The sequence below is a fragment of the Sinohyriopsis cumingii genome, chromosome 2, assembly GCF_028554795.1.
Source record: "Sinohyriopsis cumingii isolate HCF-2022 chromosome 2, ASM2855479v2, whole genome shotgun sequence".
Lineage (NCBI taxonomy): Eukaryota > Metazoa > Mollusca > Bivalvia > Unionida > Unionidae > Sinohyriopsis > Sinohyriopsis cumingii.
This window is the reverse complement of record NC_142962.1, coordinates 154,664,964-154,733,387: the sequence shown is the minus strand read 5'-3', so window position 1 is coordinate 154,733,387 and position 68,424 is coordinate 154,664,964. Positions and strand designations below refer to the sequence as shown.

At 34.9% G+C, this 68,424-nt stretch overlaps 1 protein-coding gene across 1 annotated transcript; it reads right to left on the bottom strand.

The window, feature by feature from the left end:
- Positions 1-22,251: 22,251 nt before the first annotated feature.
- Positions 22,252-61,114, bottom strand: LOC149806145 (putative chitinase 10). Its single transcript, XM_089935198.1, has 15 exons — positions 61,045-61,114; positions 59,943-60,126; positions 56,000-56,287; positions 53,488-53,611; positions 51,763-51,945; positions 50,231-50,350; positions 49,731-49,929; positions 43,010-43,193; positions 41,099-41,367; positions 38,814-38,913; positions 38,153-38,276; positions 36,430-36,615; positions 34,910-35,029; positions 34,495-34,652; positions 22,252-22,658 (listed from the first exon to the last, which is right to left on the bottom strand). The coding sequence occupies exons 1-14, from the start codon at positions 61,112-61,114 to the stop codon at positions 34,524-34,526; spliced, it is 2,280 nt and encodes a 759-aa protein (XP_089791324.1). The 3' UTR covers positions 22,252-22,658; positions 34,495-34,523.
- Positions 61,115-68,424: the final 7,310 nt, after the last annotated feature.

Genomic DNA, 68,424 nt, shown 5'->3' with positions numbered 1-68,424 from the left:
AAGAAGAAGACCAAAGACCAAAGCTTGTACATTTCACAGTACGAAATTTGGTAAATGTATGAAACAGGTGCTTTGATTACATTAAGCTAGCTTTCCATTTTGGTTTAGTTGTAATGTACCCATCCATTCATCCATGTATCAACATTCACATAACACCTGTATACTGTATTTGTATTGCTTTATTCACCGTTGTAAACCAGTTGTACTCTTGTTTATTCTTGTATACATTTATGCATTTGGAGCTGACACATAAAATATATATTTTTTTCTAATTTTCCCTCGAGATTTGCTAACCATTGTAAATTATAAATTTCTTTGAATAGAAAACAATCTTAAAGTCGGATAAATAAATAATGCATTTTTATTTTGAATTCAGCAGTTTCAGATGCACTTTTAATCCAATTGCGTCTGATTATTGGACAGCTGTCTTGACTGATTCTACAATATTAACCATCTAGCAACAGTGGCGTATATTGTCATTTTTCATGACATATTTCCACATAGTCTTCGATAGAATGATCTCGTTGCTTCTTTTCCATCCTCACGTTAATGTGTGAATTATGTGAGTGGCGCTTTCAGTGTGGCACTGTAAAGCTTGTTCTTGCCTTTAAGGAAATTATTTTGAAAATAGAGTAAAATACGATGCGAGACCATTAAATTAGGACATCAATTAGCAGCCATTTAAATTAGTAAATTAGTTTTATGTCCATCCAAGATCTGCCGTACGAACTTTTGATGAATCCTTTTCCTCACGCCTTTATGACAAAGGAAAGAAAAATAACAATAAAACATTATTAAAACACTGTTAGCGCACTCTTGACCATATCATACCGATGGTATTTGATAAATGTGTCTTTTCTGAGGGCACAGAGGGGCATCTGACCCAGGCTAGTCTGGAAGGGTATTGAACCAGTTGCCTTAGGTTTATGAGTCGGACGCTCAACCCGCTAAGCTAGCGCTGCCTCCAACAACATAATACATACACAAACAAAACAATAGGGCTTTTGCATTATATCTAGAGTGTGCAAGTACCTAATGGTGCACATCTGGGTGCACACTTTGCATTGATTTTAAGCTTTATGATTCACTGTACTAATTAAGTTCTCATAGTAAACCTATCATCAAACTTAGGTCTCTGTATCGATCCATCCTTGTTACAAACGTATCTTTGGAGAAATTCATTTGTCCCATGAAACGTTTTTATCTAGATGTGTTTTGAAACGTGTTTTCAACTCCGCACCTAACACTAACCTCTTAATGCTGAGCTCCAAGTGAGGCAGATACTGCTAGTTTCATTTTTTAAGTCTTTGGTATGACTCGGCCGTGGCTCGAACACGCGTCCTCGCCTCCCTCATCTTGTTTAATATTTATAAAAGATTAGCTGATAACATCTCGGTTCGTGTTGTTGGTATTTTGGCATAGCTGCAACTGATATGCTTGTTAAATTTCGCTGTTAAATATCATCGGTCAAATTGTAATCATGTGACCACGATTATCGGCTCAGTTACTCAATAAACTGCTCGAAGACTTACATTATTTTTATAAGTAGAGTTGCGCTACCAACCAGTTGAAATTATTACAAACAACTGAAATTAACAAAAAGGAAAATGGATGTCGTAATTTGCAATATGAGCAGGTAATTTTTGTCCTTTTTAAAGTGAACGATCAGAACATTATCGTTAAGACAGCCTGGGGAAATATTGAACAATTCTTCATGACCCCTCTGATTTACCTGCATCGTGACCTTTGCTGAGTCAGTGAAAGCGATTGGAGTATGTGTCGCAGAATCTCTCTCTCACCCCACCCTTCGGCCGAGTCATACGAAAGACTTTAATAAATGGTACTAACTGCTACCTTGCTAGGTGCTCAGCATTAAGAGGTTAGTGTTAGGAATGGTCGGCCTGGTGTCAGGATAATATGACTGGGTGGGACATCATGCTACATGTCTGAGGCATGATGCCCCAGTGCTAGACGTCACTATAAACTGTCATACTGCAGACATCGTAACGATATCACTGAATAATTGTTAAAGCCCTAAATCTGCATGTCTCTCTCTGTCTCTCTCTCTCTCATAGCAGTTGAACAAAGCTGCAAAACCACTTCAGCCGTTTTAGTTAGATTGGTGTTTACAATTTGGAAGGTAAACATCGCTTTTCTAAAGGTATATCCTCAATATATTTTAGCATGTTAACCAAATTTGGCCTTTCAAACGATTCAGATTAATTTTAGAAGACTTGAAAGGTGAACAATCACATATAGAGTGTTTATATAACAGCGTGTTTCCTTTCGAGAGCAATAAATTAGAACCCTCAGTGGGGAAAGAATAACAACGCCAACAGTCACAGACCCTGAATCTACGTTTGATGCTAAATTATTATTATGGAGACAAATTTGAATAAAACCGCAGTCTACTTCCTGAACTAAAGTACTTTCAGAAGAAGAAGACTTCTCAGACAAAGGCAAAGTGCCTGGCAATAAACGTCTCCGAGAAGCTCCTTTGTCCTTTAATAATTTAACAGGGATAGGAATGGTCGAGTCACCAATAAATGATATAGAACCCTTCGACACATATAGGTCTTAATTCTCCATAATAGAACCAGGCTGGGGTTAGCTTGACCCCACAAATGTATTATTTCCAATAAGTGACCTTGACCTTGAGCTATGAAAAACAAGAGCAATTGGAACTGCTCTGTACTTAGTTGCATATTTGTTAACTTAAAGCAATCAGAAATAACGTGTCCCATTTTCTTGTAATAAGTGCACGTCGGAAGAGATACGGATTTCTATTCAGTCTTATCAGACGTTGGATTATTCTTAGTTGTACAAGATTGAAATTTGTAAGTACTAACTTGAAACTGGTTTGGTCGCTTGCTAATCACCTGCTGAGAGGTACACTTATTGACAAATGAAAGTTTGTGAGCCAAGGAATACTCGTCATCTACACGTCATCTACACGAACAACGTTTTCAAAAGTGTATATCCTATGTTCATAAAGGTAAACTCTGACGTCACTATGGACGCATTTCTGAAACTCTTCGACTAATATTAGTTGTCAGGTTTGTCATTATCTTTATCAATCTTTTTAGAAGCACACCACCTATAAAATTGGCGCTCTTTTACCCTTACAAATTCGACATAGGTTTGGTCCTTAGCTTTACCGCTATTCCAAAACATCTGTTTATATGCCTCAGGTACAAATTCATAAGACTTTAGGATACATTCCTTGACCAAATCATAATCAGTAATTGCTTCTGCTAATAGTTAAATATATGCATCGCGTGATTTGCAAAAAAGTACCCTCTGTAATAACAAAGTCCAGTGCTCGCATGGTCATTTCAGACGTGTAGCTATCTTTTCATATTGAAAAAAAGTGTTGATCTATTCATATTTCCTGAAAAGGGGGAACTATCTTGATATTTTTGAAAACATCAAAAGTGTGGAAATACTTTCCACTTGGCTCTATTGCTTTAAATTTTGATTGAATTCCCTTTTCTTTCGTATTGTTGTAATTGAAATTTCATTTGCATATCTTTTTCTTCATTTTGTATCTGCATTTCCCGCTCTTCCTTTTATCTTTCTTCCTTTTAGATTTGCATTTTCATTTGCATATCTTTTTCTTCATTTTGTATCTGCATTTCCCGCTCTTCCTTTTATCTTTCTTCCTTTTAAATTTGAATTTTCATTTGCATCTTTCTTTCATTTCCCTGCATTTGTATTTGTAATTCCAGTTTTATCTCTTTTTCTTCTTTCTGCATGTATCTCTCTCTCTCTTCACAGTTTTTCAAGCTCCTGCTTTCTTAGATTTCGTTCCTTAATATGTGAGTCTGACTTACTAATCATATTGTCTGGGAAGTTGGAGCAATTCGTCCTTTTCCAACGATTCTAACCATTATAGGATAGGATTTAGTTGATATTGTGAACGCTTGTTGGTTTCACTATGCAAAATCAAAAAGATTAGAGACCACAAAAATCTCAAATCAAACGAATTTTAATTTCAAAACAATTTCAATCTCTCCGAATTCGAGCCCCCAATTTTCTGTTACGACTCTACCGTCACAAACGTAAGTAATAAAAAAGAAAGCAAAACCAACACGTTTTATAGAAGTTAACCAATAATTTCATTATCAAAGTTATAAATGAAAATATACAAGTGGTACTTACAGTATTAAAACGTAAATCGAAACAAGTCCAATAAAGGTCTGTGACAGTCTTAAAGCAATGAAAAGGTCCTTATAAATTTCAATACCGGAAATGGACTGGTCTTCCATGAAAGGTGACGTTGTCAAGATGGCATTGTTCAGAATATCTTCGAAAATTTTATAATATTATAGTTCAAATAAAATAATGAGCACTTACCTTTTCCACTGAATCGGTCAAACAAATGTTTTTCTTCTTGAAAATTATCTCAGTACAACATGAAAAACGTCTACAAACTTACATTAGGATCACAACAAGTGTGAATAACTCCAAAAATCGGAATAAATATGATTGCTGAAAGTTCTCCTTATATACACCGTATATTGTCACTTTACTCCGCAATAGACCTCACGTGACAGCATACGTAACTGTTTTTGCCACGAATTAGGCATCATATACACGTAATCTAGCGCAACCAATGGAAAGCCACATAAATTTTCCCTAAGAATCGATATCTCATCAGTCATTGAGAATATACGCCATAGGCGCCATTTTAAGTCTTGTACTAACTGTCCACATATGCGTAAACATCCCTTTACAAAACCTATATAAAACTATACTCAAGTAACGTGGGCCAGGTTGAATTAAAGCCTTCTGTACACATTACAGCATAAGACTTGTAAAAATTAAATAAAATCATGCTACAGGATTTGCAAAAATATAGCAACACAGTTACGCGGATTATAATAAAGAGAATGATTAGTAAAGCGATGATCTGTATTTTTAGCTTTGGAGATGAATATAGCTTTTGTAAAGATATATCCTGGAGACATTTTAGCTTTGAATGTTACCCAAATTTGGTCTTTTCAAAGATTAGGATTAATTCGAGTAGGCTTCAAAGTCAAACAATCACAGGTGGAGTGCTTAGAAAAAGCGTGTTTCCTTTTCAGATTGACATATGTATTCAGTTATTAAACAGTTACTTCCTATATCTTTCTTTTTCAACGATCCGCTAATTGAAGATAATCATGATCTAACCGACATTTCATTCAGAAAAATAGGATTAATTCGAGAATGATTGAAAGGGGAACAATCACAGCTAGATTGTTTACTAATCTTACGCCATGGGATTTTAAAAGTTCGAAAAGGAAACCACAAAGATCAAACAAAAGCGAACCTCAAATTTAGCCCCACCCGCGAAACAAACAAAAAAATATAACGACCGAAGAATCAAAGGTGAAAGTACATTAATTCAGGGTCACAGGTTTAATAGGTTTTTTATTTCTTGCTGTTGTTTTCTATTTTTGAATTCTTTCGTAGTGGCATAACTATCAGTTGCAGAGTCACACGTCATACGTTGCGCCCTCTCTGTTAACTTTTACATGGTGTTACTAAATTATTCCCCAGCAAATACTGAATTGTTTTTTTTTTAAATTTCTTGATTCAGCGGGTTATTCATATAGGGATGTTGTTTCACAGGTGTAGAATCACCAATTCCATCTCATGGTATATTTCATTTGTTGATGTTGGAGCCACTGGAAGCAACTGCTCCTATTTCCATAATAATTAGTTAAGTTCCCTCTCTCTTTGTGCAAGTTCCTTGTCCAGATTATCCAAAATTACGAAGACACCAATGCTACAAAATTCTGATTTCACGCCATCATTTAAATCTCCTCTGTGCGGCACAGGCACATCTAATTTGATTGAATGATTTACAGGAGCTATCTCTACCAACAGACTCCTTTACCATATTTATCTTACAAAAGGTGTTTCTTTGTTCACCTCCCAGGAATGTTAATGGTGTAATGTAAGATACTTACTTTCTTTTCAATTGTATATTATTTAGTCTGAGAGAATTTTAAGCTATGGGCAAGATAGTCAGAACTTTATCACCAGGCTAGAAAGTCCTCTTCTTTGTATTTAAGTCATATCTGAATTTCATTCTTGATTGAGGAGATTTAAGATAATTTCTTGATACTCTACAAGCCATTGACAATTTGTATTTGAAATCAGACAAGAGATCAAGATTTTATTAATTTCTGAATCTTCGATTGAAAGAAGTTTCTCTTTTAATACCTTTAATGGTTCAGGGACTGTAGTAACAAAATGTACCTCAACAGGACTAAAGCCTATAGACCACTGAACAGGTTTAATAACAACAGAAAAGAACAAATAAGAAAGCTTCATCCCAATCTGTTCACAAGTTATGACAATGGAGAGGAAGATTAACAATGCCGCACCCTACCCCCCCCCCCCCCGAAACAGAACACTTTGCCCAGAGGAAGGGTTTTAATAAAAGACAAAATACTTGATAACTGAAGACTCTGAGAAGCTCCCGTTTTCATTAATATTGTAATTGGGATTGGGTTGGCAAACTGACCAAAAAGCGATTATATCCTTTCGACATTGTGAATAATAATATTCTGAATAATAAGATCCGACTGGCGTTTGGTTGAACCAAGAAATGTATTGCTTTCACTGCATGACTTACATGGTGATTTTAGTTTTGATTCTCTATAGGCTGATCGACCATACTTCCCCAGGTTGAGTAAATAATAAACAAAAATATGAAATATTGGATGGAATGGCATATAGTGGCAGAGATATATAATAAAACAATACGAGGCCCCGTATATAAGATACAGTAATTTGTCAATTATGCTAGCAAAGTGAAATTGAACATGATATTTGAATAATACACTTTCTCTTAGAAGGAAAATTGCCAATTTATTAAAACAAAATCTAATTAGCCGTTATTTTTATACCGGTAAGATAAATTTCATTTTGAAATCAAGTTAATGATCGTGAAAATTTCCCAGCGTGCCTACATAATATGTTTACTAACAGGTCCGACCACATTAAACGTCGGTGCTAGAGTAGCGTCCGTGTATTCCTTTTTTAGGCTATCTCTCTCCCTTTCTGTCTCTCTCTCTCTCTCTCTCTCTCTCTCTCTCTCTCTCTCTCTGATACCAATCGATTACAATCGCTTTTGTACAGGAATATCCTGGAGACATTTTAGCCTTGAATGTTAACTAAATTGGGCTTTACAAAGATTTGGATTAATTCGAGAAGGCTTGAAAGGAGAACAATCACAGCAATACTGTTTACTGAACAGCGTGTTTCCTTTTGAGACTTACATTTTTCTTTACCTATGTAAAACACTAACTTATTAAATATTTCTTTTTCTACAATCTGCTAATTGAAGATAATTAAGATCTATCGGAACTTTCATTCAGAGAAATCTTCTAGCATTAAAGCGTTTTGCAATTCTTTCTATGATCAAGTAATCCGATAATGGGAAGACCGATTATTCTTAATCCATGGGATTGTGAACGTCCGAAAAGAAAACCACATAAATGAAACAGAAAACCGAACCTCAAATGTAGCCCCACCCGTGTAACAACACGAAAAGCATAACGACCAAATAATCAAAGGTAAAAAAGTACATTAATTCATGGACACAAGTTTAATAGTTGTTTTCGAGCTATTGTTTTCATCTTTTGAATTCCTTCACAGTGGCATAACCAATGAGTTGTGGAGTCACACAGCTTACATTGCGACCTCTCTGGTTAATTTTACTTGGCGTTATTAAATCATTCTCCAGCAAATATTGAAGTGGGTTTGTTTGTAATTTTCTTGATTCAGTGGATCATTCATATAACGATGTTTTTTTCACAGGTGTAGAATCATGAATTTCACCCGCATGGTATATTTCATTTGTTGATATTGGAGCCACTGGAAACAAATGTTCCTATTCACATAATAATTTGTTAAGTTCACTTCTCTCTTTGGGCAGAATGTGCAAATGTTTCTTGTCCATATTATCCGAAATGTTTTAATTACGAAGACACGAAAGTCACAACAGTCTAATTTCCCGACATCATTTTAATCCCCACTGTGCGGCACAGGCACATCTAATTTAATCGAATGATTTACAGGAGCCATCTCTACCAACTGACTCCTTTACCATAATTATCTTGCAAAAGGTGCTTCTTTTTTCACCTCCCAGGAGTAATAATGGGTAATGCAAATCACTTACTTTCTTTTCAATTGTATCAGGAGTATATTATTTAGTCTGAGAGAATTTTAAGCTATGGGTAAGATAGTCACTAGGAGAGAAAATCATATTCTTTCTATTTCTGTCATATCTGAATTTCATTCTTTATTGAGGAAATTTATGATAAGTTCTTGATACTGTACAAGCCTTTGACAATTTTTATTTGAAATTAGAGACGATATCAAGAATATTAATTTCCGAATCTTCGATTAAAAGAAGTTTCTCTTTTAATACCTGTAATGGTTCACGGACTGTAGTAACAAAATCTACCTCAACAGGACTAAAGCCTATAGACCATTGAATAGATTCCATAACATCAGACAAGAACAAATAAAGAGCCTCATCCCGATCTGTTCCTGTATCCAGGTAATACAACCGCATTACATCCTTCAAAGTTTGATGAAATCTTTCCAAAGACCTTTGACATTCAGGGTGATACATAAAGACTTTATCTGTTGGATGCCTAATTCATGTACAACTTTCTGGAAACTTCCAGGCATAACATTTGACCCTAGATTGGACAGATTTAGAAATGCTCAAGAGTGTAAAGCAAAAATTTGCCAAATCTTTTACGATCTTTTAGTTTTAATATTCCTCAAGGGAATGGCCTCTGTAAATCTTGTGCACATATGCTTTTCCTTGAACATGTATTAGTGGCCACTTTTGGTATTAGGTAAGACACCGACAGTGTCGACCATTATATTCCTAAATGATTCGTCACATGCACTAATAGGTTGCAGATGAGCTTTATGTATTTTCTGATTGAGTTTTCCGGCCATTTTATCAGTGTGAATAGATCTACATAATTTGCAACCGTCACTTTTAATTTTCGGACTATAAAATTGGTTTGAGAGCTAGCGATACAATATACTGACTCGTAAATGAGCAGACAAAGCAGTGGCATGGTCTAGACTAAAACGTTTGTGTTAATATGACTTAGGAACACTAATCTGATAGATCAACAACCATTCATCACCAACGGCTACCCCGGGTGGTCTCCAATTTCTAATGCTGACCACATCTGTCGCAAAATAACAAGCTGGTATTTTTGCGCTTTGATCCTCACTAGTAGACCTCTGACACAAATAGGAGATCACAGGATACATGTATGGTTCTTGTTCAGTTAGCGTCTTTTGTCACCTTGATTATAATAAAGAATTAGTATAAAAATGATCACCGTGATCAATAGATTTTGATAGACCAATAACAGCAGCCACAGTGATGGTATAAAAAAGACCAAGATATGTGTCAGATAAATCAGTTCCTCATCAACATCGTTCTCAAGAGCTCTCTTTCCCATACCCCTAGCAACTAAACTAGAAGGTTAAGCGACAGGGATTTCAGTTTAAACAGGATCAACTTGTTTTATCCAAACAAAGCTTGTTAATTAAAAGTGGATTAGGTATAATCTTACCTCCAGCTAGGTCTTTACCTAGTAAGGAATTACTACTATCAATGGCTACAGAAGTCGCCGCTCCTGAGACTAAATCTGTTCACAAGTTACGACAACGGAGAGGAACATTAACAATGTCGCACCCAACTCCCAGAAAAAGAACACTTTGTCCAGAGGAAGGGTCCTCAGAACAGACAAAGTACTTGATAATTGAAGACTCTGAGAAGCTCCCGTTTCTCTTAATATTGTAATAGGGATTTGGTTGGCGAAATGGCCATAAAAGTAATTATATCCTTTCGACATTGAATTATTCTTAATTCTCAAAAAGAAGATCAGACTGGCGTTTGGTTGAACCAACAAATGTATTGCTTTCACTGCATGACTTACATGGTGATTTTGGTTTTCGATTCTCTATAGGATGATAGACCATTGTCATTTTCCCCGGGTTGAGTAATTAACAACAAATAACATGAAATAATGGATGGAGTGATATATCTTAACAGAGATATATAATAAAACATCACGAGGTCCCGTATATAAGGTACAACAATCTGTCAATTATGCGAGCTAAATGAAATTAAACATGATAATTGAATGATAAACTTTATCTTAGAAGTAAAATTGCCAATTTATTAAAACTAAATCCAAATAGCCGTTCTGTTTATACCGCGAAAATAAATTTCAGTTTGAAATCGAGTAAATGATCCTGCTAAATTTCCCAGCGTGCCTGCATAATTTGGTTCCTAACAGGTCCTACAAAATTAAACGTTGTTGCTAGATTAGCGTCCATGTATTCCTTTTTTAGCACTTCCCCCCCCCTCTCTCTCTCTCTCTCTCTCTCTCTCTCTCTCTCTCTCTCTCAGATATCAATCGACCACGCAGCAGACTTAGTTCTACCATTTTATTTAGCTTTGTGATTTATGTTTTTAATTTGGAAGATGAAAATCGATTTTCTAAAGGTATATCCTGGAGACATTTTAGCCTTGAATGTAAACTAAATATGGCCTTTACAAAGATTTGGATTAATTCGAGAAGGATTGAAAGGCGAATAATCACAGCTATACTGTTGACTGAACAGCATGTATCCTTTTGCGATTAACATTTTGCTTCAACTAAGTAAACACTTACTTCTTAAATCTTTCTTTTTCCACAATCTGCTAATTCATTCAGAGAAATTGACTGATTTTAAATTGTTTGTACTTTTTCCATGGGTTACGTTATCCGATAATTGGAAGACAAAATATTCTTATTTCGTGGGATTATGAACGTCCGAAAAGAAAACCGCATAGACGAAACAAACACTAACCTCAAATTTAGCCCCACCAGTGTAACAACACGAAATATATAACGACCAAGAAACAAAGGTAAAAGTACATTAATTCAGGGTCACAAGTTTAGTAGTTTTTTTCTAGCTATTGTTTTCATCCTTTGAATTCCTTCATAGTGGCATAACCAATCAGTTGCAGAGTCAAACAGCCTACATTGCGACCTATCTGGTTAATTGTACTTGGTGTTATTAAGTCATTCTCCAGTACATATTGAATTCGGTGTGGTTTAAATTTTCTTGATTCAATGGATCATTAATATACGGTTGTTTTATCACAATTTCACCTGTATAGTATAGTTCATTTGTTTTTGTTGGAGCCTCTGAAAACAAATGCTCATATTCACATAATAATTTATTAAGTTCACTTCTCTCTTTGGGTAGAATGTGTAAATGTTTCTTGTCCATATTATCCAAAATGTCTTATTTACAAAGACACCAAAGTCACAACAGTCTAATTTCACGACATCATTTTAATCCCCACTGTGCGGCACAGGCACAATTAATTTAACTGAATGATTTACAGGAGCGATCTCTACCAACAGAGTCATTTTTATCTTCCAAAAGGTGTTTCTTTTTTCACCTCCCAGGAGAGTTAATTGTTTAATGTAAGTTACTTACTTTCTTTTCAATTGTATAAGGAATATATTTTTTAGTCTGAGAGAATTTTAAGCTATGGGCAAGATAGTCAGAACTTTATCACCAAGCCAGAAAGTCCTCTCATTTGTATTTATGTCATATCTGAATTTCATTCTTGATTGAGGAGATTTAAGATACGTTCTTGATACAGTACAAGCCTTTGACAATTTTTATTTGAAAACACATGCAAGATCAAGATTTTATGAATATCTTAATCTTCGATTGAAAGAAGTTTCTCTTTTAATACTTTTATTGGTTCACGGACTGTAGTAACAAAATCTACCTCAACATGACTAAAGCCTATAGACCAATGAGTAGATTCCGTAACAGCAGACAAGAACAAATAAAGAGCCTCATCCCAATCTGTTCCTGTATCCAGGTAATACGACCAAATCACATCCTTCAAAGTTCGATGGAATCTTTTCAAAGCCCTTTGAGTTTTCCTACCATTTGATAAATGGGAAAAGATTTACAGAATTTGAAAACTTCACCTTTAATTTTCCGACAATAAAATTGGTCTGAGATCTAGTGATACAATATATTGACTCCTAAATGAGCAGTCAAAGCAGTTTCATGGGCTAGACTAAGACGTTTTTGTTAATATGACTTAGAAATAATAACCTGAGAGATCAGTGAACGCTCATCACCACTGGGTACCCGGATGGTCTGCAATTTCATATATGGAACCCATCTGTCGCAAAATAACAAACAGGAGATCACATGATCCATTTCTGGTTCCTGTTCAATGAGCGTTTTTTGACACCTTGATGAGAATAAAGAGAATAATTAGTATAAAAATGATCACCGCGATCAGTTGATTTTGATAGACCAATAACAGCAGCCACAGTGATCTCATAAAAAACAGACCAAGATATGTGTCAGATAGATCAGTAAGTTTTTCATCAACATCATTCTCAAGATCTCACATTCCCATATCACTAGTAACTAACTAAAAGGGTAAACACCAGGCATTTCTCTTTTAAATGATAAACTTGTTTTATCCAATCAAAGATTGTTAGTTACAAGTGGATTAGCCATAATCTTACCTCCAGCTAGGTCTTTACCTAGTAAGGAATTACTACTATCAATGGCCATTGAAGTCGCTGCTCCTGAGACTAAGTCTGTTCACAAGTTATGACAATGGAAAGGAACATTTACAATGTCGCACCCAACTCACAGAAAAAGAACACATTTCCAGAGGAAGGGTCCTCAGAAAAGACAAAGTACTTGATAATTGAAAACTCTGAGAAGCTCCCGTTTCTCTTAATATTGTAATAGGGATTTGGTTGGCAAAATGACCAAAAAGTGATTCTATCCTTTCGACATTGAATTATTCATTATTCTCAATGTTAAGGTCCGACTGGCCTTTTTTGAACTACCAAATTTATTGCTTCCGCCGCATGACTTACATGGTGATTTTGGTTTTCATTCTCTACAAGATGATCGACAATATTTTATTTCACCTGGTTTTGTAAATAATAAAATAAAATATGAAATATTGGATGGAATAACAAATCGTGGAAGAGATATATAATAAAAACAACACGAGGCCCCGTATATAAGATACAACAATTTGTCATTTATGCATGCAAAATGACATTGAACATCATATTTGAATTATACACTTTCTATTAGAAGTAAAATTACCAACTTATTAAAACAAAATCCAATTAGCCATGCTATTCATACATGTAAGATGGGGCCCTGAGTGGCCGACTGGTCTAAAGCGCTTTCCGTTACGGATCACTGTCATATCACCTCTGTCTCGGAATCGACTAATGTGGGTATGTGAGAAAGCTTGCCAGTAGCTTCTCGTAAGTCGGTGGTTCTTTCCGGTGTTTTCCCGGGTTTTTCCTCCACCATTAATACTGGCCGCCATGTATAGCCTATCGTGTGCTGAAAAATGGCGTTAAACCCTACAGCAACAACAACAACATACCTTTAAGATAAATTTCATTTTGAAATCGAGTTAGTTAATGATCGTGATAAATTTGCCCAGCGAGCCTGCATAAATGTTTTACTAACCGGTCCTATCAAATTAAAAGTGGTACTATGTTAGCGTCCATGTATTCCTTTTCTAGCCTATCTTTCTCTCTCTCTCTCTCTCTCTCTCTCTCTCTCTCTCTCTCTCTCTCTCTCATATAGCAATCGACCAAGCTGGCAAACTTTTACGGTTTGATTTAGAATTGTTATTTGTGTTTTTGATTTGGTAGATTAAAATCGCTTTTCTACAGGAACATCCTGGAAACATTTTAGTTTTGGATGTTAAGTAAATTTGGCCTTTACAAAGATTTCGAGAAGGCTTGAAAGGAGAACACTCACAGCTAGAGTGTTTACTGAACAGCGTGTTTTCTTTTCAGATTAACATTTTGCTTCAACTCTGTAAACACTTATTTCTTAACTCTTTCTTTTCCCACAGTCTGTTAACTGAAGATAATTAATACGGATCAGAATTTTCATTCACAGAAATCGACGGGTTTTAAAGTGTCTTTCTATGCTTAAGTTATACGATAATTGGAAGACAGAATATTTTTACAGCATGGAATTTTGAACGTACGAAAAGAAACCCACATAGATGAAACAAAAACGACTTTCAAATTTAGCCTAACCTGTGATATAACACGAACAACATAACGACCAATGAATCAAAGGTAAAAGTACATTAATTCAGGGTCACTAGTTTAATAGTTATTTTTTTTTCTTCTAGCTGTTGTTTTCATCTTATGAATTCAATCGTAGTTGCGTAAGCTATCTGTTGCAGAGTCATAGAGATTACATTGCGCCCTCTCTGGTTACTTTTACTTAGTGTTAATAAATCATTATCCAGCAAATATTGAATTGTTTTTAAAAAAAATAAATATTTCTTGATTCAGTGGATCATTCATATAAGGATGGTTTTTCACAGGTGTAGAATCAACAATTTCATCTACATTGTATATTTCATTTGTTGATGTTGGAACCTTTGGAAACAAATGCTCCTATTCACATAATAATTTGTCAAGTTCACTTCTCTCTTTGGGTAGAATGTGCAAATGTTTCTTGTCCAGATTATCTAGTATGTCTTAATTACGACGACACCAATGCTACAACAGTCTGATTTCACGCCATCATTTAAATCCCCACTGTGCGGCATAGGCACAATTCATTTTCTTGAATGATTTACAGGAGCTATCTCTTCCAAAAGACTCATTTACCATATTTATGTTGCAAAAGTGTTTCTTTGTTCACCTCCCTGGAGTGTTAATGGTGTAATGTATATCACCTACATTTCTTCAATTGTATAAGGAGTATATTTTTTAGTCTGAGAGAATTTTAAGCTATGGGCAACATAGTCAGAACTTTATCAGCAGGCTATAATGTCTTCTTCTTTGTATTTGTGTCAAATCTGAATTTCATTCTTGATTGAGGAGATCTAAGATAAGTTCTTGATATTGTACAAGCATTTGACAATTTTTATTTGAAATCAGTTACGAGATCAAGATTTGATTAATTTCTGAATCTTCGAATGAAAGAAATTTCTCTTATAATACCTCTAATGGTTCACGGACGGTAGTAACAATATCTACCTCAACAGGACTAAAGCATATATATCATTGAATATATTCCGTAACATCAGACATGAACAAATAAAGAGCCTCATTTCAATCAATTGATGAGAATAAAGAGAATAATTAGTATAAAATGATCACCGTGATCAATAGAATGTGATAGACCAATAACAGCAGCCACAGTGATCTTATAAAAAAAGACCAAGATATATGTCAGATAGATGAGTATTATCCTGATGAACATCATTCTCAAGATCTCACATTCCCATATCACTAGTAACTAACTAGAAAGGTAAACACCAGGCATTTCTCTTTTAACAGGATCAACTTGTTTTAGCCAATCAAAGATTGTTAGTTACAAGTGGATTAGCCATAATCTTACCTCCAGCTAGGTCTTTACCTAGTAGGGAATTACTACTATCAATGGCCATAGAAGTCGCCGCTCCTGAGACTAAATCTGTTCACAAGTTATGACAATGGAGAGGAACATTACCAATGTCGCATCCAACTCCCCAAATAAGAACACATTTCCAGAGGAAGGGTACCTCAGAAAAACACAAAGTACTTGATAATTGAAGACTCTGAGAAGCTCCCGTTTCCCTTAATATTGTAATAGGGATTTGGTTGTCAAATGACCCAAAACCGATTATATCCTTTCGATATTGAATTATTCATTATTCTCAATAATAAGATCAGACTGGAATTTTCTTGAACTAACACAATTATTGCTTCCACCGCATGACTTACATTGTGATTTTGGTTTTCGTTCTCTACAAGATGATCGACAATATTTTATTTCACCGGGTTTTGTAAATAATAAAATAAAATATGAAATATTGGATGGAATAACAAATCGTGGAAGAGATACATAATAAAAACAACACGAGGCCCCTTATGTAAGATACAACATTTTGTCAATTATTCTAGCAAAATGAAATTGAACATGATATTTGAATGATACACTCTCTATTAGAAGTACAATTACCAACTTATTAAAACAAAATCCAATTAGCCATGATGTTCATACCTGTAAGATAAATTTTATTTTCAAATAAAGTTAATGATCTTGCTAAATTTCCCAGCGTGAATGCATAATCTTTTCACTAGCCGGTCCTATCAAATCAAACGTGGTACTAGATTAGCGTCCATGTATTCCTTTTTCAGCCTATCTCTCTCCCTTTCTAAGTCTGTCTGTCTGTTTGTATGTTTGTCTGTCTGTCTGTCTCTGTCTCAGTCTGTCTGTCTGTCTGTCTCTCTTTCTCTCTCTCTCTCTCTCTCTCTCTCTCTCTCTCTCTCTCTCTCTCTCAGATACCCATCGACGAAGCCGGCAAACTTATTTCTACCATTTTATTTCGATTTGTGATTTGTGTTTTTGATTTGGAGGATGAAAATCGGTTTACTAAAGGTATATTCCTGAGACATGTTTGCTTTCAATGCTCACTAAATGTGGCGTTTACAAAGATTTGGATTAATTCGAGAAGGCTTGAATTGGGAACAATCACACCCAGAGCGTTTGATGAAAAAGCGTGTTTATTTTTCAGATTTAAATTTTTCATCACCTATGTGAACATTTATTCCAAAGTCTTTTTTTATCTACAATTTGCTAACTGAAGATAATTAAGATGGAGCTGAATTTTCTTTCAGAGAAATCGACTGTTATTAAAGTGTTGTTCATTTTTCCTTGTTAAAATAAGACGATTATGAGGAGACAGAATAGTTAAACGCCATGGGATTTTGAACGTCCGAAAAGGAAACCGCATAGAGGAAACAAAACGAACTTCAACTTTATCCGCCCACGCGAAACAATACGGAAAACATAACGACCATATATTGAAAGGTAAAAGTACATTAATTCATTTTTACAAGTTTCATAGGTGTTTTTTTTCTTGCTGTTGTTTTCTACTTTTGAATTCCTACATAGTGGCATAAGTTATCAGTTACAGAGTCAAACAGCGTAATTATGCCCTCTAAGGTTACATTTTTCTTGGTGTTATTAAATCATTCTCCAGCAAATATTGAATCGGTTTTTATAAATTTCCTTGATTCAATTGATCATTCATATAAGGATGTTTTTTGACAGGTTTAGAATTACCCATTTTAAAGGCATGGCATATATTAACAGCAGAGAGTGTTGCAGAATAGAAACCGAGTGGGTTTTGGATTAAATGAATAATACAAACACAATGTTTAGAGATGGAAATTTATTAAATGAATTAATAAAGAAAAATATGTGGTGTATAAATACAATGATCCTCGCATGCTCTCAACATACGATTGATCCAATCACTCTATACAAACATTCACACATTGAAAATAAACCAAACATATGAATTCAATATCACATACAGATTCAAGAAACCTTATGGACTGCAGATAGGGTTCAAATAATAGTATGCACTATAAGAGAGATTCAGATGATCTCACGTATGGACTACGATTAAGATTCAAATAATTTCAAGGTATTCAAATGTGTTTCAAATAATGTTATGCACTGTAAGTGAGATTCACATAATGTCCTGGAATACAACTAAGATTCAAAATAATCTAATGTAAATGAAAATGTACCAAATTGAGACAACAATTGGAACAAACATATGCTTCTTGACCCTTGTACAGTCGTGCGATTCAAAAACTGATGAACCGCAGTTTCACCGAGTCCTTGGGTTGGCCCACACTTTTATCGGCTTCTCGCACCCTTCACGGATCCACCACATATACAGTCATACGTATACTCACGTACAGACAGCATACAGCACCCTTGAATTAGCTACGTCTACATTCGTGGCTCCAACACATGTACAGAAATACGTACATACATACATACATACATACATACATACATACATACATACATACATACATACATACATACATACATACATACATACATATCGACAGCACGCAGCCCTAAATACTCTGGAAACTCCAGACAGCTCTAAACGGCTTCCGCCCACCCTAAACAGCTATAGTCAGCCCTAAACAGCTCTAGACAGCTTCAGACAGTTCTAGACAGCTCTAGTCAGCTCTAGTCAGCTCTAGTCATAGTCATAGTCACATTCAGCCCTATGGCTGGAGAACAATGGATAGCGTACACTCCTTGACGAGATCCAAAACGACCAGTATGTCAGTTAGAAATTGAGCTTCCTTAAATCCATTGGAGAGTGAGTAATAGTCATGGTAAAATACCCGTGCATATCATGCTTTTAATGTCCTTCGTCGCAGTAATTTATTTTCGGCGAGGTACATGTTAGTACAATCGCTTACCTGGAAAAACACTTATTCACCCTTGATTACGTTTTACGCCTGTACAACTAAAAGTAGTCAAATAGTTCTAAGGCAAAATCAAGTTATTTTTTGGGCCAAATTCTGTGACAGCGAGGATGAACGGAGAACTTGCTGGAAGGTCCATTTTTTAAAAACAAAGCTTCCTACGAAAATAAAATATCAAATACATCAAGCTCTAGTCTCTAAGTAAAACCGAGATATTCTATAATTGGGTTAATTTATTGTGTTACTTTCTCTTTGTCGTTTGTATTTTTCGAAAAAGAAATTTACTGGCTCTTGTTTTCCTGTCGCTGAATAATCTATGAAATCAGTGTTATACAAATATAATAAATAATATGGATTTATATTGTGTTCGAAGTATAGCATCCTCTCCCACAAGTGAACTAACAACAATAATAACAACAACAACAAAAAAGAACTGCAAATACAAGCAAGTGTGTGAAATGTGGTACAAATAAATATAAATTTATTTCGTCTCGTATAAAAACAAGTGGAGATATCGCTACTTCATTAGGAAAATTACAAGGAACTCCATGGGCTAAATACCCAGGAGAAAACTATCTTGCAGGATATAATCAGTGTGGTCCTGGAACCCGACATGATATCCAACTTGACGAGAGAAATCAAGCAAGACCTCGTGAGTATCCAGTAAATGCAATTGTTCAAGCATGTCACGTTCATTATGTAGCTCATAAAAGTAAAGATTTACAACTACAACATATTGCAGATGTTACGTTCATTCATTGGTTGAATTCCATAAAAATAAGGCAATCTGGCAAATCGAATTACCACCACCTAAAATAATTTAGCATGCACAGATTGATGTCCGCACTTCCAAATGTAGTTCATCAAGTAGATATATTATTGTTACCGCACGAAATTATTAACATTGGTGACTGTTAATCATGTAGAAACAAACACGCGTTGACTGCCGTTGAGGTTGCATAAATATATAAAGAAGCAGAACCCCTATCATCTAATACAGCAGCTGAATGCGTATCTGCGTTTGAACGAATTTATCAAAGATGGAAACAGCTGCTATAGGGCGATCCTGGCAAGTAATGTCTTGGTACAGCATCATCTCTGATGAAAAAATATAACGTTTAAATTAGACGAGGACATACTGCAATTCATCACGATCAGGAAATAGATGAACTATTTAATTGAACACTTGCTGAGCGGCTATTTGGATATCAATACGCAAAGGAAATACATCAGAAAGATATGAGATCTCGTCAATGGCTTGCAAGATTACCAAGTGTGACAGCTGCGTTAAATAATGAAATTACTCGTGCGATTTCTATAACAACCCATCAATGCGATTACTATAAAACATATACCAATACAACTGCATGACTTTTCAAAACAATCTATAGTAGGTAATGTTACTGTAAGATATTTATATGAACCTGGTGAACTTGAAGGTTGCAAAATAAGAGCGACTGATCCTATTTGGAGTTTGATGACACATACAAATTCCAGCTTGGTAAGATCTTCGGGTAGACCTGCAGTCTAAAGATTAGATTCAACTACTCCTCAACTTGGATTTGTACGTGAGCAATTACAATTAATTTCTTAAGATACACAATTAACACCGCATTCACTTTTGTAAACTAGCACCTCGACGTCGATTACATTCAAGAGAGGTCAGCATGACATGTTCGCGTGTGTGACCAAGACTACTATCAATTATATCTACATGTAAATTGTCTTGGATCATTATTTGAATACTGCCACAATATTACCGTGTTACTGCTCGTACAATGAATTTTTTGCGGTTGTTTCAATGTCATGATAAATTCTGCATCGAGATCAATGTCGGGTTTATTTTATTGTCACACTGTTTATAACTAATGTTTTTCTTACTCTCTCGTCGTTAGTTTCCTCAATTTGATTATTATTTTCTGTTACGTCTATGATAAACCTCCGCAAATGAGTTATTCTTCTTACTCGGGACGCTGCTAGATAAACTTAGTTTGACCATTTGATACCGTCATCGACGTTCAAGAGATTTGTATCTGAGATGGTTAATCCTTGTGATGAAAGAATTGTCATTGCGTATATTAGCTTCCGTCAAGTTTTGTCCATAGTCAACGCGCTCTCAACAACACTGACAGGAAATAAAACAATATCATATAATACAAGAGTTTGTTTCTCTGACGATCTTGCTATATAAATGTCCATATCCTTTCCTCGCGTATCTGCCTGTCCATGACACAATGGTACGGGTCGATTTGAAATTTTTTCTTTATGTCACATAAATAATTGTTTTTGAAATGTGTCACGAACAATCATACTACTTGCCACTCTCAACTCATTTGGTCTCCGTAAATTTCAAACATTATTTATAACAGTTTCTAAAACTATTTCACGCATTATTTCACATTCGGTTGTAGTCTGATTAATTTCTTAAACTCTTAATTCTGGATCAAGCGCTCTATGATCATCAGTTATTTCTTCATAATAATCCACAGGTGTTTTTCAGCCATTTTTGTTTAGACAATCCAATAAAAGGTGGTGGTTGACCACGATCGCCACACATTATTACTGCAGTATTTTTTGTCAATAACCAATCAAGCAATATTTTTAACGTTTCCTTAGAAACGGTGCATGCTTCATCCCAAACAATAATCCTTGGAATAATTTCCTCGCCCATTCGTTCATTTTTCTCCCTTCCATCGAAAGACTTTATCATAAGTACATGATTTAATATTTCTTTCTTTGATTTTTCTTGCGAGTCTGTGTGTACGTGTTAATAAAACTACATCAAAATTCCGAAATAATTCAATCACACAACTTGTTTTACCAGAACATCTTTGTCCATTGAGATAAACAGTCTTATTTCTGGCCACAGGATCATATACCGATGATGCAGATGACAATTGTAATATTTGATTTTTGTTTTTGGTAATAAGTATTTTTAATTTCAGAATAATTAATTGTATTTTCTTGTTTTATTCTCCATTCACCCCTTGATGCATAAGTGCCGAAATGTGGTTGTACTAGCAATCCTGTATTTTGTTACTTCTATTCTTATCCATGTATTGGTCGGAAAATGTAAATATTTTCAAGGAGTAACAACTAAGTTCTTGCAGCAATGCCAAGAAAACACATTACCATTATTTTTGTCAAATAGTGTATAAAATAATATATCTTCTAAAGTATTGTTATATCAAAAAGTCAAAAAAATAATTTATCTGCTGCCATGGCGTGTTCTCTTCGTGCCTTCTGTCATCATTTCCTCTGTAATAAATAAATGTCTGTGTTGTGATGATGCATTGAAAACCATCGATTCAGTCAGTTCTGTGTTTCCTATTAGACTCTCAGGGTAGATGTAATTAGAATATTTTGTGATATAAGTTTTGAGAAAGCACAATAGGAACATCTCCGGTCATTTCGGTCAATTTACGGAAAAATCCAGAGATGTTCAGGTTATGATTACTGTATGAATCTCACCTGAAGATGTTTCCAACAGTCGGAAACAGGACTATTTCTGTCACGTACACAGTTATTCTTAATCATACAAAGTTTCATAGTTCTGTTTTAGCTGACATTGTTGTCGTTCATTTTTATGAATCATCTGAAAAGTTGACATATTCTTAATACATGACAATTCTGATCATGATAGTGTAATATTTGTTATTTTAAAATAAATAATGTCAGGTGGTAAACAAACATATACTGTATTCTTTAGATGCAATGTCGACAACATGGAAAGAAAAGAAAAGTAAGAAACATATCAATGTTATTCACAAGTTTTAATTCTCATAGAATACAAGTGTGCAATTCGAATCCACAACATTCACTACAGAATTATATTAACTGCATTAGATACTTTGTATCTACATTTTATATGTACAGTTCCTTTTAAGATCTGTTAGAAATTACCGGATGGGCTAAATGATTAAGTTTGATTTAAAAGAAAAAATATTAAGGCACATATTCCATGGATCTGAACTAGACTGAAAGCCTTGGTAACAGACCAATACAGTCTATTTCGTTGAGAGACTTTTTACTTATTATGAAAAAACAACTAGTCACGAGACGTTATAGATTGCTCTTGATTGGTCGAGAAAAGGGTTTACGGTCGACATCCAGGTATGTTGTAAATGTGATCACAGGTTTTGGATATGGTACTGAAGCCCGTTCCGGCAGGGCATGTGTACTCGTACACGTAGCGGTTGGAACAATAATAGTAATTTTGGCAACTCGTTGGATGTGCATGTATGCCGTCAGATTTATCGGTGCAGAAGTTGAGGCCTCCCGCCGATGGCCCTGTAATGAAAAATGAATGTTATCATCTACATGTTCAAACTTAATAAATTAAAATGAATTTTTCTTTAAATTACATGAAAATATTCCCCTTACTTTGTCTTATCACAGAAGTCATAGTTTACTGGGTGAAAACCGCAGGCTTTCAATAACCATGTAACGATCGAATTATGAAGCACAGTTCATTCATCAGAAAATATCTTGAATAGTCTCAACATCAGTGGCATAAAGCATGCAGTAAATTATGTGACTTCTCTTACTCATTCTTCTACTAGTATGCAATAGACAGCTATCATGTTGAGAGTAACCTATCACGATACACAATGTACAGTTATAAATAAAGATAGTGAATAAATGTAGTTAACGCAACGTCAAACTGCCCTGTGGCAAAGGTCATCCTATGTAGGATGCAATTATAAAGATGGAACGGTACTATAGTGTCATGACCGTAACACTAATAATTAACCGATATTAGTAAAATGTTAAAAAATATAGGTCAAGGTTATCGTTTTGCTTGTTAGAGTGTATTACTAATATGGATGCATCTACTGAAGCTTTATAGACCCAAGAAATGAAGCTTAACTAAAAGATGTCAACATAAACACTGTAGCATGAACTTCAGGTGACAGAGAACGTGCTGTGCAACATGGGTTGAGTAAATTTTCAGGATGTATCCCCCTCACCTAATTTCATGGTTTAAGACCACAATGTGTGCATATGGCCTACCACAAACGCAAGGATCCCACAGTTTAAAGTTAAAACTTTAACAAAACCAATAAAAGATGAAATAAATTGCCTAAAATAATGTACGTGAAATGTACAATTTACCTAAATGATTAAAGCGTTCAATACGAGCAATAATTACCTACATTTACAATAAGGACGCAGTGCCCATATAGATGCATTCCCTTACAAACTGTTATGATTCTTCATACAGACCATAAAACATGTAACCATGAGCTAAACACTAAATAATAACTTGTACAATGTGAAATGAAAGTCACAGTGGCCTATTTTGTAAGGTGTGATACTAATCGAGATGAATACAGTCATTTAGTATTATGATTCTAACATCAATTTATAACACAAAACACGATCCAAGTCAGAGACTTAAAAAGTATGGGACTCGGTGACTTACAGTTGTGATGACGGTGTAGTACTCCAAACGATGAGACCTATCACTAAACTTATTGATTGCAGGTTAACAGTATGTGCAAGTGTGCAAGACGACTGTGTGGTTATGAGTTAGACATACAAACTTTACCTAAGCCAGTTAAATGAAGATTACATTCACCGTCTTTTATGAATATACAATCATCCAGTTTAATTACTTTAGCATCAACAGTATAAACACAAAATTAAATCTGGGTCAAAGAACATGAAATATGGTGACCTACATTCGTTATGTAATTGTTGCACACTTCAAAATGCATCCACCCGTGAAGTTTAATGACTCCAAATTTAACAATATTTGTACAGGATGCACAAAGTGTATGTGGTCATGAACTAACAGCAAACGTTAACTTCAGTCCGTAAACGGTAAAATTTAAGTCACAGTGACCCTCTTCTGCTGTACGTCTGTGTTACAAACTAAGATGCATACTACTATAGAGCTGATGATTCTAGTCGAGTCCAAGTTCTGAGAACACAATGAACAATAAGAAGGTATTATTACTTTTATGTCAAGTTCACATAAGTCTCAACTAATTCCAACACAGTTGTCCCCAATTGTAACCCAAACATCTTTGGGAGATCCATGCAAAGTCCATGTCATGTTTCCGGTGTATTTCTCGCTGGGATATGTAAAGAATCTTGACACATAGTTTACAGGAAAGTGAATCTATATATAGACTCAATATACAAGTTATACCAAGAGTTTAGGGGTATTCAAAATGCTATCTGAAAACTGGCTTATACGTTTTCCATTTATACATGATCTTGACATTTGCCTTGATTGGACAAGATGTTGCAGGATAAACCCAGCAAATACCACCGATTCGTGAGAGGTGTGAATGCCATACTCAAGAAAATACAATTTTATAAAATGACATCTTTGATGAGATCCTTAGTACTATTTCATAATTTTAATATTTCACATGTGTGTAACCATGTTATGGCTTCACACTTGACATACAAATCACGTTCGCGGTTCGTGGATGCAATTCTCGCCACATCACACAACAGTTTTGCTAATTTTGTATTTTGTAATAGTATAGGAATACCAACACATTTGAACTTCTTTATTTGTTTGCCTCGGTTTCTACGTATGCATTGAAGCGTGCCACCCCCACCTCCACGGCCTGGATTCGTTACACACATTTCATGAAATATTCTTTAATGTCTGTAAAGTCTGCATGATTTTGGCATATTCGATTATACTAAGCATTATGGATGGCAAGATCAGGACGTGCAATATCATGATTATGTAATATTCCATTATACTAAGCATTATGGGTGGAAAGATCAGGACGTGCTATATTATGATTATGTCATATTCGATTATACTAAGCATTATGGATGGCAAGATCAGGACGTGCAATATCATGATTATGTCATATTCCATTATACTAAGCATTATGAGTGGCAAGATCAGTACGTGCAATATCATGATTATGTCATTTTCCATTATACTAAGCATTATGGGTGGCAAGATCAGGACATACTATATCATGATCATGTAATATTCCATTATACTAAGCATTATGGGTGGAAAGATCAGGAAGTGCTATATTATGATTATGTCATATTCGATCATGCTAAGCATTATGGATGGCAAGATCAGGACGTGCAATATCATGTTTATGTCATATTCCATTATACTAAGCATTATGGATGGCTAGATCAGGACGTGCAATATCATGATTATGTCATATTAAATTATACTAAGCATTATGGATGGCAAGATCAGGACGTGCAATATCATGATTATGTCATATTCCATTATACTAAGCATTATGGATGGCTAGATCAGGACGTGCAATATCATGATTATGACATATTCCATTATACTAAGCATTATGGGTGGCAAGATCAGAACGTGCAATATAATGATTATGTCATATTCGATTATACTAAGGATTATGGATGACAAGATCAGGACGTGCAATATCATGATTATGTCATATTCCATTATACTAAGCATTATGGATGGCAAGATCAGGACGTGCAATATCATGATTATGTCATATTCCATTATACTAAGCATTATGGATGGCTAGATCAGGACGTGCAATATCATGATTATGTCATATTCCATTATACTAAGCATTATGGGTGGCAAGATCAGAACGTGCAATATAATGATTATGTCATATTCGATTATACAAAGCATTATGGATGAGAAGATCAGGACGTGCAATATCATGATTATGTCATATTCGATTATGCAAAGCATTTTCATGGCAAGATCAGGAAGTGCAATATCATGATTATGTCATATTCCATTATACTAAGCATTATGGATAGCAAGATCAGGACGTGCAATATCATGATTGTGTCATTTTCGATTATACTAAGCATTATGGGTGGCAACATCAGGACGTGCAATATCATGATTATGTCATATTCCATTATCCTAAGCATAATGGGTGGCAAGATCAGGACGTGCAATATCATGATTATATAATATTCCATTATACTAAGCATTATGGGTGGCAAGATCAGGACGTGCAATGTCATGATTATGTCATATTCCATTATGCTAAGCATTATGAGTGGCAAGATCAGTACGTGCAATTTCATGATTATGTTATTTTCCATTATACCAAGCATTATGGGTGGCAAGATCAGGACATACTATATCATGATTATGTAATATTCCATTATACTAAGCATTTTGGGTGGAAAGATCAGGACGTGCTATATTATGATTATGTCATATTCGATTATGCTAAGCATTATGGATGGCAAGATCAGGACGTGCAATATCATGTTTATGTCATATTCCATTATACTAAGCATTATGGATGGCTAGATCAGGACGTGCAATATCATGATTATGTCATATTCCATTATACTAAGCATTATGGGTGGAAAGATCAGGACGTGCTATATTATGATTATGTCATATTCGATTATGCTAAGCATTATGGATGGCAAGATCAGGACGTGCAATATCATGTTTATGTCATATTCCATTATACTAAGCATTATGGATGGCTAGATCAGGACGTGCAATATCATGATTATGTCATATTCCATTATACTAAGCATTATGGATGGCAAGATCAGGACGTGCAATATCATGATTATGTCATATTCCATTATACTAAGCATTATGGATGGCTAGATCAGGACGTGCAATATCATGATTATGTCATATTCCATTATACTAAGCATTATGGGTGGCAAGATCAGAACGTGCAATATAATGATTATGTCATATTCGATTATACAAAGCATTATGGATGACAAGATCAGGACGTGGAATATCATGATTATGTCATATTCGATTATACAAAGCATTTTCATGGCAAGATCAGGAAGTGCAATATCATGAGTATGTCATATTCCATTATACTAAGCATTATGGATAGCAAGATCAGGACGTGCAATATCATGATTGTGTCATATTCGATTATACTAAGCATTATGGGTGGCAACATCAGGACGTGCAATATCATGATTATGTCATATTCCATTATACTAAGCATTATGGGTGGCAAGATCAGGACGTGCAATATCATGATTATATAATATTCCATTATACTAAGCATTATGGGTGGCTAGATCAGAACGTGCAATATCATTATTATGTCATATTCCATTATACTAAGCATTATGGATGGCAAGATCAGGACGTGCAATATCATGATTGTGTCATATTCGATTATACTAAGCATTATGGGTGGCAAGATCAGGACGTGCAATGTCATGATTATGTCATATTCCATTATGCTAAGCATTATGAGTGGCAAGATCAGTACGTGCAATTTCATGATTATGTTATTTTCCATTATACTAAGCATTATGGGTGGCAAGATCAGGACATACTATATCATGATTATGTAATATTCCATTATACTAAGCATTATGGGTGGAAAGATCAGGACGTGCTATATTATGATTATGTCATATTCGATTATGCTAAGCATTATGGATGGCAAGATCAGGACGTGCAATATAATGATTATGTCATATTCCATTATACTACGCATTATGGATGGCTAGATCAGGACGTGCAATATCATGATTATGTCATATTCCATTATACTAAGCATTATGGATGGCAAGATCAGGACGTGCAATATCATGATTATGTCATATTCCATTATACTAAGCATTATGGATGGCTAGATCAGGACGTGCAATATCATGATTATGTCATATTCCATTATACTTAGCATTATGGGTGGCAAGATCAGAACGTGCAATATAATGATTATGTCATATTCGATTATACTAAGCATTATGGATGACAAGATCAGGACGTGCAATATCATGATTATGTCATATTCGATTATGCAAAGCATTTTCATGGCAAGATCAGGAAGTGCAATATCATGATTATGTCATATTCTATTATACTAAGCATTATGGATAGCAAGATCAGGACGTGCAATATCATGATTGTGTCATATTCGATTATACTAAGCATTATGGGTGGCAACATCAGAACGTGCAATATCATGATTATGTCATATTCCATTATACTAAGCATTATGGGTGGCAAGATCAGGACGTGCAATATCATGATTATATAATATTCCATTATACTAAGCAGTATGGGTGGCTAGATCAGAACGTGCAATATCATGATTATGTCATATTCCATTATACTAAGCATTATGGATGGCAAGATCAGGACGTGCAATATCATGATTGTGTCATATTCGATTATACTAAGCATTATGGGCGGCAAGATCAGGACGTGCAATGTCATGAGTATGTCATATTCCATTATGCTAAGCATTATGGATGGCAAGATCAGGACGTGCAATATCATGATTGTGTCATATTCGATTATACTAAGCATTATGGGTGGCAAGATCAGGACGTGCAATGTCATGATTATGTCAGATTCCATTATGCTAAGCATTATGAGTGGCAAGATCAGTACGTGCAATTTCATGATTATGTTATTTTCCATTATACTAAGCATTATGGGTGGCAAGATCAGGACATACTATATCATGATTATGTAATATTCCATTATACTAAGCATTATGGGTGGAAAGATCAGGACGTGCAATATCATGATTGTGTCATATTCGATTATACTAAGCATTATGGGCGGCAAGATCAGGACGTGCAATGTCATGAGTATGTCATATTCCATTATGCTAAGCATTATGGATGGCTAGATCAGGACGTGCAATATCATGATTATGTCATATTCCATTATACTAAGCATTATGGATGGCAAGATCAGGACGTGCAATATCATGATTATGTCATATTCCATTATACTAAGCATTATGGATGGCTAGATCAGGACGTGCAATATCATGATTATGTCATATTCCATTATACTAAGCATTATAGGTGGCAAGATCAGAACGTGCAATATAATGATTATGTCATATTCGATTATACAAAGCATTATGGATGACAAGATCAGGACGTGGAATATCATGATTATGTCATATTCGATTATACAAAGCATTTTCATGGCAAGATCAGGAAGTGCAATATCATGAGTATGTCATATTCCATTATACTAAGCATTATGGATAGCAAGATCAGGACGTGCAATATCATGATTGTGTCATATTCGATTATACTAAGCATTATGGGTGGCAACATCAGGACGTGCAATATCATGATTATGTCATATTCCATTATACTAAGCATTATGGGTGCCAAGATCAGGACGTGCAATATCATGATTATATAATATTCCATTATACTAAGCATTATGGGTGGCTAGATCAGAACGTGCAATATCATTATTATGTCATATTCCATTATACTAAGCATTATGGATGGCAAGATCAGGACGTGCAATATCATGATTGTGTCATATTCGATTATACTAAGCATTATGGGTGGCAAGATCAGGACGTGCAATGTCATGATTATGTCATATTCCATTATGCTAAGCATTATGAGTGGCAAGATCAGTACGTGCAATTTCATGATTATGTTATTTTCCATTATACTAAGCATTATGGGTGGCAAGATCAGGACATACTATATCATGATTATGTAATATTCCATTATACTAAGCATTATGGGTGGAAAGATCAGGACGTGCTATATTATGATTATGTCATATTCGATTATGCTAAGCATTATGGATGGCAAGATCAGGACGTGCAATATAATGATTATGTCATATTCCATTATACTACGCATTATGGATGGCTAGATCAGGACGTGCAATATCATGATTATGTCATATTCCATTATACTAAGCATTATGGATGGCAAGATCAGGACGTGCAATATCATGATTATGTCATATTCCATTATACTAAGCATTATGGATGGCTAGATCAGGACGTGCAATATCATGATTATGTCATATTCCATTATACTAAGCATTATGGGTGGCAAGATCAGAACGTGCAATATAATGATTATGTCATATTCGATTATACTAAGCATTATGGATGACAAGATCAGGACGTGCAATATCATGATTATGTCATATTCGATTATGCAAAGCATTTTCATGGCAAGATCAGGAAGTGCAATATCATGATTATGTCATATTCCATTATACTAAGCATTATGGATAGCAAGATCAGGACGTGCAATATCATGATTGTGTCATATTCGATTATACTAAGCATTATGGGTGGCAACATCAGAACGTGCAATATCATGATTATGTCATATTCCATTATACTAAGCATTATGGGTGGCAAGATCAGGACGTGCAATATCATGATTATATAATATTCCATTATACTAAGCAGTATGGGTGGCTAGATCAGAACGTGCAATATCATGATTATGTCATATTCCATTATACTAAGCATTATGGATGGCAAGATCAGGACGTGCAATATCATGATTGTGTCATATTCGATTATACTAAGCATTATGGGCGGCAAGATCAGGACGTGCAATGTCATGAGTATGTCATATTCCATTATGCTAAGCATTATGGATGGCAAGATCAGGACGTGCAATATCATGATTGTGTCATTTTCGATTATACTAAGCATTATGGGTGGCAAGATCAGGACGTGCAATGTCATGATTATGTCATATTCCATTATGCTAAGCATTATGAGTGGCAAGATCAGTACGTGCAATTTCATGATTATGTTATTTTCCATTATACTAAGCATTATGGGTGGCAAGATCAGGACATACTATATCATGATTATGTAATATTCTATTATACTAAGCATTATGGGTGGAAAGATCAGGACGTGCAATATCATGATTGTGTCATATTCGATTATACTAAGCATTATGGGCGGCAAGATCAGGACGTGCAATGTCATGAGTATGTCATATTCCATTATGCTAAGCATTATGGATGGCTAGATCAGGACGTGCAATATCATGATTATGTCATATTCCATTATACTAAGCATTATGGATGGCAAGATCAGGACGTGCAATATCATGATTATGTCATATTCCATTATACTAAGCATTATGGATGGCTAGATCAGGACGTGCAATATCATGATTATGTCATATTCCATTATACTAAGCATTATAGGTGGCAAGATCAGAACGTGCAATATAATGATTATGTCATATTCGATTATACAAAGCATTATGGATGACAAGATCAGGACGTGGAATATCATGATTATGTCATATTCGTTTATACAAAGCATTTTCATGGCAAGATCAGGAAGTGCAATATCATGAGTATGTCATATTCCATTATACTAAGCATTATGGATAGCAAGATCAGGACGTGCAATATCATGATTGTGTCATATTCGATTATACTAAGCATTATGGGTGGCAACATCAGGACGTGCAATATCATGATTATGTCATATTCCATTATACTAAGCATTATGGGTGCCAAGATCAGGACGTGCAATATCATGATTATATAATATTCCATTATACTAAGCATTATGGGTGGCTAGATCAGAACGTGCAATATCATTATTATGTCATATTCCATTATACTAAGCATTATGGATGGCAAGATCAGGACGTGCAATATCATGATTGTGTCATATTCGATTATACTAAGCATTATGGGTGGCAAGATCAGGACGTGCAATGTCATGATTATGTCATATTCCATTATGCTAAGCATTATGAGTGGCAAGATCAGTACGTGCAATTTCATGATTATGTTATTTTCCATTATACTAAGCATTATGGGTGGCAAGATCAGGACATACTATATCATGATTATGTAATATTCCATTATACTAAGCATTATGGGTGGAAAGATCAGGACGTGCCATATTATGATTATGTCATATTCGATTATGCTAAGCATTATGGATGGCAAGATCAGGACGTGCAATATAATGATTATGTCATATTCCATTATACTACGCATTATGGATGGCTAGATCAGGACGTGCAATATCATGATTATGTCATATTCCATTATACTAAGCATTATGGATGGCAAGATCAGGACGTGCAATATCATGATTATGTCATATTCCATTATACTAAGCATTATGGATGGCTAGATCAGGACGTGCAATATCATGATTATGTCATATTCCATTATACTAAGCATTATGGGTGGCAAGATCAGAACGTGCAATATAATGATTATGTCATATTCGATTATACTAAGCATTATGGATGACAAGATCAGGACGTGCAATATCATGATTATGTCATATTCGATTATGCAAAGCATTTTCATGGCAAGATCAGGAAGTGCAATATCATGATTATGTCATATTCCATTATACTAAGCATTATGGATAGCAAGATCAGGACGTGCAATATCATGATTGTGTCATATTCGATTATACTAAGCATTATGGGTGGCAACATCAGAACGTGCAATATCATGATTATGTCATATTCCATTATACTAAGCATTATGGGTGGCAAGATCGGGACGTGCAATATCATGATTATATAATATTCCATTATACTAAGCAGTATGGGTGGCTAGATCAGAACGTGCAATATCATGATTATGTCATATTCCATTATACTAAGCATTATGGATGGCAAGATCAGGACGTGCAATATCATGATTGTGTCATATTCGATTATACTAAGCATTATGGGCGGCAAGATCAGGACGTGCAATGTCATGAGTATGTCATATTCCATTATGCTAAGCATTATGGATGGCAAGATCAGGACGTGCAATATCATGATTATATAATATTCCATTATACTAAGCATTATGGGTGGCTAGATCAGAACGTGCAATATCATGATTATGTCATATTCCATTATACTAAGCATTATGGATGGCAAGATCAGCACGTGCAATATGATGATTGTGTCATATTCGATTATACTAAGCATTATGGGTGGCAACATCAGGACGTGGAATATCATGATTATGTCATATTCCATTATGCTAAGCATTATGGATGGCAAGATCAGGCCGTGCAATATCATGATTGAGTCATATTCGATTATACTAAGCATTATGGGTGGCAAGATCAGAACGTGCAATATCATGATTATGTCATATTCCATTATGCCAAGCATTATGGATGGCAAGATCAGGACGTGCAATATCATGATTATATAATATTCCATTATACTAAGCATTATGGGTGGCTAGATCAGAACGTGCAATATCATGATTATGTCATATTCCATTATACTAAGCATTATGGATGGCAAGATCAGCACGTGCAATATGATGATTGTGTCATATTCGATTATACTAAGCATTATGGGTGGCAACATCAGGACGTGCAATATCATGATTATGTCATATTCCATTATGCTAATCATTATGGATGGCAAGATCAGGACGTGCAATATCATGATTATGTCATAATCGATTATGCTAAGCATTATGGGTGGCAAGATCAGAACGTGCAATATCATGCACGAAGATTTATTCATGGTTGTAATTTACTATTCTTTAAAATTTCAAAACACGACACAATGTTATAGCTATATTTGGAAATAACACAGAAATATATTTTTAAAAATTATTGATAATAAGTAACTATTTATCCACATTCTTTTTATTAAAATGTATGTATGTATGTATGTATGTATGTATGTATATGGAGGAATTCATAATTCTAAGATAGGAAATTTAAAAGCATATTCTTAATGTGAGAAAAGTTAGTGAATAATAATTTAATTAATTACAGACATTGCTAATTTACAACTCACAAATGGTATCCACAAATATGTACCAACACCAACTACTAAAGGGTTTTGTGACAATATAATGTTATTTAAGATTCGTATCGATGGATAATAGATAATGCTATTGGTTAATCATTCTGTTGGAAACAATTCCATAATGAGACGATGTTCCACGAGATTAATTTACTAATGCGTGGAATAATAGTTGGTGCTGTACCAGAAAAAGACCAATAATAGGAAAGCCAAATTTAGATACAGCAAATAATTTTAGTATTGCACTATATAAAGTAGAAGGAAAAGACGTTCAGCTAAGATATAATAAAAAAAGACTCTCCACAAGTAATCAATGCATGCGTAAGAAAAATACTATTACACAAACTTTGATATAAAACAAGATTCTGCTTGAACATGACATGAAAGAAATTTAAAGTTATTTAGCTAATACTTAGCAGATGTTAGTTTGTCATGGTCAAGTTTTCTGCGTTTTTCTTTTTATGAAAAAAGACGAGAGATAACACTGACAGCAACTCTAAACGACACTGGTCCTGCTTCTAGCACATTTGCAACTATTGAAAATCTCCATCTAGAGCTAAATTTGGACAATTAAAAAAAACAACAACATAAAAACCCAAATAAAACAAACACTTACGGTGGGGGTGTAACTATGTGTATAGCCGACTAGCCAAGAGCGTTGTTAATGGCAGTCAATAGAGTGTACTTGCCCTGACCGCATACGTTGGTGAAATCATCCAAATCAAGTGCCCAAACCATAATTCCGCCAAAACCATTTTGCTTGATCCAATCAACCTAAAAATGTATATGTATATGGAATCAAACATCTGCTACAATCAGCCATAATGTTTGAAACATATTCTTGTATAAAAATCCTTTAATTATTGCTGTATTTATCCTGCTTACAAAAATACATTAATGTTTCTTATGTGGTGAAAATTGCATAAAATGCAAGTGTCATAATTCCTTTTTGTTGTTTTCAGTCCTTAGCAGCGTTTGATTGACAAATATTTGAAGGCTACAATATAAAAACAAATCGAGAAACATCTAACCTTGATTTTTAGACTAGCAGGGTTGTCATACCCGATCCACTGATCGCCTTTTACCATATATGGCACTTGCTGATCATTTATGTAGCGTGTTTGGCCCCCAGATGCTATCATCTGGCAAATCTGAAACGGAGAGAAACACGTGCAGCTGGAGAGAGAGAGAGAGAGAGAGAGAGAGAGAGAGAGAGAGAGAGAGAGAGAGAGAGTATGTCACAATGATTTGACTGGAAAAATGTATAACCCTTTAGATCCAAAATTTAAACTTAAGCACAATTGTTTTTGTTTTAATTCATGAAGTGTTTGGACTTTCTCTCTCTCTCTCTTTAAAACTAATAAATTATATTTGTATTTTAAACGTGGATACGATTAAAGCAAAGAAGAGATTTAGACAGGAACTAGCATGACGACGTGAAAAGAAGTCTGGCTATGAAGGACTGTACTGGATAGCTGGGAGTGAATGAATATAAAGAGAGAGTCCAGAACAATATATTAAAAGGAAGAGAGATGCAATGAAAATTACAATGAGAAAGACACTGGATGCGAAGGAAGAAATTCAAATTAGGAGATGCGATAATGTGAACGAAAAAATTGAAGAGGAAGAAAAAGGAGGAATGTAGAGCTTGTAAAGAAGATAATGAATGATGGTGAAGGAGCAAACGAGGAGAAGAAAGAAAAAATGATCGAAAATGAAAAATGATTAACAAAAATAGGAAGTAAAAGGATGACTGAAGCAGAAACAGAAGACCAGAAGAAGAAATCAAAGCATCATATAAGCAAAGCAAGCATTATGAAGCAATTTCACTACGCATCAAATGGTGATATAAGTGTTAATGGCGATAATGAAAGTGAACAATATTAAGCATATTGCTGAAGTAGAGTTGAATATCTACTTTGCTTTAGTAGTAAAACTTTCAATATAAACGTATATTGTCTAGTAATATAGTTTTGTATTGAACTAAATACAGAACGGATTCCATGGCCAGCAAATGATTGAAAACAAAATTTTGATTTCAGTTTTTTGTTTAAATAATTTGATCAGCATTAAAATCAACAATAATTAGAAGAATCATGAACAAATTAATTTACAAACGGACAGACAGACATTTAAAGTTTTCATTAAGGATAGTCAACATTTTTCAAAATGTATGAGACGAAAAGATATTTTCCAGATGACGCTTAATTCTGATATATTTATCTTACTTGACATGTGTCACCCTTCCTTGGATTACATGATTATTTAAACAATAAAAACTGATTTCATTCAATTTTGACCAATTTACAAAAGACATGATGCATTTTATACATACATGTCTCAAAGTGTATAAAAGGAATGCTATATTTATATGCAACAGACTAATAACGTGTTTCAACATATCTATCGAAATGACTGACATGTTAAAACATATCTATTAGAAAGACTGACAATATAGTCATCTGACCGAAAAGATGATTGACACATTTTTGAAGGAATATGTCTGAAGAATAGTGACACAAATTTATGGGAAAGCTATACCAAATCCAACCTCATAGTATGACAGGAATCCAACTTCCCTGGTGAACTCTCCCGCTACTCCCGCCCCTCTAGCAAAGGCCATTACGTCACTCTCAGAAGGGATCGATAGTGTAAAAGATCGGCCATACAGGCCCAGTCCGATATTCAACTTGTACTTTGGGCAACCGGTCTGGTGCCAATAATTTGATGCCCAAGCCTGAAACGCAAACAAAGCAATTATATATCGTGTTAAATGTAAGAGGAGGGGCTTGGGGTTAAATTATTCAGTCTTTTGAAAGAGAAGATTATAGTCAGAAAAGTATGTTTCCTGTATTGAGCAAATTTGACTATAAAATGACTAGCTTTTCTTGATTGAGAATTCGACAAAGTTAAAATTTACCACAAAGCAAATTTATTTTAAAAAAAGCTTTCTTTTTAACTAAGATCATTTTCATTTTCTTATAGTCCAAATGGTTGCATACCGTCTAAAAGTAATTATAGTGGAAAGGTTAATAATAAGTTTGTTGTTCGAAACGGTCCAAAACAGTTGATAAATTTGATACTATCGTTTTCGCAGAAATCAGCAGCAAATCAGATAAGAAGCAATATGGTGTGCATCAAAGTGCAGATTATACTAATTTCAGAAGGCATGTCGGTCATTTCGGCGAAATTGTTTCTAAAATCAATATTAAAAAATTACACATTAGCCTAAGAAGGCGGTAATCGCAGACTGGTACATAATACAAGTGTTTTATGATTATTTATACCAAGGATTATGTACTGACACGCTGGCATTATTACGAGGTCATGTGATTTCAGTCTACATTACATTCGGAATTTTTTATGAGGTTCCATGTGCATTGATTCATTATTATGGCAATTGAATGTATAGGATTTGCACTGGGGAACTGCGCACTGCTATCACGAGTCACTAGGAATGTAATGTTTAATACACTTATAAAGGATACAGCACTAACCCGTTCAATTACAGGTATCATGCAACTATTTTAATTGAATCTATGCTATCATACAAGTTAATTTCAAAAGTAAAAAATTCTTGAATTAATCCGTTCTGTCCCTTAATATGCAAAACATTTCCCGACACTTACAATTGTAAAGAAAACATATTGTTCAGCAGAACATTAATTAATAAGCTTTTGGCATTTTCAAAATATTCGGTCAAAATTTATACAAGCATTGTACTAATGTATTATAACAGAGTTATAAACATCTGCCAATGTTTGACCCAGTACGAAAGTATTTAGCCATCAATCCGAGCTTGTAGCACGCTAAAAAATTAAGGACAAATATACACCATTTATTTTTACTCGCGATGTGGGAGCGACGGCAAAACCACGTTGCGTTATTTATCATATTTACCAAGGACGCATGCATGTGACTAAAGTTAGGCTTCATTTACAATTTCTCTTTGAAAGGTAATCTGATCTGTACACTGGTGTTTATCGATATACGAATTTTCTTATACATTTGAAATCCGTTCGGCACAAAACTGACAACAAAACAAATATCCCAACTTAGTGTTATCCCACATTTGTTGAACATAAAATCAATATTCCTGCTTTAAACAGATTAACAAATAACTTCTTCTTTGCCTCGCTCTCCCGAGCTGTTTGTTTAAAATTTCTTTCTTTATAAACCCAACAGACAATTGAATATATGGGAGCCTTTAAACTGTTTAAAAAGCTATTACTGTTAAACGACTATCATGCTTGATAGATAGAATCCTGACTCACAAGGTTAAGGTAGAGCCTATCCCCGGTTTCCCCGGCATGAGCAAACAGCGGGCTATTATGTCCTGTACGATCCTCCCAGCTTCCGTGTAGGTCATAGGTCATGACACTTATAAAGTCTAAATATCTGAAACGAAAAGACTACAATACACATTTTGTTTGTGTCTGTTTGCGAGAGAGAGAGAGAGAATTAATGCCTTGAAGTGGTGAAATTTTAATCATGTCTCGTTATTTCAAAACGTGCGACGCCTAATACTTGTCGAGTCAAATATATTATATACGTCTTATAACAGACCATGAAATAACGTTTCTTATATATAATCCATACAAAATGTCTGTAAATATTATCAATTTCTATTCACCGATATTATATATAATAACACTTTCGTTCTACATCTTCTACGTATGTATACATAATTAGGACCAAGTCTGACTAAAAACCTCTTCCTAACAGAAACCATCTTTGTTAAACTCAATCTTCTATGTACTAAATCAAACGTGAAATTAGTCCATCCCTGAATTATATGTATGTATGTATGTACGTACGTACGTATGTATGTATGTATGTATGTATGTATGTATGTTGATTTTATTTGTATGTCTACACTATATGCCAAGTGCAGGTGTTACACCAAGGCGGAGCCGTAGGTCTGTCATTACTCACCCACATATAGCAGGCACGTCGTATGCTGTATCTATTACAGCTTTCCCTGCAGCAACAGCTGCTGTCAGAAGAAGAGGCTGTTTTCCAGTCTGACGGGCATCTTCATCAAATACTCTTTTCAATTCCTATAAAAAAAATATTTCATTATTAGGAAACGGAAACGGAAATTGTCGTTACAGACATGTTTATATTGCCAAAGTTTTGGCAGATAGAAGAATTGTTACACACACAGAATCAGAAAAACGCTTACCCATAGAGAATCAGAAATATTCCTCAGCCCCGAACCGAAGCCGTTCAAGACCTGAACATATCCAAATTCCCAACACAGAGTGTCCTATTATTCTCTAGACAAGACGGAAGTCTACTGAACGTGGCAATATATATGTATAGCTTGAGTTTCTTGACAATATTGACCACAAAACGCTAATGACAATAATTCCATATGGTAATGTTTTATATTTTTGTATCTAAACCAATCATTGTATATCCCATATCGATCTGTACCATATTTATGTCACGTAATTACTTGATCACCCAAAAAATGATGTTACCTTTTTAGAGATGGGGCAAATGATTCAATCAAGGTTAAGTACCTTATCAAAGATTCATTCCAGAATTTGTCCCGTTTGCGCAAGGCATACAAATTAAAGAAAACGTATTATCTGGTACTTCATTGCATGAACAAAATAAACGTGAATATATTAAGGTAAAATAAAAGAAAACAGAACTAACATCCCTTGTCCTTATTTTGGTACCTTAATGATAGGGGGTGATTTTGGTTGAAGGGTATTTCACATTACCATGTAATGAGCATCTTTCAGAAGATTGTTTGCTCTGCATGACTCTTTTCACGCAATGAACTTAAGAGGTAAATTATGAAATCAGCAAACCGATTTTTCTTAAAATAGATTTTTTTTAGGGAGGGATACTTCTACTTTTCAGAAAATAGCAATGTCTACACTGTGAACACCGGGTGGTTCATTATATAAACCGGTACAATAGATGTACTATGTGCTATTTCAAGTTCATTTGCGGAGCACATCTGCATTAGACATTGCAGATGATGCAAAATAAATGTCAGACCAGGTAGATGGAAATCATATATGTGTATGTAAACTTTATTTACATTCATATAGCTGTAAAGCAGATAACTGAGCCATCTACATTCACTTCTTTCATCGGTACCAGTAAACCTCAGAACCGATTCAAAGGCAATGCATACTGTTCGAGACGGGATTCCAAGTCAGACTCATACAATATTTAGTCTAGCACCTATCATTAGATCAAGAAATGCAACAACATGTTTTATGCATCTTACTGTATTTTTAAAGATCAACCAGTCTGAAAATAACCTCATTTTTCCGATTATATATGTGTGTGTGTGTGTGTGTGAGAGTGTGTGTGTGTGTGTGTGTGGTTGCTTATTTACAGTAAACTGAGCCATTATAAGTTGTTGTGTACTCAGTGACTAGTTTGCATGTTTGGACAACATGATATTATAATTTATGATAACACTAAAGTTATAATAACTGGACCAGCAGGATGACAATCAATTGTAATTTTACTTTTGGGACTACATCTGGAAAGTATTAGCCTAAAAATAATATTATTACAAATTTAGCTTGAGAGAACTGCGGCTACTACAGACATTCCCAACTCTAGGCGATCCTGGATGAGTACCTGTTCAGAATATAGCTTTTTAGAGAAACAAATGGCTCAGAGCCCTCGACTAATTAGATTAATTTTCAAGTGCCTAAGTTGAATAAAAATAACTGATGAATACGTGATCTATTGTGTGCTTTATCGTGTAAGATGACGGCAATGAGCAGATACAGTACACAGGGAGTCCCTGCAATAGAAACTGTACACAGGGAATCCCTGCAATAGAAACTGTACACAGGCAGTCCTGCAATATGCTTTTTTGGGCACAGACCTTTGAGTCTGAGAGCAATGTTGCTGTTTTATAGGAAGGTAATGTTTTGCTTTGGTTGGCAAATACAAACACTATATTAAATCCTGTATAAATAGATATTCATCTCAATAATAAAGATTATTAAAATTTGTTCTGAAGCCATCATATCATTGTATTGTACAGACAACGTTATGGCTGACCCTTTGCATATAAATTTGCCAAATATGCGGGCAAAATGGATTTTAAAAAAATCTTTGTTGGTATTGTTAGTAAAATCAAGGATTTAAATTATATGTATTAATTTTCAAATACGACACAAGAGCAGAATGAACCCAAGAATTTCTTCCCCACTTTGAAATTTCCCCAGATGTGCATATTTCATAGATAACCTTAACAAGTTCCGTAAAACGTTGCTTATCCTCAGGTGGACTTCCTCTGTTTGCCGGATACTCCCAGTCAAGGTCAAGACCATCGAAATTCCGGTCCCTGAGAAATTTCGCCGAAGTTACTGCAAATTCTCGACGTGAATCGGCCGTGGACACCATACTTGTAAACGGTTCGGAACCCATGTTCCAGCCACCAACAGCCAGCAAAGTTTTGATGGAGGGATTTTTGGACTTAACGGCATTGAATCTATCAAACCTGAAGAAGTAGTATAGAATATGTATTGGTTTTTATGCATACATACATGCATACACACACACACACACACACACACACACACACACACACACACACACACACACATACATACATACATACATACATACATACATACATATTGCTACATATTCAATATTAGTCATTTAATTAATACAATATGCAAAAACGCTGAATGGCTTGAGATATATGTGCACTGTATAAATTACTTCTTCGTTAACGGAGATATTAGACTGGCTTAAGGTAATCGCTTGTAAATCTCACGTGGTATGTCATTGGGAAACAAAATCGCTTTGATATTTAATGGGCATCACCGACAGAGAATAAGGAAGCTTTATCATTACAGGTATGGAAAGTCACATTTTAAGGCACCATTTAGTTTTACTCGTGATGTGGGGGCGACGGTAAAACCACGTTGCGTTATTTATCACACAGACACACAAGTGAACACAACAGTTTACACATTTGGAACAATAAATATTAGCATTTTGTATTACTATTATCCATAATGACGAGTTCCACATTAAAGACAAAGAACAAACTAACAGCATTTAATTACAATACCTATGACGGGGATCTGATACAGATGAAAAAGACGAATGAATTCGGATGCAGGTATCAGAACATTAGCGCCATACTGAATGCCAGACTGAGAAAACAATTAGGAGCTGACATTGCTGTACTATTTGCTATGACCTAGTTAATTATATTGTATCTTATGGCGCCATATAGAGCTTCGTCGTATCATGCTTTACATCCGAGAAGGAAGGAAATTAATGAATTTACATTGACAGAGACGGTGGTGGAAACACCTACTGCTACTACTTGCTACTACTTATAATAATAATAATAATAATAATAACAAATTAGTATCTCTAGAGGACAGACAAGAAACTGATATGAAAGAAATTGATGCACGATCAGTTAAACAGAGCAGTTTTAGATTTGAGATGTTGTGTTTTTTTTTTCTTTCTTCTGTTTCAGTCAAAGTCGCCACATTTTCCCATCGGTAGTAGCCACATTTGTCCTTATGATCACATTTGCTGTCAGTCCATCAATGATTTGACTGAAAGCACAGTAAAGTTTCTCAGTGAGTTAAAATGGCTGGCGAGTTTTGTGTTGGCCTTGTTTCTGACATGATTTTTGTGATTGTTCATTCTATTCCTAAAGTCAACGGTTTATCAACATGTTGGCTGACTTAAATAATGTGCGTCAGTACGTAAATGACGTTTATACGGCAATATTGCCTGTAAGGACGCAAATCAAGTGCCTGCTGACGCATATTAAACCATAGGTGATAGTTGTAAATGACTCATGTTGATGAGCTGTTAAACGTAGTAGTCTCGGGCAAATGCATGCTGACTAGACAACGTTCATCTTTAAAACTAATTACGGCCCTGTTTGCGGTCGGTGATTCGAGTACAACTGGACACGCAATGGATATTCTGTATGAGTTCTGTCTGTTCAGTTACAGACCATGGGTGGTTGTTTCAATACCTCGTTTAGACATACAGAGTGGACATCCCCATATATTTAATAAGATCACCTTCGTTACGTTGTATATTGACTTTTCCTTTGTGATCTATAGTACCACCATTGTTTCGTGCATAAAATAATTACTTACATGCCCTTCATCCAGCTAGTCGTTTCGTCGTTCAATTCAAAAGCCTGCAACTGATTGCTATTCAGCTTGGCGAAAGCGTAAATAATGTGGGAACAAAGATTGGGGTCTATGTCCTCTGGTACGAATTTTCCTTGCCCTGGACGATACTGGGCCCAGTTCGAGTAGTAACAAACTCTGTTGTATGCTGTAATAATAATAATAATAATAATAATAATAAATAAATAAATAAATAAATAAATAAATAAATAAATAAATAATCCATCTTTTAAACTGGAAATGATTTATGACCACATTAGGTATCTAAAAACGGAGTATATTGGCATAGCTATTGAAAACCGATGACAATCGCGTTACTATCTCTTTGAAAGCTAAGGAATTTATGGAGACCAAATGAGTTGATAGTGGCAATTAGAAAGATGATTGTGATACACTTCAACAACAATTATTTATTTTACATAAAGAAACATTTTAAAATCTACCCGTACCATTGTGTTATCGATCAGCAGACACGTGACGACAAAATATTTAAGCTGATATAGCAGGATTGTCAGAGAAACAAAATCTTGTGTTAAATGATATTATTTGAGTTCCTGTCAGCGTTGTTGAGAGCGCGTTAATTATGGACAAAACTTCATGGATGGTAGGATACGCAATAACAATTCATTCATCGGAAGGATTAACCATCTCTGATACAAATGTGTGGATCGTCGATGGTCGTATAGAATGGTCAAAATTAGTTTATCTCGCAGTATCTCGAGTCAGGAGAAAATCTCATTTGCGGAGAGTAATCATAGCCTTCACAAAAACTAATAATCAAATTCAGGAAAATAACGATGATATAGTAAGAACAAATATTAGTTATAAACAGTTGACAAAATAAAATCAGCGCGACTATAATCTCGATGTTGAATTTATCATGACGCTGAAACAACATCAAAATAATCATTGTGCAAGCTGTAACACAGTAATGTTGTGGCAGTATTCAAATAATAATCCAATACAATTTACCGTAGACAGAATTAATAGCAGTCTTGGTCACACACGCGAAAATGTGATGCTGACCTCTCCTGAATGTAATCGACGTCGAGGTGCTAGTTTACAAAGGTTAATGCGGTGGTAATTGTGTGTCTTCAGAAATTACTTGCAATTGTCCACGTACAAATCTACGCTGAGGAGCCGTTGAATCTAGCCTGTAGATTGCAGGTCTACCAGTAGATCTTATCACGCTAGAACTTGTATGTGTCATCAAAATCCAAATAGCATCAGGCGCTCTTATTTTACCATCTTCAAGTTCACCGGGCTCATGTCAATATCTTCCAGTAACATTACCCAATACTGGTTGTTTTGAAAAGTTATGTCGTTGTATTGGTATATGTTTCTTTGTAATCGGATTAACGGGTTTCATAGAAATGACACTAGTAATTTCATTACTTAATGCATCTATCACACTTGGTAATCTTTCACCCCATTCGCGAGATCTGATATCTTTCCGAACTATGTCCTTTGCATATTGATATCCAAATAACCGCTCAGCAAGTGTTCGATTATATCGTGAAACAACGGCCTGATCACGATTAATTTCCCTCGTCTGATTTGGACATTATGTTTTGCATCAGAAATGATAGTGCACCAAGAAATTCCTTGCCAGGATCAACCGGAAGTAACTCTGGCCATCACCAGGGTCCTCGTTGATATATTCGTTCAAAATCAGATACAACTTCAGCTGCTGTTTTAGTTGAAGCTGTTTCTACTTCCTTATACCTATTTCTTGCAACGTCAACAACAATTAACACGTATTTGTATGTACGTGATTGAAGTCTACCAATTTTAATACTATCATGTAGTAAAAATAAAATATCTGCTTGATGAACTTCATTAGGAGTGCTGACATCATAATGTACATGCTAAAACATTTTAGGTGGTGGTAGATACTGGGGCTATATTGCCTGTCGTGCTAACCAATTTGCAGCAACATAACGTGTAACATTTGCTGCATCAGCGAGTTTACTAATCGCTGCTCTACCCGTCCAATACTGGGGTATAATTAATCGATTCCATTATTTTATAATAATTCGTTGTTTACCTTTCATCGCAGATCTTACCAACCAATTAGATAATGATTCTCTGAAAGATTTATCTTTTTATGAAATTTAACTTACGAATCAACTTGACATCTGCAATATGTCGTTGTTGTAAATCTTTACTTTTATAAGCTACATCATGAACGTGGCATGCTTGGTCAATTGCATTTATTGGATATCCTCCAGGTCTCGCTCGTCAAGTCGGATACCAAGTCGAGTTCCAGGACCACAATCATTATATCCTGGAAGATGATTTTGTCCTGGATATTTAGCCCGTTGGAGTTTCTGGTAATTTTCCTAATAACCACCTGTTTTCATACGAGATGAAATAAATTTATATTTATTTGTACATTTCACACAATATTATTATTACTGATTTTATCACCGATATCGATGAAGCCCCGTCTTTAGTTGACCTTGATGGATTTATTAATTACTCTTGTAGATTACGATGATGTAATGATGGACAAACAATCAAATCCAGCTAGAATATTTTCTCGAGTCAGGCATGAAATCACCGATGTTATATACGTTACTTAGCGATATACACAAATACCAAAAGTGATGAGAGATAACGGCAATTTTTTAGTTGTGTATAACGGAGTCGATACACATATTCTGCAAAATATTCATCAGACTTGGTGTTCAGGATATATGAACATAGTTCAATTTAGAAACTTTTTTCAAAAGCACAATCTACTCCACACAGATTTATAACAATAAATTTACATGATCCTCGATCGCGATATCGTATAGGTCTTGATAAAATATCTGATTGAGAGATTGATATAATAATGATTTAATTACTCACACATTTATAGCAACAGAGAGGGTGCGACCACGAATAAGTGTCACGGTGGGTAAACGAAAACATTATACAAATTTTGAAGAGCAAAAAACACAGACGACTGCGATAAAGTAGCAAAATAAAGTGTACCAATTAGAGAAACTTTCGGTTTTAGTTAGAGGCTTCGTTTTCATTTTTCGTAGAAAACATTATTTTCCAAAAAGGGACCTTTCAGCAAGTGCTCTGTTCAACTTATCCGCTGTTTGTTTTGTATCCTCATTGTACTGCTGCAATACATGTATACTTCTGAAGTTATCACTTTGTCATATCGCCTGTATAACGTCCGTCCAAAGGCTAACATCGTACGCATTGATCTACCTGCATATTATGTACAGGACGATTTAGGTTGAGATGTTCTTAGTTGTGTGCGCGTTATAAGCGGGTGTGTTTTGCCACCCCCACCCCAAACAAACACATACTTGTGGCTGTCTCTCCTCTTTCACCTATAGACATACGTTCACGTGAAATCAAAATTGTAAATTCGAGATAAAGAAAGCGAAACGTTCATAAGGATTCAGGTAATGACAGTAGGCACATGCTCTAGAAATCTAACATAAAACAGATTTGACATCGTAACAGTAATTCAAACTTTTGTTGTTGTATAGCGTATTAAACATTATGCGAAGTTGCTAACCCCGAAATCAGGCAAATTATACCGACATTTTGTAATTAAATGCTGACGCAATGTGTGTGTTCCAGACATCTTCTCGCCTACATATAAAAAGAGCTTTTATTTCCCAAATTTACAAGTACATATGGGTTCGGCAGGATTGATTTGACGAGATTAACAACTTTATTTAATGCATCAAAATTCATTACAGTAATTTTCATACTAAATATCAGCAGTTTATTTATATTTTGTTCAAGTTATTTTACAGGTGTGTAGTATGATGACCATGTATTTCTGATTTCAATTAGACTGATCGATGTTTAAAATTCACGATATGCCACAATACCGATGTCTGTTTATACAAGATACTTAAACTTATGCAATCAATTACACGTGACACAGGCATCATAAACAAATGATGTCAAAACGCCACCACGATGGTTGGCAAAGACAGTAACATGATTATGGTGAATTTGAATATGACTCTGACCTTTAATAAATGATTCAAATTCATTCTATAAATTTCATTCAGGAAGTTTTAGACAATATTTCCATAGATATGATCAATAAATCCGAGATTATTTATCCTGCATTTAACACTTCTTCACATGTTTCGACCCAATAAATGTCATGACTGCTATTGATGCTGCTGCTACTAACGCTTCAATGTAAAATGTATTCGATATTAACAATTCTATTTAAAGGGTTAACGAAAGTTTAACAGGATCTCAGAATGCATCAAACAATTGATATTTTGAGGAAATGTCATTGTCTTTCCTAAGCCATTATTTAATAACAGTTTTACATCGACCTATGACAGAGTATCTAAATTCTTCATCCATTTCGTGGCATATATGTACCCGGCATATTTGCCTCTCTCTCTCTCTCTCTCTCTCTCTCTTTATTTAATTTAAGATCATAGAGTCTGAAGGAAAAAAAATTGGTTTCACTCGTCCAGGATAGGAATTTCTAATATATCAGAGAAATTTAAATTCACTTTTTCTTCTTCCCAGATTTTTTAGTTCCACATATTTTTGTAAAAAATCTTTAGTGAAACCAATAAGCTTTCAAAATGTCATTTAACGTGGAGAACGTTATTTTAAATCCTGCCCAGGAAGGATAGAGTCCCTGAAAAGGACGAGTTGCCTGAGATTTCAGGCAATATTATCTTTCTGACCCAACGCTTCTTTAACGAAGTAAAACATAAAGTATAGTTTGGTTATTTCTTTAGCGGAGAATTGTTTTACTTCTTAATATTGCTTTGAGTTTGATTAGTAACTCTGTATCTGATTGAAAAGGGAAACTAAAAGAATTGCAGTTAAAAACCAGATGGAATTAGATTTAAGACACCTTCATCTTCAGAGGAGACGCAAATACAAATCCGTAAGCAGAAATAGTAAAAGGACAAGGCGGGGGGGGGGGTAAAGATAAACAGGGAAGAGAGGCAAAAGTATATGCAAAGAAAGAAAGATGAAAGATAAATGCAAATGAAACAAGAATAAATGCAATTTAGATTAAAATAATTATAAATGGCAAGCGGAATGCATATCCACTTACCCACAAGTTCCTGTTTTGACGTTACAATAACTATTTGGCTAGTACCTACTAATTAAGAAAGGGAAGTTGGATCAATATTTTATTCCTTTTCAGAAAATTACTGAAAATTTGCAATGGCCAAGATCATTAAACTTTATTATTACAAAGTGTACATATTGACAAAGCTCGTTAAGTCTACACTTCACTGTCGGTACAACAATGTGCTAATTATAATATGGTCAAGGAATGTAACTTCAAGGGTAAAACGTTTGAACCTGTGGCACATCACACAACAGTTAAGTTCATCTTGTATACCAAAGTGTATTTTGTAATACTATAAAACATTTGAACTCATTTATTTCTTTGCTTAGGTTTCTTCGTAAGCATTAAGGCGTGTCTCGATTCGTTACACACATTTCATACAATATTCTTTAATTTCTGTAAAGTCTGCTTGATTATATCATAATCGATTATGCTAAGTATTATTGATGGCAAGAACAGAACGTGCAATACAATGATTATGTCATATTCCATTATACTAAGCATTATGGATGGCAAGATCAGGATGTGCAATATCATGATTATGTCATATTCGATAATACTAAACCTTATGGGTGGCAAGATCAGAACGTGCAATATCATGATTATGTCATATTCGATTATACTAAGCATTATGGGTGGCAAGATCAGGACGTGCAATATCATGATTATGTCATATTCCATTATACTAAGCATTATGGGCCGCAAGATCAGAATGTGCAATATCATGATTATGTCATATTCGATTATACAAAGCATAATGGGTTGCAAGATCAGAACGTGCAATATCATGATTATGTCATATTCAATTATACTAAGCATTACGGATGGCAAGATCAGGACGTGCAATATCATGATTATGTCATATTCGATTATACTAAGCATTATGGATGGCAAGATAAGGACGTGCAATATCATGCACGGGGACTTATTTTATAGCTATATTTGAAAATAGCACAGAAATATATTTTAAAAAATTCTTTATAATAAGTAACTATTTATCTACATTCTTTTATTAAAATAATGTATGTATGTATATATGTATGTATGTATGTATGTAGGTATGTATGTATGTATGTATGTATATATGTATGTATGTGGAGGAATTGAAAATTCTAAGATAGGAAATTTACAAATGCGTGGAATAATAATTGGTGCTGTACCAGAAAAAAATTGCAAGAGCAATAATAGGAAAGGCAAAATTAGATACCTAAAATATTTATATTATTGCATCATATAGAGTAGAACGAGAAGATATTAAGCTAAAACATAATCCAAAAGACCTGAAACAATTATCCAATGGACGCATAAAGAAAGATACTGTTGCACGGACATTGATATTAAACAATAAAAGGAGATTTTGCTTGAACATGATATGAAAGAAAATTTAAAGTTCTTTAGTTAATATTTAGCGATGTTTTGTTAGCCTGCCATGATCAAGTTGCCTACGTTTTTCTTTTTATGAAAAAAGACGACATATATACACTGATAGCAACTCTAAACAACACTGGCCCTGATTCATACGCACTTTGCAACTATTGCAAAAACACCAACTGGAGCTAAAGTTTGGATAGCTGTATAAAAAAAAATAAACAAAATATCAAAAACAAAACAAACACTTACGGTGGTCTTGTGACGATATGCGCAGTCGGTGCTGTGTAACTATGTGTCTTGTCGAGTGACCAAGAGCGTTGTTAATAGCAGTCAATAGAGGGTATTTGCCCTGACCGCATACGTTGGCAAAATCATCCAAATTAAGTGCCCAGACCATAATTCCACCAAAGTCATTTTGCTTGATCCACTCAACCTAAAAATTGATATGTATATGAAAGAAAATATCTGCCACAATCAACCATAACATTTGTATGCTGATATGTTCGTCCTGCTAACAAAACAAAAATAAATTAATGCTTCTTATGTGGTGAAAATTGCCTACAATTTAGGTCTCTTAATTCATCTTTTCCAGGGCTTGGATAAACAGAAACGGAAATGATGATGTAATGATTCAGAAATTATTCAATTTCGCATTGTTTTCAGTGATTAACAGCATCTGATTGACATATATATTGAAGGGCAATAATTTAAAATAAGATCTTGACATATCAAACCTTGATTTGTAAACTGTCAGGGTTGTCATACACGATCAACTGATCGCCTTTTACCATATAGGGCACTTGCTGATCATTGATGTAGCGTGTTTGGCCCACAGATACTTTCATCTGGCAAATCTGAAACGGAAAATTAAAAAAGTAGCTCAGAGAGAGCAGAGAGAGAGAGAGAGAGAGAGAGAGAGAGGTCGCATTGAAATGACTGGAAAAAATCTTAAACCATTAAAATCCAAAGTTTTAACATAAGTACAATTGTTTTTGTTTTAATGCAGGGAGTTTTGGAATTTGCTTCTCTCTCTCTTTCGAACTAATAAATTATATTTTTCTCTCAAAGAAAGATGAAATTAAAGCAAGGAAGACGGTCAGTCAAGAACTAAGTAGAACGTGAAGAGAAGTCTGGTTATGAAGGAAGGAGGCAGTCAAGAAAATACTGGATATCTGCGAGGTGAATGGATATAAACCAAAAGTTTAGAACAAAAAATTAAAAGGAAGAGAGGTGCAATAAAAATTACAATGAGAAAGACACTGGATATGAAGGAAGAAATGCAAATTAAGAGATGCGAAAATGTGAAAGAAAAGTTTATAGAGAAAGAAGGAGGTAGGTGGAACTTGTAAAGTTGATAATGAATGATGGCGAATTAGCAAAAGAGGAAAAGATACACAAAAATAGATCGCCAATAAAAAATGGTTACCAAAAATAGGAAGGAATATGATGAGTGAAGGAGAAAAAGAAGAAAAAGTCAAAACATCATATAAGTACAGCAAGCATTATGAAGTAATTTCACTACTCTTCGATCGATTATGCTAGGGTTAATGACGATAATGAATATGAACAATATTATGCCTATTGTTGATGAATCGTTGACTATCTACTTTGCTTTACTAGTAAATCTTTCAATATAAGGATATATTGTCCAGTAATATAGTTTTGTCTTTAACTAAATCCAACAAGGAGTCCCTAGCCAGCAACTGATGAAAAGCGAAATTTTGATTTCAGTTGTTTGAAACTGTTAACATACAGTGTTAAGTAATTTGATCTGCATTAGAAGCAACAATGATTAGCAGAATCCGGAACAAATTAATCTTCAAACGGACAGACAGACAGACATTTAATGTTTTCATTAAGGATCGTCAACATTGTTCAAAATGTATGACACAGAAAGATATTTTCCAGATGACGTTTTATGCCTTCACATTTTCCTTACTTGACATCTGTCACCCTTCCTTATATCATCTTCTTAAATGATTATTTAAACAGTCAAAACTGATTTCATTCAATTTTGAACAATTGACAAAAGACAATGTATTTTACGCATACATGTTTCAAAGTATATACCAGGATTATTATATTCCTATGCAACAGACTAATAACGTGTTTAAACATATTTATAATAATGACTGACATGTTTAAACATATCTAATAGAATGACGGACACTAAAGTCATCTGACCCAAAAGATGATTGACACATTTCTGAAGGAATATGGCTGAAGAATAGTGACACATTTATTCGAAAGCTACACCAAATCTAACCTCATAGTATGACAGGAATCCACCTTTCCTGGTGAAGTGTCCCGCTTCTCCCATCCTAGCGGAGGCCATTATGTCATTATTAGAAGGATTAGATAGTGTAAAAGATCGGCCATACAAGCCCAGTCCGATATTCAACTTGTTCTTTGGGCAACCGGTCTGGTGCCAATAATTTGATACCCAAGTCTGAAACGTAAACAAATCAATTAGATATCTGGTAAAATGGAAGAGGAGGGATCTGAGGTCAAATCATTTATTCTTTTGAAAGAGAAGGTAAGTTAGAAAAGTATATGTCCTGTATTGGGCAAATTTGATACACATTGACTAGCTTTTCTTGATTGAGAATTCGATAAAACTAAAATTTACTAAAAGCAACTTTATTAAAAATAAAAGCATTCTTTTTAAATTAAAGCAATTTCATTTTCTTATACTCAAAAAGAAATCAGCAGCAAAATTAGCTAAGAAGCTGAATGATCTGCATCAATGTGCGGAGTATACTAATTTCAGAAGGCATTTCGGTCATTTCAATGACATTATTCCCAAAATCAATGAAAAAAAATACGCCTAATTGGATTGAGTGACACGCTAACATTTGGAGCGGAACTTAATTATTGTCTCCTATTGGAGCCTGCAGGCATAGGTGGTCATCCAAATGACATTTCAGTTGCCTAAAAAGGAGGTAATCGCAGACTGGTACATAATACAAGTGTTTCATGAGTATTTATACCAAGGATTATGTGGTGACACGCTTGCATGTCTACGAGGTCATGTGATGTCAATCTACATTAGATTCGGAATTTTTCATGAGGTTCCATGTGCATTGACTCATTATTATGGCATTTAAATGGTTAGGATTTGCATTGTGGAATTTGTGCAATATTATCACGTGTCATTAGGCATGTAACGTTTAATACACTTATAAATAATGCAACACTAACCCGTTCCATTACAAGTATCATGCAACTATTTTAATTCGTTCTATGATATCATACAAGTTACGTTAAAAGAATAAAAATAAAAATAAAAAACTCGACTAATTCGTTCTCTTCCTTAATATGTAGATCATTTCCTGGCACATACAATGGTAAAGAGAACATAATGTTCTTCCTCGTCCAAATGTTCGGTCACACTTTACACAAGCATTGTACTAGGGTACTACAATGAAGAACTATAAACAGCTTCCAATATTTGACCAAGTTTGAAAGTATTTAGTATCAATCCGAGCTTGGAGCACGCTAAAAAGTAAGGATAAACAAGCACCATTTATTTGTACACGCGTTGTGGTGGCGACGGTAAAACCTCGTTGAGTTATTTACATCATACTTACCAAGTAGGCTTGTATATGACTAAAGTTAGGCTTCGTTTACAATTTCTCTTTGAAAGGTAATCCGATCTGTTCACTAATGTTTATCGACATACGAATTTGCTTAGAAATTAAAAATCTGTTCCGCTCAACGATGATAAGAAAAGAAATATCCCAGCTTAAATTTATCCCACATTTGCTCATCATATAATCAATGTTCCTGCTTCAAAGAGATTACCCGAACTACTTCTTCTTTGCCTCCCTTACCCAGCTCAGGCACTGTTTGTTTACAATTTCCTTCTTTGTAAACCCAACAAAGAATTGAATATATGGGAGCCTTTAAACTGTTTACAAAGCTATTACTGTTAAACAATTGTCTCTCTTAAAACTTTTAATGATTGTTGTTAGATATAATCATGACTCACAAGGTTAAGGTAGCGCCCATGCCCGGTTTCCCCGGCATGAGGAAACAGTGGGCTATTATGTCCGGTGCGATCCTCCCAGGTTCCATGTAGGTCATAGGTCTTTATACTTAAAAAATCTAGATATCTGAAATGAAAAGATTACGATACACATTGTGTGTGTGTGTGTGTGTGTGTGTGTGTGTGTGCGGGGGGGGGGGAGGGCAGAGAGATATAGTTTGAATGAATGCCTTGAAGAACTGAAACTATTTCAAATTGTAACGTCCTAGTACTGCTTTCAAAATGTCAAGTCCAGTATATATACGTCTTATAGAAGACCATGAAATAACGTTTCTCGTCTATAATGCATAACAAATGTCTGTTAATATTATTAATTTCTACTAACCAATATTATATATAATAACACTTTCATTCTACATCCTCTACGTATGTATACATACTTAGGACCACTTCCTAACAGAAACCATCTTTGTTAAAATCAATTTTCTATATACTAAATCAAACGTGAAATTAGTCCATCCCTGAAAAAAGACAATTTTCATCAGCCCCATTGGTTGCCCCGATTGGAAGTGTAGTGTGTGTGTGTGTGTGTGTGTGTGTGTGTGTGTGTGTGTGTGTTGGATTGTATTTGTATGTCTACGTTATATACTTAGTGCAGGTGTGTTAGAAAGGCATTGTCGTTGGTCGGTCATTACACACCTACAGATATCAGGCACGTCGTATGCTGTATCTATTGTGGATTTCCTAGCATCAACAGCTGCTGTCAGAAGAAGAGGCGGTTTGCCGGTCTGGCGGGCATCTTCGTCAAACACTTTTTTCAATTCCTATACAAAATATTAAATCATTAGACAGCGGAAACGGAAATTGACTGATTTTACCTTTCTAGAAATGGGGCAACGGATGTAATCAAGGTTAAGTACCTTATCAAAGATCCTTTGTAGATTTTGTTCCCTTTCCACAAGGCTTTAAATTTAAAGAAAAGGTTTTTCTTGGTACTCCATATTATGAAGTAATAAATTCTGAATATGAATATATTAAGGTAAATTATAACAAAACAAAACTAACATACTTTGTCCTTATTTTTAATCCTGTTAGATAGGGGTTGTGTTTGGTTGGAGAGTATTTAACAGGAACTGACATCTAACGTGCAGCTCTCAGATGATTGTTTGTTCTGCACTAATATTTTTTACTCAGCTAACTTAAGAGGCAAATTATGAAATACACCAGCCGATATTTCTTATATAGTGTTTTGGGATTCAAGAAGAGCCATGTCTAAACAGTGAAAATTCGTTTGTGAATTTCATGAAAAGGTTCAATTAGTATAATCTGTGCTATTTCAAGTTCATTTCCTGTGTACATCTGCTGCAGACATCGCAGACGATAAAAATTAAATGTCAATCCATGCAGGTGAGAGACATGCGTTTTGTAACTTTATCTGCATTCTTATAGCGGTAGAGCAAAACATCAGAGCTGATTCAAAGGCAAAGAATAATGTCCGCGTCTTGTTTCCAAGTCAAAATCTCCCGATTTGTCTAGAAGCTATAGCTAGATCACAGTGTCTCTAATTTCGCAACAAAGTCATCAACATGGCTTAACGTATTTCATCGTAAACTTCAAAGATGACTCCCTCTGAAAATAACCTCATTGTTTCCGACGAATTGCACAAATATTTTGGCCAATTGACATTAAACTGAGCCAAACGTGAGTCTTTGTATACTTAGAATCTATGACACTGATTTGCATGATTAAACAACATGTGATCATAATTTATGATAGCACTAAAGGTAAATAACTAAAAAAAAACTATTATTACAAATTTATCTTGAAAGTAGCAGCGGCTACTTTATTCACTGTATAATTCCCAACTCCAGGCAACCCTGGCCGCTTACCTGCTGTATATATAACATTTCAGAGAAGCAAATTGCTCAAAGCCCTAGACTGATTACATTAATTAGCACATGCCTAAGTTGAATAAATAACTGATTTGTCGGTTTATTTTAACGAGATGAGTGAAATGAGAAGAAACACTACACAGGTAGTCCCTGCAATATAAATAGTACACCATCAGTCACTGCAATAGAAAAAGTAAACAGGCAGTCCGTGCAATATGATCCTGTTTTAATAAAGAATTTCTTTAATTTTTGCTTTTATCGGAAACATAAGTTTGCGTTTGAAAGCTATGTTGTTGTTATTGGAATGCAGTGCTTTGCTTTGGCTTGGCAAATACAAACACCGCATTAAATCTGATATGAATAGATCTTCATATGAATAATAAAAAATATTAAAATTTGTTGTTCTGAAGCTTTCATATCATTTTATTGTACAGAAAACGTTATGGCTGACCCTTTGCATATGACTTTACCAAATATAGCGGCCAAAGGACTTCTAAAATGTTTGAAGGGATTGGAAATGTGATAACGGAAGTAAATTATATGAATTTCCTTTCTTAGACACATTTTTGGACGCCAATGATAATGCTGTAAGAGCAGAAACATTGTAAGAATTTCTCGTCTACTTTATTTTCCTAGATGTGCATTTGTCATAGATGACCTTAACAAGTTCCGTAAAACGCTGTTTATCCTCTGGTGGACTTCCTCTATTTGCCGGATACGCCAAGTGAAGGTCAAGACCATCAAAATTCCTGTCCCTGAGAAACTTTACTGAGGAAATAGCAAATTCATGACGCGAAGCATTCGTGGACACCATACTGCTAAACTGTCCAAATCCCATGTTCCCGCCACCAACAGCCAACAAAGTTCTGATGGAGGGATTTTTGGACTTAATGTCATTGAATCTTTCAAACCTGAAGAAATAGTGTAGAAGATTTTTAGTTTTTATTCATGTGATTTTCAAATAATGCATGAATACATGTTTAATAATAGTCATCGAAAGGTAAAAATAAATAAATATGCAATATGGCTGAAAATCCTGTGATTTATGTCTACTGTAAAAATTACTTCTTAATAAAAGGAAACATTAATACAGTACCTTAAGGCAATTGCTTGCAAATCTCACATGGTATGTCATACATAAAGATACGTGGTATGTCATGCATAAAAACACGTGGTATGTCATACATAAAGACACGTGGTATGTCATGCATAAAGACACGTGGTATGTCATAAGGAAGCAAAATTGCTTTGATATTTAATTGGCGTCAGCAACAGAGAATGAAGAAGCATTTTCGATATATGTAATGTAAATCACATTTAATCCTAACTTCATTATTCAACTAGTTTTTATTGCAAGCTTACGGTATTGGCCATAAAAGACTTAAGTTAACTTGGAAAGCTAATTTTCTCTTTGCATTCATTTTCCGACGTATTTTGGTTTACCAAACACAAATAGAAGAGAAATGGGACACCAAAATTCTTTTCAATAGTTGTTAGAACGTTGACCTAAAGTAGCCAAAGGTCTTCCAAAGATATTAGGGAAAATACTCCGCGATGACCATTATCAATCAGATGTTGTTTAGCAACATTTTAACAGAATCAATTTAATTATAAGGGTGAGCTTGTAATGTTCCAAACCAAATCATCCTGCCGAACAACTAAACAAGCACGATTGTATCTGCGGTTTGAGACTGTACTAATAAACGTCAAGAAAAAAATCTGGAAGACTAAGTAGTATGAACACATTTGAGATGTGAGCAAATAAAGTAAAGCTTGAAGTTCTGTGTTTTCAGGCTATATTACTTAGAAATTGTATGAAAAATCAATCAACCCGTAAACTTCGGGAAAGAGAATATGTTACTATTCCCACGTATTTTTACGTGTCAGGGATACAGTGAAACTCTGTGTTTCCGTCCGTCTGTCTATCCGTACTTCGTTCGTCTATCAGTTCGTATGTTAGTTACGACTTCTCATTGACCGCACGGTGGAAATTCGTGAAATTTTTGGGGTTTTTTTACTCCCTGGGTAACCATCTACGAGACGGACGCCATCATTTGTTCCGTTCAAGGTGTCGGCTGTCAGTGTTCAAATATTACATAAGAAACAAATCTAATTTCTTAACAAACTTTAGATAATGATGTTTCGTGTACGTGACGGTGTTTGCATTGGCCCCTGACTCAATGTTTGTAGGTAAGGATGGGGAATGTGCTGCGGTGATGCATTTACAGTTGCTATAATTTCAGGCATAAATGCCATAACACCCTATAGATGAATATTATGAGTGTTTAAAAATGAACCCTCTCTTTAAAGATCGTGTACCTTGCGAATAGAGTAAAATATTTTCCAATCAATCGGAAAAGCTTTGGAAAGACACTGAAAACTGGAATATAATCAGGCTCCAATTTTAAGAAACTCCTTGAGCACAAATCCCAACCTGGAACCCACAGCCTACACACACAGACAAGAGCGCGCACAACTGATACGCATGGAACAATAAATTGTTCCATTTTGGTATGGAGAGGACTAATTATCCAACCATAATGAAGAAGTCCTAATTAAAGAAATAGAACAAACTAACATGAATAATTACAAACCTAAGACTGGGATCTATTACAGATGAAAAGGACAGCTGAATCTGATTGCAAGTTGTCAGTACAATAGAACTATACACAATGTCAGACTGAGAGAACAATTTCTGATCTGATATTTCTGTGTTGTTTGTTATGACCTAGAAATCATATATGATGCCTTGTCGCTAAATATTGTATATCTTTGAAACAAGGATATTATTTTATTTACATTACAAGGGAAGGTATTTGAAACATGCAATAATAATAATAATAATAATAATAATAATAATACATTGGTATCATTTGAGACCAGCGAGGCTGATTATACTGATAGAAAAGAAACTGACGCCTGATCTATTAAACAGAGCACATTTAGATTTAAGTTTTTCGTTCAAATCAGATTCGCCATATGTATCCATTGACATTATCCAATATTTGTCTCTATGTCCACAATCATTCTCAATCCATATACGATTTGACTGGATGGACAGCATTTCTTGGGACTAGACAAAGTGTTCAACTGAGTAAAACTGGCAGGCGTGTTTTGTGTTGACCTTGTTTCTGACATGGTTTTTGTTATTGGTTATTCTTTTCCTAAAGCCAGCTGTTTAGTAGTCAGCGTCTAAATACCGCACGTCAGAATATAAATGACGTTTATACAGGAAATATTGCACGTCAGGGCGTAAATGACGTCCATACTGGCGCATCTTAACCCATAGATGACATTTGTAAGTAACTCATGTTGATGAGCTGTTAAACGTAGTAGTCTCGGGCTGACTAGACAACGTCCATCTTTAAATCTAAGTATGGCCCTGCTTTTGGTAAGTGAATCGAGTACAACTGTACACACAAAGGATATTCTGTTAAGAGTTCTGTTCGTTCGGTTACAGACCACAGATGTTTGTTTGAAGACAACCTCTAGACGTAAATAATGTACTTTTCCATATATTCTTTAATATCAAATTCGTTTCGTAATATACCTACTTTTCCCATATGATTTACAACATCACCATCAAGCAGTTCCAGTGGCGTAAGTGGTTAGAGCGTCCGCCTCGGATGCGTAAAGTCGCAGGTTTGAAACCCGGCCGAGTCATACCAAATACGTATTAAAAAATGTTACCAGCAGCTGCCTCGCTAGGGCTCAGCATTAAGAGGTTAGGTTAGTGTAAAGTTGGTCGGCCTAGTGTCATGATAATTTTAGTGGGTGGGACATGATGCTACATGTCTGCGGCCTGATACCCCAGTGTTAGACATTACTATAATCTGCCACACCGCAGACATCGTAGCGATATTGCTGGAAAATTTTTAAGGTGGTAGGGGATAGTTTCGTAGATTGGCCCTGTCAAATTTCTTAACTTAAGGCAATGGTGTAACTTGTTAATTTATTATTGTTTACTAATTAAATATATTGATATATTTGTAAATTAGATGTTTCGGGCTTGTTTTGTTCTTGAGGCATGTACATCTTATATAGATACTCTGCAGCATGTAAATAGTGAAATATCAATAGTCGACATGGAAATAAAGTTTGCCTCCAACATCAGTAAGCAGGTGGCTTCAGGGGAAGTAGATTCTCTCAAAAACGGTTTGGATGACATCTATATTCAATTGGATTAGCCGTTTTAGTACAGAATGTTTTTGCAGAATTATCACCTAGAGCAGGGGCTTGTGTTTACATCGTGTCAACGCGACCTTCGGATGTAAAAACTGCAAGTATAAATTTGGGGTTGGGGGTGCATAGACTTATTTTGCTATGAACTGCCATTGACTTCTCTGGTCAAGTAAATAATATTCTTATGCTTTATTTTAATATAGCTCTAAAAGATATGGACTTTCTAACCTCACTTGTGTATTTAAAGTTTGTATTACTTATTATACTAGGTCGGTGAATGCGGCATTACATTTGTGCACAAACCCTTGCACCCTAAAGCTACGTTAAATATCCAATTCACACCCACACACCTCCATCCTTTCGTAGTATAAAACAATTACTTACATGCTCTCCACCTGGCTAGTTGTTTCATCCTTCGACTCAAAGGCCTCCAGCTGATTGCCTTTCAACTTGGCGAAAGCGTAAATAATATGAGAACAAAGATTGGGGTCCATGTCTTCTGGGAGGAATTTCCCTAGCCACGGGCGATACTGGGCCCAGTTCGTGTAGTAGCATACTCTGTTGTATGCTGTAATAATAATAATAATAATAATAATAATAAAATCAATAATAATACATCTTTTGACATGGAAATGGTAGAGATATAGAAAACCGAAGACAAATACGTTATTATGTCGTTGGAAACTGAAAGTAGTCTAATTTTGTAAGGTAATGAGGCTACGTCGCATAGAAAAGAAATAAGACTGAAGATAAAGAAATATTCGAATGTGACCAGGAACTTTAAAAAAATAGTATTCTGATATTGAAGTCTTATAAGTTATAAATATTCAACAACATATTTTACATTTTTTGTGATAGTCGAAATATGTACAGCGTCAAAAGACGTATTTGAATCATTAAAAAATAAGTCATTTGTAGAATGATTGTATTGTCTATTTTAAATGAATGTTTGTTAAAGGTAATCCCAGTTGTCCTCTTTGTTCTACTAAAACTACTGCTGATGTTGATGTTGCTGTTACTACAGCTTCAACGTAAAATATATTTAATATTAACAATTATATTCAATGGGTTAAAGAAAGCAAAAAGGATCTCAGAATGAATGTGAGTAAAATAAAACAAGTAGAAAAGACTAAGCACATTTATTAACTCAAGTCCATTGATATACTACATGAAACAATCGATATTTTGAGGAAACGCCACTCTCTTTCTTAAAAAGATAGGATACTGTCATTTTGTATTGTTGGTATGATTTCTTGTAAAGTAGTATCGGACAACGAAGTCATTTTCTTGGTAACAGTATGACACAGACCTATGACAGTATCTAAATTCTTCATCAATTCCGTTGGACACACACACACACACATATATATATATATATATGTGTGTGTGTGTGTGTGTGTGTGTGTGTGTGTGTGACATAAAAGTTCAAATTGTTAGAGTTTTACATTCTAAATCCTCGAAATTTCACATATCACAACTTACTTACCATGAACTCTGACCAGCAGATAAATCATGCAGAGGGCAGTAAATACGAAAGCACGTGCTGATAACTCCATCTGGGAAAAAGATGATACGTTATGATCATACGTTCATAGATGAGCAATGCAAGAACAAATGTAAATACTCTAGCTCAATTAATTTTAAACAGGTCAAACTCTGAAACAGGTAAAGGTAGAATAAGAAATTTACACTGAAAGGTAGCATACCATTATGTTATATTTTTCTTACATCATTCTGTGAGATATCTTGCGATTTGTTTGAACATTATTTTACAAACACAAAATATTTCAACCTATATGCTAACAAAAGGTGAATATTATAGTCATTTGTATTGACTGGGGATTGATCGTGCATTATTGGTTACAATACTGATTTCTATTATTTATGAAGTGCAATGAAGCAACATAGGATGAACTGGAAATGTAGTTAATATTAAGAGGAAGGAGCATGCGAGGACAAAATATGAAACCCATTTAGAAGAAGAAGACCAAAGACCAAAGCTTGTACATTTCACAGTACGAAATTTGGTAAATGTATGAAACAGGTGCTTTGATTACATTAAGCTAGCTTTCCATTTTGGTTTAGTTGTAATGTACCCATCCATTCATCCATATATCAACATTCACATAACACCTGTATACTGTATTTGTATTGCTTTATTCACCGTTGTAAATCAGTCGTACTCTTGTTTATTCTTGTATACATTTATGCATTTGGAGCTGACACATAAAATATATATTTTTTTCTAATTTTCCCTCGAGATTTGCTAACCATTGTAAATTATAATTTTCTTTGAATAAAAAACAATCTTAAAGTCGGATAAATAAATAATACATTTTTATTTTGAATTCAGCAGTTTCAGATGCACTTTTAATCCAACTGCGTTTGATTATTGGACAGCTGTCTTGACTGATTCTACAATATTAACCATCTAGCAACAGTGGCGTATATTGTCATTTTTCATGACATATTTCCACATAGTCTTCGATAGAATGATCTCATTGCTTCTTTTCCATCCTCACGTTAATGTGTGAATTATGTGAGTGGCGCTTTCAGTGTGGCACTGTAAAGCTTGTGCTTGCCTTTAAGGAAATTATTTTGAAAATAAAGTAAAATACGGTGCGAGACCATTAAATTAGGACATCAATTAGCAGCCATTTAAATTAATAAATTAGTTTTATGTCCATCCAAGATCTGCCGTACGAATTTTTGATGAATCCTTTTCCTCACGCCTTTATGACAAAGGAAAGAAAAATAACAATAAAACATTATTAAAACACTGTTAGCACACTCTTGACCATATCATACCGATGGTATTTGATAAATGTGTCTTTTCTGAGGGCACAGAGGGGCATCTGACCCAGGCTAGTCTGGAAGGGTATTGAACCAGTTGCCTTAGGTTTATGAGTCGGACGCTCAACCCGCTAAGCTAGCGCTGCCTCCAACAACATAATACATACACAAACAAAATAATAGGGCTTTTGCATTATATCTAGAGTGTGCAAGTACCTAATGGTGCACATCTGGGTGCACACTTTGCATTGATTTTAAGCTTTATGATTCACTGTACTAATTAAGTTCTCATAGTAAACCTATCATCAAACTTAGGTCTCTGTATCGATCCATCCTTGTTACAAACGTATCTTTGGAGAAATTCATTTGTCCCATGACATGTTTTTATCTAGATGTGTTTTGAAACGTGCTTTCAACTCCGCACCTAACACTAACCTCTTAATGCTGAGCTCCAAGTGAGGCAGCTACTGCTAGTTTCATTTTTTAAGTCTTTGGTATGACTCGGCCGTGGCTCGAACACGCGTCCTCGCCTCCCTCATCTTGTTTAATATTTATAAAAGATTAGCTGATAACAACTCGGTTCGTGTTGTTGGTATTTTGGCATAGCTGCAACTGATATGCTTGTTAAATTTCGCTGTTAAATATCATCGGTCAAATTGTAATCATGTGACCACGATTATCGGCTCAGTTACTCAATAAACTGCTCGAAGACTTACATTATTTTTATAAGTAGAGTTGCGCTACCAACCAGTTGAAATTATTACAAACAACTGAAATTAACAAAAAGGAAAATGGATGTCGTAATTTGCAATATGAGCAGGTAATTTTTGTCCTTTTTAAAGTGAACGATCAGAACATTATCGTTAAGACAGCCTGGGGAAATATTGAACAATTCTTCATGACCCCTCTGATTTACCTGCGTCGTGACCTTTGCTGAGTCAGTGAAAGCGATTGGAGTATGTGTCGCAGAATCTCTCTCTCACCCCACCCTTCGGCCGAGTCATACGAAAGACTTTAATAAATGGTACTAACTGCTACCTTGCTAGGTGCTCAGGATCAAGAGGTTAGTGTTAGGAATGGTCGGCCTGGTGTCAGGATAATATGACTGGGTGGGACATCATGCTACATGTCTGAGGCATGATGCCCCAGTGCTAGACGTCACTATAAACTGTCACACTGCAGACATCGTAACGATATCACTGAATAATTGTTAAAGCCCTAAATCTGCATGTCTCTCTCTGTCTCTCTCTCTCTCTGTCTCTCTCTCTCTCATAGCAGTTGAACAAAGCTGCAAAACTACTTCAGCCGTTTTAGTTAGATTGGTGTTTACAATTTGGAAGGTAAACATCGCTTTTCTAAAGGTATATCCTTAATATATTTTAGCATGTTAACCAAATTTGGCCTTTCAAACGATTCAGATTAATTTTAGAAGACTTGAAAGGTGAACAATCACATATAGAGTGTTTATATAACAGCGTGTTTCCTTTCGAGAGCAATAAATTAGAACCCTCAGTGGGGAAAGAATAACAACGCCAACAGTCACAGACCCTGAATCTACGTTTGATGCTAAATTATTATTATGGAGACAAATTTGAATAAAACCGCAGTCTACTTCCTGAACTAAAGTACTTTCAGAAGAAGAAGACTTCTCAGACAAAGGCAAAGTGCCTGGCAATAAACGTCTCCGAGAAGCTCCTTTGTCCTTTAATAATTTAACAGGGATAGGAATGGTCGAGTCACCAATAAATGATATAGAACCCTTCGACACATATAGGTCTTAATTCTCCATAATAGAACCAGGCTGGGGTTAGCTTGACCCCACAAATGTATTATTTCCAATAAGTGACCTTGACCTTGAGCTTTGAAAAACAAGAGCATTTGGAACTGCTCTGTACTTAGTTGCATATTTGTTAACTTAAAGCAATCAGAAATAACGTGTCCCATTTTCTTGTAATAAGTGCACGTCGGAAGAGATACGGATTTCTATTCAGTCTTATCAGACGTTGGATTATTCTTAGTTGTACAAGATTGAAATTTGTAAGTACTAACTTGAAACTGATTTGGTCGCTTGCTAATCACCTGCTGAGAGGTACACTTATTGACAAATGAAAGTTTGTGAGCCAAGGAATACTCGTCATCTACACGTCATCTACACGAACAACGTTTTCAAAAGTGTATATCCTATGTTCATAAAGGTAAACTCTGACGTCACTATGGACGCATTTCTGAAACTCTTCGACTAATATTAGTTGTCAGGTTTGTCATTATCTTTATCAATCTTTTTAGAAGCACACCACCTATAAAATTGGCGCTCTTTTACACTTACAAATTCGACATAGGTTTGGTCCTTAGCTTTACCGCTATTCCAAAACATCTGTTTATATGCCTCAGGTACAAATTCATAAGACTTTAGGATACATTCCTTGACCAAATCATAATCAGTAATTGCTTCTGCTAATAGTTAAATATATGCATCGCGTGATTTGCAAAAAAGTACCCTCTGTAATAACAAAGTCCAGTGCTCGCATGGTCATTTCAGACGTGTAGCTATCTTTTCATATTGAAAAAAAAAGTGTTGATCTATTCATTTTTCCTGAAAAGGGGGAACTATCTTGATATTTTTGAAAACATCAAAAGTGTGGAAATACTTTCCACTTGGCTCTATTTCTTTAAATTTTGATTGAATTCCCTTTTCTTTCGTATTGTTGTAATTGAAATTTCATTTGCATATCTTTTTCTTCATTTTGTATCTGCATTTCCCGCTCTTCCTTTTATCTTTCTTCCTTTTAGATTTGCATTTTCATTTGCATATCTATTTCTTCATTTTGTATCTGCATTTCCCGCTTTTCCTTTTATCTTTCTTCCTTTTAAATTTAAATTTTCATTTGCATCTTTCTTTCATTTCCCTGCATTTGTATTTGTAATTCCAGTTTTATCTCTTTTTCTTCTTTCTGCATGTATCTCTCTCTCTCTCTCTTCACAGTTTTTCAAGCTCCTGCTTTCTTAGATTTCGTTCCTTAATATGTGAGTCTGACTTACTAATCATATTGTCTGGGAAGTTGGAGCAATTCGTCCTTTTCCAACGATTCTAACCATTACAGGATAGGATTTAAAATAAAGTTCTCCACTTTAGTTGATATTGTGAACGCTTGTTGGTTTCACTATGCAAAATCAAAAAGATTAGAGACCAAGAAAATCTCAAATCAAACGAATTTTAATTTCAAAACAATTTCAATCTCTCCGAATTCGAGCCCCCAATTTTCTGTTACGACTCTACCGTCACAAACGTAAGTAATAAAAAAGAAAGCAAAACCAACAAGTTTTATCAAAGTTAACCAATAATTTCATTGTCAAAGTTATAAATGAAAATATACAAGTGGTACTTACAGTATTAAAACGTAAATCGAAACAAGTCCAATAAAAGTCTGCGACAGTCTTAAAGCAATGAAAAGGTCCTTATAAATTTCAATACCGGAAATGGACTGGTCTTCCATGAAAGGTGACGTTGTCAAGATGGCATTGTTCAGAATATCTTCGAAAATTTTATGATATTATAGTTCAAATAAAATAATGAGCACTTACCTTTTCCACTGAATCGGTCAAACAAATGTTTTTCTTCTTGAAAATTATCTCAGTACAACATAAAAATCGTCTACAAACTTACATTAGGATCACAACAAGTGTGAATAACTCCAAAAATCGGAATGAATATGATTGCTGAAAGTTCTCCTTATATACACCGTATATTGTCACTTTACTCCGCAATAGACCTCACGTGACAGCATACGTAACTGTTTTTGCCACGAATTAGGCATCATATACACGTAATCTAGCGCAACCAATGGAAAGCCACATAAATTTTTCCTAAGAATCGATATCTCATCAGTCATTGAGAATATACGCCATAGGCGCCATTTTAAGTCGTGTACTAATTGTCCACATATGGGTAAACATCCCTTTATAAAACCTATATAAAACTATACTCAAGTAACGTGGGCCAGGTTGAGTTAAAGCCTTTTGTACACATTACAGCATAAGACTTGTAAAAATTAAATAAAATCATGCTACAGGATTTGCAAAAATATAGCAACACAGTTACGCGGATTATAATAAAGAGAATGATTAGTAAAGCGATGATCTGTATTTTTAGCTTTGGAGATGAATATAGCTTTTGTAAAGATATATCCTAGAGTCATTTTAGCTTTAAATGTTACCCAAATTTGGTCTTTTCAAAGATTAGGATTAATTCGAGTAGGCTTCAAGGTCAAACAATCACAGGTGGAGTGCTTAGAAAAAGCGTGTTTCCTTTTCAGATTGACATATGTATTCAGTTATTAAACAGTTACTTCCTATATCTTTCTTTTTCAACGATCCGCTAATTGAAGATAATCATGATCTAACCGACATTTCATTCAGAAAAATAGGATTAATTCGAGAAGGATTGAAAGGGGAACAATCACAGCTAGACTGTTTGCTAATCTAAGCCATGGGATTTTGAAAGTTCGAAAAGGAAACCACAAAGATCAAACAAAAGCGAACCTCAAATTTAGCCCCACCCGCGAAACAAACAAAAAATATAACGACCAAAGAATCAAAGGTGAAAGTACATTAATTCAGGGTCACAGGTTTAATAGGTTTTTTATTTCTTGCTGTTGTTTTCTATTTTTGAATTCTTTCGTAGTGGCATAACCATCAGTTGCAGAGTCACACGTCATACGTTGCGCCCTCTCTGTTAACTTTTACTTGGTGTTACTAAATTATTCCCCAGCAAATATTGAATTGTTTTTTTTTATTTAAATTTCTTGATTCAGCGGGTTATTCATATAGGGATGTTGTTTCACAGGTGTAGAATCACCAATTCCTTCTCATGGTATATTTCATTTGTTGATGTTGGAGCCACTGGAAGCAACTGCTCCTATTTCCATAATAATTAGTTAAGTTCCCTCTCTCTTTGTGCATGTTCCTTGTCCAGATTATCCAAATTACGAAGACACCAATGCAACAAAATTCTGATTTCACGCCATCATTTAAATCTCCTCTGTGCGGCACAGGCATATCTAATTTGATTGAATGATTTACAGGAACTATCTCTACCAACAGACTCCTTTACCATATTTATCTTACAAAAGGTGTTTCTTTCTTCACCTCCCAGGAGTGTTAATGGGGTAATGTAAGTCACTTACTTTCTTTTCAATTGTATATTATTTAGTCTGAGAGAATTTTAAGCTATGGGCAAGATAGTCAGAACTTTATCACCAGGCTAGAAAGTCCTCTTCTTTGTATTTAAGTCATATCTGAATTTCATTCTTGATTGAGGAGATTTAAGATAATTTCTTGATACTCTACAAGCCATTGACAATTTTTATTTGAAATCAGACAAGAGATCAAGATTTTATTAATTTCTGAATCTTCGATTGAAAGAAGTTTCTTTTTTAATACCTTTAATGGTTCAGGGACTGTAGTAACAAAATGTACCTCAACAGGACTAAAGCCTATAGACCACTGAACAGGTTTAATAACAACAGAAAAGAACAAGTAAGAAAGCTTCATCCCAATCTGTTCACAAGTTATGACAATGGAGAGGAAGATTAACAATGCCGCACCCTACCCCACGAAACAGAACACTTTGCCCAGAGGAAGGGTTTTAATAAAAGACAAAATACTTGATAATTGAAGACTCTGAGAAGCTCCCGTTTTGATTAATATTGTAATTGGGATTGGGTTGGCAAACTGACCAAAAAGCGATTATATCCTTTCGACATTGTGAATAATAATATTCTGAATAATAAGATCCGACTGGCGTTTGGTTGAACCAAGAAATGTATTGCTTTCACTGCATGACTTACATGGTGATTTTGGTTTTGATTCTCTATAGGCTGATCGACCATACTTCCCCAGGTTGAGTAAATAATAAACAAAAATATGAAATATTGGATGGAATGACATATAGTGGCAGAGATATATAATAAAACAATACGAGGCCCCGTATATAAGATACAGTAATTTGTCAATTATGCTAGCAAAGTGAAATTGAACATGATATTTGAATAATACACTTTCTCTTAGAAGGAAA

What these genes read in the sequence shown, in the direction of transcription:
- LOC149806145 (XM_089935198.1), bottom strand. Translation starts at nt 61,114, where the DNA reads ATGGAGTTATCAGCACGTGCTTTCGTATTTACTGCCCTCTGCATGATT. An exon ending in ACTAGCCAGGTGGAGAGCAT is followed by an intron (nt 56,288 to 59,942) that starts GTAAGTAATTGT and finishes CTATTTCTTCAG; the next exon opens with GTTTGAAAGATTCAATGACA. An exon ending in ATAGGCTCTACCTTAACCTT is followed by an intron (nt 36,616 to 38,152) that starts GTGAGTCAGGAT and finishes TTTGCGTTTCAG; the next exon opens with GCTTGGGCATCAAATTATTG.